Genomic DNA, 60,230 nt, shown 5'->3' with positions numbered 1-60,230 from the left:
CCCAGGGTTAGGAGAGCGAGGAATAAGGGAAGAGGTTCCCAACACTGACCAAAGTGCACAGTGGATCTTGATGGAGCAGAGACTCTCTCTGGTTTAAGAGCTTTATTATAGAAATGCAGAGAGAGAGAGAGAAAGAGAGATAGGGAGAGAGAGAGAGCAAGCAAGAGAGAGAGAGAGGAGAGAAAGAGGGAGAGAGAAGAGGAGAGAAGACAAAGAGAGGAGAGAGAGAGGGTGAGAATGAAGGGTAAGAAGTAAGAGCATAAGAGTAAGAGAGAGTGAGGTGTGGGCTGAACACCTCTTTTATGGTCTTTACTGTTGCTAGGTAACTGTGTAGGAGTTGAGCATGAAGGTCAGAAGCGTGGGCCATTGTCTATGTCACTACTGACCATGCTTCTCTTGTGGTGGCTGTGGTGGGCGGTAACTTAGGGAGGGGTCAGAGTTCCAGGACCATGAGGGAATGCCTAACATGTCATGAAGGTGAATTATGACCATCGGGGTTCAGACCTCAGCTCAACTGGATACTAGCCTGCAATTTCCCACAGTGACATCCTCATTGAGTCCTGTGAGTCTCTCCCATTTTTCTATCTACCTTTCATTCACTTGCTTTTTTTTCTTTTTTTATTTTTTTATTAGGTATTTTCCTCATTTACATTTCCAATGCTATCCCAAAAGTCCCCCATACCCTCTCTCGCACTCCCCTTACCATCCACTCCCACTTTTTGAACCTGGCGTTCCCCTGTAATGGGGCATATAAAGTTTGTCCAATGGGCCTCTCTTTCCAGTGATGGCCGACTAGACCATGTTTTGATACATACGCAGCTAGAGTCAAGAGTTCCAGGGTACTGGTTAGTTTATAATGTTGTTCCACCTATAGTGTTGCAAATCCCATTAGCTCCTTGGGTACTTTCTCTGGCTCCTCCATTGGGGGCCCTATAATCCATCCAATAGCTGACTGTGAGCATCCACTTATGTGTTTGCTAGGCCCGGCATAGTCTCACAAGAGACAGCTATATCAGGGTCATTTCCACAAAATCTTGCTAGTGTATACAATGGTGTCAGCCTTTGCAGGCTGATTATGGGATGGATCCCTGGATATGGCAGTCTCAAGATGGTCCATCCTTTTGTCTCAGCTCCAAACTTTGTCTCTGTAACTCCTTCCATGGGTGTTTTGTTCCCAATTCTAATAAGGGGCAAAGTGTCCACACTTTGGTCTTTCTTCTTCTTGAGTTTCATGTATTTTGCAAATTGTAACTTATATCTTGGGTATTCTAAGTTTCTGGGATAATATCCATGTATCAGTGAGTACATATCATGTGAGTTCTTTTGTGATTGGGTTACCTCACTCAGGATAATGCCATCCAGGTCCAACCATTTGCCTAGGAATTTCATAAATTCATTCTTTTTAATAGCTGAGTAGTAGTCCATTGTGTAAATGTACCACATTTTTTGTATCCATTCCTCTGTTGAGGGACATCTGGGTTATTTCCAGTTCGGGCTATTATAAATAGGTCTGCTATGAACATAGTGGAGCATGTGTCTTTCTTACTAGTTGGAATATCTTCTGCAGAGAGATTAATTCGTCAGATGAACACAGATTCGGACTCTTCTCTTAAGTATCATTCTGAAGACTAAAATTCCTCTTGTGCTTAAAATTCGGCTGGGAATGAAAGCTCCCAGAAAAGCTGTTTTCCTGCTACTCTCTGGGCCTGCTACCCAACAGGAGGCTAGAGATTAACCTCAGCTTTACTATTTACATTTAAATAAAGTACCTGAACTTTTCCAAAAGAATTTCTGCTTTCCTACTTTCTCACTGTAGAGATTTTGTTTTTCAAGCAGGTTAATCAACATTCTCCAGCCAGATCAACATATGTACATCCCTGCCCCCTAGAGCGCACAGGTGGCAGCTGTTATCTTCAGTCCCACAAAATTCCAGCACGTGGCTTTCAGTCTAAGTTAAAAATTAGGTTTACCAAGAGGGCTAGAAAAGTAGATATTTCTAATATTAATAGAGATTAGTTTTTATTTTGATAGATGGGTTTAGTCCCTTAGCTGACCCCTGGCTTTTCACCCTTGCTCTTACTGCAAGGTGTCCTTATTTCCTCAGGCTGTGGAAAATACAGGGATGAGGAGAAATGACTTCCAGCTCCTATTTTAGCCACAAATCGTGGGGTTACTAATAACATAATTCTTGCCTAGGCCTTGCTAAATCTGAGGTTGATAATTCTCCTTTAGGAGCTACACAGTACTCAGAACTGTGCATACTAGTTTGTAATCATACGAATATAGTATGGGTATCGCTTGGTGCAGAGAACTACTGCAGGGAAAAGTCCAGCTTGACCATTTCTGATTTTCCTGTGGGTTATACCCGGTTTAAAAAGGAGGTTGATATCTAATAAACCAAAAATATCTACGGCTCTGCCTCCCCTCCCCAAAAGATACCAAGAGCCACAGGTGTGGGTCGTGACAGCACCCACGGGAGGGATCGTGTCAATGTCCACCCAAGCCAAGGTTAAAAGCCCACTCATCTATGGATGAGAAAATCTTTTGATCACCTCAGTTAAGCGTTGCCTTATTTAACTTAATTAATAGGGGGGAGAGATGTTGGAGACTGTACTGTCTTCACTGCCTCCCACCCCAATATAAAAAGCCAATTGGCCTTGTACTATGGAGCCGGTCATACCCCTCCTCCCTGTTTCCCTCCTGTCATCCAAAAGTGCGGAGGAATATCAACTAACTGTTATTCTTAATAAAGTGTATTTCAAATTTGTTCAGCCAAACTTAGCCAGGGTTCCAACGCCCTACTTAAAATTCAACTAGGAAGTTACCTATTCAGTACTAATTAGCATTATAAAGTCAGAGCCTACAGCTCCAGGCTTTTCTGTTAGTTGTTTACTAGGATAGAAAGGACAGTCTTAGCCAGATACAGTTTACCATAAAAAAAGTTAGGGAATCCCACTGAGACAGGTTTTTTTTCTTTAGCCCTAAAATTCAGGCAAAACTATGGAGCATAAATAAATTTTTTGCCTTAGGCCAGCTTTTTCTTTTTTTTCTTTTTTTGTTAACAAAAGGGAGGAGATGTAGTCTCCCCTCCCCCAGCCTGAAACCTGTTTGCTCAGGGGTGGAGCTTCCCATTTAATTGTTCTGCCATGCCCACTGCTGGAAACTGCCTCTTTGCTGTTTGGAGCCCTGCACGTGGTCACCCTGCTATTGGACTCCAAGATTAATTGTCGGGGATCAGGCCCCCTTCCCCTGTATTATAATTGCATGTGGAACAGTAAAATTGAGCTTTGATCAGAATGCCTGTCTTAGCTGCATTTATTTATCTCGCCACCTAGCCCCTCTTCTCTTCCAGGTTTCCAAAATGCCTTTCCAGGCTAGAATCCATGTTGTGATCTACTGGCCGGACAGAACAGATATATACCCAAGAGAGGTATTGCGGGTTCCTCTGGCAGTACTATGTCCAATTTTCTGAGGAACCACCAGACTAACTTCCAGAGTGGTTATACAAGCTTGTAATCCCACCAACAGTGGGGGAGTGTTCCTCTTTCTCCACATTCTTGCCAACATCTGCTGTTACCTGAAATTTTTATGTTAGCCATTCTGACTGGTGTGAGATGGAATCTCAGGGTTGTTTTGACTTGCATTTCTCTAATGATTAAGGATACTGCTCATTTTTTCAGGTGTTTCTCAGCCATTCGGTATTCCACAGGTGAGAATTCTTTGTTTAGCTCTGTACCCCATTTTTAATGGGATTATTTGATTTTCTGGAGTCCACCCTCTTCAGTTCTTTATATATATTGGATATTAGCCCCCTATCTGATTTAGGATAGGTAAAGATCCTTTCCCAATCTGTTGGTGGCCTTTTTGTCTTATTGACAGTGTCTTTTGCCTTACAGAAGCTTTGCAGTTTCATGGCGTCCCATTTGTTGACTCTTGATCTTACAGCACAAGCCATTGCTCTTCTATTCAGGAATTTTTCCCCTGTGCCAATATCTTCGAGGCTTTTCCCCACTTTCTCCTCTATAAGTTTCAGCGTCTCTGGTTTTATGTGGAGCTCCTTGATCCACTTAGATTTGACCTTAGTACAAGGAGATAGGAATCATCAATTCACATTCCTCTAAATGATAACCACCAGTTGTGCCAGCACCATTTTTTGAAAATGCTGTCTGTTTTCCACTGGATGGTTTTAACTTTTTTGTCAAAGATCAAGTGACCATAGGTGTGTGGATTCATTTCTGGGTCTTCAATTCTATTCCATTGGTCTACCTGTCTGTCACTATACCAGTACCATGCAGTTTTTATCACAATTGCTCTGTAGTACAGCTTTAGGTCAGGCATGGTGATTCCACCAGAGGTTCTTTTATCCTTGAGAAGAGTTTTTCCTATCCTAGGTTTTTGTATTTCAGATGAATTTTCAGATTGCTTTTTTTAATTCATTGAAGAATTGAGTTGGAATTTTGATGGGAATTGCAATGAATCTGTAGATTGCTTTTGGCAAGATAGCCATTTTTACAATGTTGATCCTGCCAGTCCATGAGCATGGGAAATGTTTCCATCCTCTGAGATCTTCTTTAATTTCTTTCCTCAGAGACTTGAAGTTCTTATCATACAGACCTTTCACTTCCTTAGTTAGAGTCACACCAAGGTATTTTATATTATTTGTGACTATTGAGAAGGGTGTTGTTTCCCTAATTTCTTTCTCAGCCTGCTTATTCTTTGTGTTGAGAAAGGCCATTGACTTGTTTGAGTTAATTTTATATCCAGCTACTTCATTGAAGCTTTTTTATCAGTTTTAGGAGTTCTCTGGCAGAATTTTTAGGGTCACTTATATATACTATCATGTCATCTGCAAAAAGTGATATTTTGACTTCTTCTTTTCCAATTTGTATCCCGTTGATCTCCTTTTGTTGTTGAATTGCTTTGGCTAGGACTTCAAATACAATGTTGAATAGGTAGGGAGAAAGTGGGCAGACTTGTCTAATCCCTGATATTAGTGGGATTGCTTTCAGCTTCTCCCCATTTACTCTAATGTTGGCTATTGGTTTGCTGTAGATTGCTTTTGTCATGTTTAGGTATGGGCCTTGAATTCCTGATCTTTCCAAGAGTTTTATCATGAATGGGTGTTGGATTTTGTCAAATGCTTTCTCATCGTCTAAGGAGATGATTATGTGTTTATTGTCTTTGAGTTTGTTTATATAATGGATTAAGTTGATGGATTTCTGTATATTAAACCATCCCTGCATCCCTGGAATAAAATCTACTTGGTCAGGATGGATGATTGTTTTAAAGTGTTCTTGGATTCGGTTAGCTAGAATTTTATTGAGTATTTTTGCATCGATATTCATAACAGAAATTGGTCTGAAGTTCTCTATCTTTGTTGGATATTTCTGTAGTTTAGGTATCAGAGTAATTATGACTTCATAGAATGAGTTGGGTAGAGTACCTTCTACTTCTATTTTGTGGAATAGTTCGTGAAGAACTGGAATCAAATCTTCTTTGAAGGTCTGATAGAATTCTGCCCTAAACCCATCTGGTCTTGGGCTTTTTTTGTTTGGGAGACTATTAATGACTGCTGCTAAATTTTTAGGGAATATAGGACTGTTTAGATCATTAACTTGATCCTGGTTTAACTTTGGTACCTGGTATCTGTCTAAAATTTGTTCATTTCGTCCAGGTTTTCCTGTTTTGTTGAGTATAGCCTTTTATAGACGGATCTGATGTTTTTTTGGTTTTTTTCAGGATTTGTTGTTATGTCTCCCTTTTCATTTCTGATTATGTTAATTAGGATGCTGTCCCTGTGCCCTCTCATTAGTCTGGGTAAGGGTTTATCTATCTTGTTGATTTTCTCAAAGAACCAGCTCCTTGTTTGGTTGATTTTTTGAATAGTTCTTCTTGTTTCCACTTGGTTGATTTCGCCCCTGAATTTGATTATTTCCTGTCATCTACACCTTTTGGGTGAATTTCCTTCCTTTTTCTCTAGAGCTTTTAGGTGTGTTATCAAGCTGCCAGTGTTTGCTCTCTCTAGTTTCATTTCGGAGGCACTCAGAGCTATGAGTTTTCATCTCAGAAATGATTTTATTCTGTCCCATAATATGGGGTATGTAGTGGCTTCATTTTCATTAAACTCTAAAAATTCTTTAATTTCTTTCTTTATTCCTTCCTTGACAAATGTATCATTGAGAAGAGTGTTGTTCAGTTTCCAAGTGAATGTTGGCTTTCTATTAATTATGTTGTTATTGAAGATCAGCCTTAGTCCATGGTGATCTGACAGGATGCATGGGACAATTTCAATGATTTTGTATCTGTTGAGGCCTGTTTTGTGACCAATTATATGATCAATTTTGGAGAAGGTACCATGAGGTGCTGAGAAGAAAGTATATCCTTTTGTTTTAGGAAAAAAAAATGTGCTGTAGATATCTGTTAAATCTATTTGTTTCACCACTTCTGTTAGTTTCACTGTGTCCCTGTTTAGTTTCTGTTTCCACAATCTTTCCATTGATGAAAGTGGTGTGTTGAAGTCTCCCACTATTATTGATTGAGGTGCGATGTGTGCTTTGAGCTTTACTAAAGTGTGTTTAATGAATGTGGCTGCCCTTGCATTTGGAGCATAGATATTCAGAATTGAGAGTTCTCCTTGGAAGACTTTACATTTGATGAGTATGAAGTGTCCCTTCTTGTCTTTTTTGATAACTTTGGGTTGGAAATTGATTTTATTAAATATTAGAATGCCTATTCCAGATTGTTTCTTCAGACCATTTGCTTGGAAAATTGTTTTCTAGCCTTTTATTCTGAGGTAGTTTCTGTCTTTTTCCCTCAGATGGGTTTCCTGTAAGCAGCAAAATATTGGGTCCTTTTTGTGTAGCCAGTCTGTTAGTCTATGGTTTTTTTATTGGGAAATTGATTTCATTGATATTAAGATGTATTGAGGTAAAGTAATTGATGCTTCCTATTATTTTTGTTGTTAGAGTTGGAATTCTGTTCTTGTGTCTGTCTTTTTTAGGTTTGTTGAAGAATTACTTTCTTGCTTTATGTAGGGCGTGGTTTCTGTCCTTGTATTTTTTTTTTCTGTTATTATTTTTTGAAGGGCTGGATTCGTGGAGAGATAATGTATGAATTTGGTTTTTTTCCTGGAATACTTTGATTTCTCCATCTATGATAATTGAGTGTTTGGCTGGGTATAGTAGCCTGGGCTGGCATTTGTGTTCTCTTAGTGTCTGTATAACATCTGTCCAGCATCTTCTGGCTTTCATAGTCTCTGGTGAAAAGTCTGGTATAATTTTGTTAGGCCTGCCTTTATATGTTACTTGACCTTTTTCCCTTACTGCTTTTAATATTCTATGTTTATTTAGTGCATTTGTTGTTCTGATTATTATGTGTCGGGAGGAATTTCTTTTCTGGTCCAGTCTATTTGGAGGTCTGTAGACTTCTTTTATGTTCATGAGTGTGTCCTTTTTAGATTTGGGAAATTTTCTCCTATTATTTTCTTGAAGATATTTGCTGGCCCTTTAAGTTGAAAATCTTCATTCTCATCTACTCCTATTATCCGTAGGTTTGGTGTTCTCATTGTGTCCTGGATTTTCTGGATATTTCGATTTAGGATTCTTTTGCATTTTGCATTTTCTTTGGTTGTTGTGCCGATGTTCTCTATGGAATCTTCTGCACATAACATTCTCTCTTCCATCTCTTGTGTTCTGTTGCTGATGCTTGCATCCATCATTCCAGATTTCTTACATAGGGTTTCTATCTCCAGTGTTGCCTCATTTTGTGTTTTCTTTATTGTGTCTACTTCCCTTTTTAGGTCTAGTATGGTTTTGTTCATTTCCATCACCTGTTTGGATGTGTTTTCCTGCTTTTCTTCAAGGACTTCTACCAGTTTGGTTGTGTTTTCCTGTTTTTCTTTAAGGACTTGTAACTCTTTACCATATTCTCCTGTAGTACTTTAACTGAGCTATTAAAGTTCTTCTTGGTGTCCTCTACCATCATCATGAGATATGCTTTTAAATCCAGGTCTAGCTTTTCAGGTGTGTTGGGGTGCCCAGGGCTGGGCAAGTTGGGAGTGCTGCGTTCTGATGTTGGTGATTGGTCTTGGTTTCTGTTAGTAAGATTCTTAAGTTTGCCTTTGTCATCTGGTATTCTCTGGACTTATTTGTTATAGTTGTCTCTGGTTAGAGCTTGTTGATGTCGTGATTCTGTTAGCCCTCATCAGCAGACCTGGGAGACTAGCTCTCTCCTGAGTTTCAGTAGTCAGAGCACTCTCTGCAGGCAAGCTCTCCTTTTATAGGGAAGGTGCCCAGATATCTGGCGTTTGAACCTGCCTACTGGCAGAAGTTGTGTTCTACTCACCAGAGGTCCTAAGATCAAGTAGAGAGTCCTCTAGTGACCTTGGGGGTGTCCGCTGACTTCATGCCTAAGGTGACCAGGTCCTGGCGCCAAAAGGAAGGAACTTGTGACCCTGGTCAGGCTGCATTTTCTGTTTCCCTAATTAATGCTGTCTCAGGTCCAGCGTGATTAGATTGGAACAGAACTTGTGTTCCATTCACCAGGGGTCCTAAGATACTGTAGAGAGTCCTCTGGGGACCTTGGCGTTGTCTGCCAACTCTTCGCCCCCTTGAATATTTTTTATGCAGAGCACATCACTGAATTGGAGTTGAATTGGACCCTGTTAGAGTTGGCATATTTTGTTCACTACTTTGGGCAGCTGTGAAATCTTTGAAAAGTCTTCCTGGTATCCCTTCCTGGTATCACCTTTCCTATTTTCAATAGAACAAGAGTCAGAGAAGCCAAGTGTATCAACAAGTTTACTTCTCAGTTCTTCTCATTCAACTGTCTCCAGCAACTTTTCATGTTCTGCGTCCATTTTCTCATATCCCAGATGAATCAGGTCCTACGGTAGGCCATAATGGAGAGCTGGTTCAGCTATCAGAGCAAGTCTGTCTGTCTTATCATAAGGATTAGTGGTACATGATGCCAGCCAGCCACTAGGAACAAACATTTAGAGACCCATAAGAATCAGAAAGTTATGTCTTGTTTCTATGTACACTGAGATAAACAAGGGAAATTTTACAAGGTAAATCAGTGTCTCAGATGAGAACTCCTGATGGAGAGAAGCGATTGGGTGTAAATAGTAGGTTAAAGCTAGTAAAAATTAGTTGTAATTGAAATCATTCCCACAGAATCATATGGAAAGGGAAGAGAAAGGGGACACGGTAGTGAGTAGTAAGGGAACTCATTGGCACATTGTGAACATGGGTTTTATGATCTGAACTATGAGAGTAGCCTTCTATATTTACCCAGTTTCCATGAGTGAAATATTTTGAGCCCAAGTAGCACTGAATGCATGGGATAGGAGGTAGAGCTTGGGCTGTAAATGAGAGCAAGCACGACTGCAGTGGGAATGAAAGTATGCAGATTCAGTGAACACACAGCAAATATTGGGATCCTGTCAAAAATTTCATGGGATGGAAATTTCTTCTGAGTGCTTTCTGGGCTTAAGGAATGAATTGATTTTTAGCTTGAGAGTGAGGACAGGAGATGAATTGTGGGGTTGAATGGACTGAACAGGTTCCAATAGAAAGTATCATAAATGATGTCCTTAATCATTTAGTCAAACTGAACTTGGGGCACCTGGTTCTTTCTACCACTCAGTATATCCATGCCAAACCTCTACAAGACCATTTGACTGAACTAACTCTCTGTGTCCTTTAACCCTAGGTTCCTTGTGACACCCTTGAAGACCCTCTCCATTAGTTACTCCCTAATTTCACAGAGAGACCTGGATTCCTGCTCCTGCTGTCAGATCCTCTTTCAGCTAAAACATCTGGGATTGAGAGGTGTGGTTTTACTGGATTTTGATCTTATGGCTCTGAGATGTCTCCTCATGAAAGTGGTAAGCACTCTTGAGACTCTGGATTTGCAAGGATGTAGGGTGAATGACTCCCAGGTCAATGCCCTCCTACCTGGATTCAAACAATGCACTCAGATCTCCAATGTCAACTTCTACAACAGTGATTTCTCCATGCCCATCCTGAAGGACCTTTCGCATCAACAGCCAACTGGACCAAGATGAATGTGAAACAATACACTGCCCCTCTGGAGTGCTATGATCTATGATGGGCTCAGGAGCTCATAGATACACTCAGGGCAAAAAGGCAGCCCAAGAACACTTCATTTGTTACAGATATATGCCATACATGTGGTGAGTGCTGTGTCTAACACCAGGTGTCCAGACGTTGTTGTTGTTGTTGTTGGCAGCAAATTGGGAAATATGAGTTCTGGATTTGAATAAACAATAGGCTTGATATACATCTTTCATCTGGGGACCTAGGAGCCCATGGCTTCTGACACTGCTCAGATGGTTGGAAACATAAGGATGTACAGTGACTGGTGTCTTGGAGACTGAGCTTGACATGGAGGAACAGTTGGAAGGGTGGAGGGAACAGGGGCCAATTGGAGTCAGAAACACAGTTTGGCATTGATACCTGGCTTCTCCCCGGACAAACTAACTAGATGCTTAGTTCTATACTTATAAACCTGGATGTTCTCTCTGTGTGGTCTTTGACTGTTACCAACCTCACTATCTGGTTCAGGGTCAGAAAGGTTAGATGGGCCCAGGAATGGAAAACACTGGTATTTCATGGGAAGAAAAAGTCTGTTTGAAATTGGAAATGTAGTGACAGACAAGTAGACCAATGGAACAGAATTGAAGACCCAGAGATGAATCCACACACCTATGGTCACTTGATCTTTGTCAAGGGAGCTAAAACCATCCAGTGGAAAAAAGACAGCCTTTTCAACAAATGGTACGGGCACAACTGGCAGTTATCACGTAGAAGAATGCGAATTGATCCATTTCTATCTCCTTGTACTAACGTCAAATATAAGTGGATTAAGGAACTCCACATAAAACCAGACACACTGAAACTTATAGAGGAGAGAGTAGGGAAAAGCCTCGAAGATATGGGTACAGGGGAAAAATTCCTGAATAGAACAACAATGGCTTGTGCTGTAAGATCAAGAATCGATAAATGGGACCTCATAAAATTGCAAAGCTTCTGCAAAGCAAAAGACACCGTCAATAAGACAAAAAGGCCACCAACAGATTGGGAAAGGATCTTTACCTATCCCAAATCGGATAGGGGACTAATATCCAATATATATAAAGAACTCAAGAAGGTGGACTCCAGAAAGTCAAATAACCCCATTAAAAATGGGGCTCAGAGCTGAACAAAGAATTCTCACCTGAGGAATATCGAATGGCAGAGAAGCACCTGAAAAAATGTTCAACATCCTTAATCATCAGGGAAATGCAAATCAAAACAACACTGAGATTCCACTTCACTCCAGTCAGAATGGCTAAGATCAAAAACTCAGGTGACAGCAGATGCTGGCGAGGATGTGGAGAAAGGGGAACACTCCTCCATTGTTGGTGGGATTGCAAGCTTGTACAACCACTCTGGAAATCAGTCTGGCAGTTCCTCAGAAAATTGGACATAGTACTACAGGAGAATCACACAATAAGTCTCCTGGGCATATATCCAGAAAATGTCCCAACCGGTAAGAAGAACACATGCTCCACTATGTTCATAGCAGCCTTATTTATAATAGCCAGAAGCTGGAAAGAAACCAGATGTCCCTCAACAGAGGAATGGATACAGAAAATGTGGTATATTTACACAATGGAATACTACTCAGCTATTAAAAAGAATGAATTTATGAAATTCCTAGGCAAATGGCTGGACCTGGAGGGTATCATCCTGAGTGAAGTAACCCAATCACAAAGGAACTCGCACAATATGTACTCACTGATAAGTGGATATTAGCCCAGAAACTTAGGATACCCAAGATATAAGATACAACTTGGCAAACACATGAAATTCAAGAAGAACAAAGACCAAAGTGTGGACCCTTTACCCTTTCTTAGAAATGGGAACAAAACACCCATGGAAGGAGTTACAGAGACAAAATTTGGAGCTGTGAGGAAAGGATGGACCTTCTAGTGATTGCCATATGCAGGGATCCATCCCATAATCAGCTTCCAAATGCTGACACCATTGCATACACTATCAAGATTTTGCTAAAAGGACCCAGATATAGCTCTCTTGTGAGACTATGCCGGGGCCTAGCAAACACAGTAGTGGATGATCACAGTCAGCTATTGGATGGGTCACACGGCCTCCAATGGAGGAGCTAGAGAAATTACCCAAGGAGCTAAAGGGAACTGCAACCCTATAGTTGGAACAACAATATGAACTAACCAGTACCCGGGAGCTCTTGTCTTTAGCTGCATATGTATCAAAAGATGGCCTAGTCTGCAAAGAGAGGCCCATTGGACTTTCAAACTTTATATGCCCCAGTACAAGGGAACGCCAGGTCCAAAAAGGGGGAGTGGGTGGGTAGGGGATTGGGGATGTGGGTATGGGGGACCTTTGGGATAGCATTGAAAATGTAAACGAGGAAAATACCTAATTTAAAAAAAAAGAGTATTGGTGTGGAAAGAACACACACACACACACAAAAAAGAAATTGGAAATGTATAAAATGAAACTTTTCTTGACACTTATTTCCCTTGTACTTTGCCTGGGTTACGTGTACAACCCTCCTGGGTGGCTGATCAGTTATGTGCACAAAATATTTAAACAATTTGAGCAACATAGTCACACCTCCTACGAAGGAAGATTAAAAGGATCACAATTAATATCTAGTACATTCAGATTTCAAGGAACCTTGGACTCAACCGAGATGCCTAAAGGAAAGAAGACAACATAGGGCAAAGTAAACAGGATTTCCAGTCTGGCTTTGTAATCTTGATCTTTTTATCATGCTTTAATGAAGTGACTACTGGAACCTCTATATCCATCCATTATGCCACATGTCTCTAAAGCCTTATTCCAGTGGACTCCAAAACTCTATGACACACCCATATTTTATATAAAGGTATCCCATAATATGCAGGTCTCTCCACTACATAAAGCATGTACTTTACAAAACAAATGTACTTTAATTCTTCAGTTGTAATAAAAAAAAGAACAAAAGAAAAAAGACTCCCTCTGCCAAGTCATTATACCCATTTTCTGTATAGTAAACCCTCTGGAGTGAAGTTAAAATGTACACATTGATGCCAGGCCTTTCACAATCTTTGGAAGATGGATAAAGTTATCAGCTAAGGTGGGACCCATATGGACATTTAGGCTGGCCTAAGGTAAAGAGGAAGAAAAACCAAACAACAAATCTCTCTTACACTCCTTCTTTCTGTCTTCCCTTGCAACCTGTCTTCCTAGCTCAACAGTTCCCTGACCTTGTTCCTTAGGACTCACCTGAAATTTCCCCACAATTAACATGCATTTGTATTCTTAAAATAAACAATGCATAGATGGAGAGAGACTCTTCATAGGTGGAGAGCACAGGCTGCTTTTGCAGAGGAACAAAGTTCTGTTTCAGAGCTAATAATCAGGTGTCTGTCCAATGGAACTCAGGCTTCAGGTGATAGGACCCTCTTTTCTGGCCTCTGTGAATGCCCCTTTCACATACACAAACCCACATAATATACATGTAGCTATACACCTAGTCAAAGAATTTCTTAAATAAAAAAGGACTCAGTTTCACAAAGTAATAAAGAAAATGGCCCAATTAATTAAAACTTGGATGGTGATCATCAACAGTTGTGTGTCTCTGTGAAGAGAGCATGTGAACTTTCAGGTGTGTCCATTGAGCTCAGCTGGAGAGCAATAGGGTAGGGTGCTTTGGGCTCCAGAGTTTGAGCTCCTAAACTATGGATGAGTAGAGGAAATTAGGAATTTGTCAATGTACAACATTTATTTCTGTATGCATTTTATGTTTATTCCTGTTCTATTACTATGTAAGCTGGCATGACAGAAAAAGGCATCAGAACCCTGTATAGATGGTTATCAGCTACCAGGTAATTGTCTAGAATTGAACTCAGGTTGTCTGAAAGAGCAACCAAGACTCTTACTTACTGAGCCATCATCTCTCCAGGCCTATGTTTGACAAGGGAAAAAGCACTCACAGATACAGATTCACAAGGAAACAGGTATCTATGTTGCAGGAAAGCTTACCAGTTTGGCATTATATTTAATTAATTACATTTCAAATATTTGGTGACCTTGTGCGTGTTGATGGTGTGTTTGTTTGTTTGTTTGTTTTTAGATAATCACTGTGTAGATATATCAAAGTAATACCAATGTCCTAAGTCAATCCAAGAAATCTCTGGGTGTGTTTTACTTTGTAAAGTGTTTTTCTATCCATTCACTGGATCTGTGAACCCCATTAAACAGGATGTAATAATACATAAGAGTTATCTCCACACCCTGTAGGTTGAGACTGCAGAGGAGAAATTCTATGTCATTCTATCTACTTATCTAAATAACTAATATCAAAATCCACAAAACTTCCTCCTGACATGGAGCTAGAATCCCTTAGCACTTTCCTTCTGGTCTCTCTTGACTTCATCTTATCCCTGCTCAGGAATGGAATAAAAGCTGTGACAAATAAGTAAATAAAATTCAAAAGAATAAAAAACCTGAACAATTTTTATAGTATAAATTTTAAGCATATACTGATAAGAGAGGAGAAAGAAACAATGTGAAGAGGGGGGAGATAAGAAACTAAAATAAATATAACCCTACCTATTTGTATCTGTAGGATGATGTCTGACTGAACAACATTGTGTGTTTATAATTTACATATGCTAATTATCAGTTATAAGTACATACTAACTATAGCCACAAAGCTTCACAACAATCCTTACAACTTTATCTTATACCAAAATTTTTGCATATTTAATCACTATTTAGTTTAATTATAAGTAGACCATGAAAACATAGGTTGCTAACATATTTCAGGGAGAACACATTTCTATTCAGTTTGCAGCTGAAAAAGTTTAAATGTTAAACATGTCTAGCTCCCTATTTATCATTTCTGTTTATTTTCACTCATTCATTTATGCACTTTACCATTTGATCACATCCTGCCTTCCCTTTCCTCCCAGGCCTACCCTTCGACCCTTTCTCATCATTTCCTCCTCCCATTCTCCCAAGAGAAGGAAAGGTATTCACTATGCAACCCCATCAGCTACCACACCACCCTGGCAAACCAAGTTGCATCAGGAACAAATGCATCCTCTCCTACTGTGGCCAAATAAGATAGCCCCACTAGGTTCCCATAGATTCCATGGAAGGCAACAAAATTCAATAAGAGACAACCCCAGATCTAATTTTTAGGTGACACACATTAAGACCAAGCTTCACATCTGCTCCACATTTGTAGGGGCCCTAGGTCTGGACCATGCATGCTTTTTGGTTGGTGGCTCAATCTCTATGAATGCCCAATGGGTCCAGGTGACTTGGCTCTCTAGGTCTCCTTCTGGTATACTTGACCCATCTGGCTCCCTCAATCCTTCCTCTGACTATATCAAAAGATTCCCTGAATTCTGCCTAATATTTGGCTGTGCATGTCCATCTGTTGCCATCACTTGCTGTATGAATCCTCACATGATGTTTATGCTAGGCTTCTGTCCTGAAGTGCAACCAAGTATCATCAAGAGTGTCAGGGTTTGGCTCTCCTCTATGAGGTAGGTCTCAACTTTGTCCACTCATTGGTTGGTTATTCCTTCAATCTCAGCTCCATCTTTATCCCTGTTTATCTTGTAGGCAGGGACATTTTTGGATGGAAGGTTTTGTGGGTAGGTTGTTGTCCCCCTCCTTCCACTGGAAATCCTGCCTGGCTACAGGAAGTGGCCATTTCAGTCTCCTTATCCCTAGCTCCTGGGGTCTCACCCAGGGTCACTCCCATATCCTCCCAGGAGCCTGACCCACCCCAGGTCTCTGCCTTGTCCCTGATATTCCCCACATGGATTGCTTTTAGCTATCCTTAAAGGCTCTTTTTCACTTTCTCTTCTACTAGATTCAATGTGTCTTGATTTATGTTGAGATCCTTAATCCACTTGGACTTGAGCTTTGTACAAGGTGCAAATGCGGGACTATTTTCATTCTTCTACAAACAAACAGCCAGTTAGACCAGCATCATTTATTGAAGATGCTTTCTTTATTCCATTGTATATTTTTGGTGTTTTTGTCAAAGACCAAATGACCATAAGTGTGAGCTTTTATTTCTGGGTCTTCAATTCTATTCCATTGTTCAACATGTCTGTTTCTCTACCAATACTGTGCAGTTTTTATCACCATTGCTTTGTAGTAAAGCTTCATGTCAGGGATGGTGATTCCCCCAGCTGCTCTTCTATTGTTAAGAATTGTTTTCACTATTCTGGGATTTTTTTTCCTTTCCAGAAGAATTGGAGAATTGCTCTTTCTATGTCTTTGAAGAATTGTGTTGGGATTTTGATGGGGATTACATTGAATCTATAGATTGCCTTTGGCAGAATGGCCATTTTTACTATGTTAATTCTATCAATCCATGAGCATAGGAGCCATGAGTCCCATGATGTGTACTCTTTAGTTGGTGGTTTAGTTCCTGGGAACTCTGGGGATAATGGTTAGTTCATAATGTTGTTCCTCCTATGGTGCTGCAAAACCTGTCAGCTCCTTGGGTCCTTTCTGTAGGTCATTTATTGGGGATCCTGTGCTCAGCCAATGGTAGACTGTGAGTATCCACATCTGTATTTGTCAGACACTGGTAGAACAACTGCTCTGAGTGCAGCAGGTCCTCTAGGATAGATTGGGATATGGAGTTTTCACAGAGCAGACCAACTAGAAGTCTGCCACAGCAGCAAGGATCAGGTAGAAGGGGTGGAATGGATGGAAGAAAGGGGAGCGGTATTCGGGGGTGGGGGGTTGTTGATGGGTTCCAAGTCTACCAGGCTCCCAGCAGCAGCTCCAAGACTCTGAATGCAGTGGTTGCTCTAGGATGGACCAGGATATGGAGTCTACTCAGGAGCAGACCAACAAGAGTTTAACCCAGCAGCAAGTACCTTGCTAATTCTTTTTTTTAATTTTCTTTTTTTTTTTTAATATTTTTGTTACAAGTGTTACAAGAGAGAGCTATATCAGGGTCCTTGCAGCAAATGCTTGCTAGTGTATGCGATGGTGTCATCGTTTGGAGGCTAATTATGGGATGAATCCCTGGATATGGCAGTCTCTAGATGGTCTATCCTTTTGTCTCAGCTCCAAACTTTTTCTCTGTAACTCTTTCCTGGGTGATTGTTTCCATTTCTAAGAAGGGGCAAAGTGACCACATTTTGGTCTTCGTTCTTCTTCAGTTTCATGTGTTTTGCAAGTTGTATCTTATTTTTAAATTTGATATTTTCTTTATATACATTTCAAATGCTACCCCGAAAGTTCCCCCCACCCTGCTCCCCTACCCACCCACTCCTGCTTTTTGACCCTGGCGTTTCCCTGTACTGGGGCATATAAAGTTTGCAATACCAAGGGGCCTCTCTTCCCAGTGATGGCCAACTAGGCTATCTTCTGCTACATATGCAGCTAGAGGTATGGGCTCTGGGGGTACTGGTTAGTTCATATTGTTGTTCCCACCTATAGGGTTGCAGACCCCTTCAGCTCCTTGGGTGCTTTCTCTAGCTTCTCCATTGGTGACCCTGTGTTCGATATTATAGATGAATGTGAGCATCCACTTCTGTATTTGCCACGCACTCATATGAGACAGCTATAACAGGGTCCCTTCAGCAAAAACTTTCTGGCATATGCAGTAGTGTCTGGGCTTGGTGGCTGACTATGGGATGGATCCCCAGGTGGGGCAGTCTCTGGATAGTCCATCCTTTCATCTTAGCTCCAAACTTTGTCTCTATAACTCCTTTCATGGGTATTTTGTTCCCTATTCTAAGGAGGAATGAATTATCCACAAATTGGTCTTCACTCTTCTTGATTTTCTTGTGTTTTGCAAATTGAATCTTGGGTGTTCTATGTTTCTAATATCCATTTATAAGTGAGTGCATATCTAATGACTTCTTTTGTGATTGGGTTATCTCAGTAAGGATGATATCCTCCAGGTACATCCATTTGTTCAAGAATTTCATAACTCCATTTTGTTAATAGCTGAGTAGTACTCAATTGGAACTTAGTGCTATGAATTTGCCTCTTAACACTGCTTTCATTGTATCCTTTAGGTTTCAGTATGTTCTGCCTTCATCTTCATTGAATTTTACAATGTCTTTAATATATTTCTTCTCTGACCCATTGAGTAATCATTGAGTAGAGGGTTGTTAGTTTCCAGGAATTTGTTGGCTTTCTGTTGTTTATACTGCTGTTGAAATCCAGTTTGATCCATTGTGGTCTGTTAAGAGACAGGTAATTATTTCAGTTTTCATGTATCTCTTAAGGTTTGCTTTGTAAGCAACTACATGGCCACTTTTGGACAAGGTTCCATGGGGTGCTGAGAAGGTATATTCTTTCTTGTTTGGGTGAAATGTTCTAAAGGTATCTGTTAAGTCCCGTTGATTCATAACTTCTGCTTGTTTCATTATTTCTGATTTTTGCTTAGGTTCTGCCTCGATAATCTGTCTTTTGGTTAAAGCAAGGTGTTGAAGTCTCTCACTACCAATGTATGATATTGGAAGTGTGATTTAAGCATTAGTAATCTTTTACTAATATGTGTTCCCTGGCATTTGTGGAACTATTCATAATTGAGACATCCTTATAGTGGATTTTTATATTTTTTGAATATGAAGTGTCCTTCCATAATGTACATTGAAAGTCAAAATATATTAGAATAGCTACACTGACTTGCTTCTTGGTCTTTTCGCTTAGAAAATCTTTTTCCTACCCTTTACTTTAAGGTAATGTCTATCTTTGTTGTTGAATTCTGTTTCTTTTATGAAGCAAATTCAGGGTCTTGTTTTCACATCCATTCTGGTAGTCTGTGTCTTTGGACTGGAAAATTGAGCCCATTGATGTTGAGAGATATTGATGAGCAATAAGTGATGATTCCTGTTTTGATGTTGGTTATGAGTGTGTGTGCGTGCGTGCGTGCGTGTGTGTGTGTGTGTGTGTGTGTGTGTGTGTGTGTGTGTGTTTCCAGTTTGGGTTTGCTACTATGGGATTATTTCATTTGTTGTGTGGAGTTAACTTACTTGAGTGGAGTTTTCCTTCTAGTATCTCCTATGGGGCTGTATTTGGTGATGGACATGGTTTAAATTTGTTTTGTCATGGACAATCTTGTTTTCTCCATATATAGTGATGTAAAGTTTTACCTGGGTATAGTAGTCTGGGCCATCCACCTGTGGTCCCTTAGAGTCTGCACCAGGACCTTCTGGATTTTAAACTCTCTTTTGAGAAGTTGGGTGTAATTCTAATAAGTATCCCTTTATATATTACTTGGCCTTTTCCCCTTGCAGCTTTTGATATAATTTCTGTTTGTTACATTTAGTGTCTTAATTATTATGTGGCAGGAGGATTTTTTTGGTCCAATCTATTTGGTGTTGTTTAAGCTTTTTGTATGTTTATAAGCAACTCTAACTTTAGGTTAGTAAATTTTTCTTTTATTATTTTGTTGAAAATATTTTCTGTGTCTTTGGAGCTAAGAATCTTCTTCTTCTATTTCTATTGTTCTTAGGTTTGGTCTTTTTATAGTGTTCCAAATTTCCTGGATGTTGTAAGTCAGAACCTCCTTCGATTTAACATTTTATTTGACTGATGTATCAAATACTTCTACTCTATCTTTGACACATGAAATTTTCTTTTCTATGTCTTGTATTATGTTAAAGATGCTTGTGTCTGTGGTGTTTCTTCTCCTATCTAGGTTTGCCATCCCTAAGATTGCCTCTGTTTGTATTTTCTTCAGTGGTTTCTCTTCTATTTTCAAGTCTTGAACAGTTTTATGTGTTTCCTTCACCTGTTTGATTATATTTCTTGTGTTTCATTAAGGGATTTATTCATTTTTTTTTCTTTAAAGGTGTCTATCGTCTTCATAAAATTGAATTTAAGATCATTTTGTTCTGCTTCAGCTACATTAGGATATCTGGGATTTGGAGTTGCCATATTGCCTTGGCTGTTGTTGATTGTGTTCTTATGCTGACCTTTAGCTCTAGGGTTGTCTCTGGTGCCAGCAAGCCTCCTGAAAAGCAGGGCAGATTTGTGAGCAAGCAGGTGGAGTGCAGGGTACAAGGTGAAATTTGCTCTGCTGTGTGTGGCCTAAGGAAACCTGGCAGGCAAGAGACCTTGGGCAGAGACTGACTAGAACATTCTAGATGCTGAGAGACCTGCAGAAATGCAGGCAGAGCCATGGACTGGAAAATGGAGCTCAGTGGACAGGGTACATCTAGGTGCCACAGTTGGATCTGACAGGCAGATGACTTGGAGGAGACTGGATTCTTTTTTCAGAGACTGTACTTTCGATGTGATCGAATTTGTAAAGGTTGTGAAGGTTTACTTATTCATGTTTTATATTTGTGATATTTATTAACCCGAGATCTTGGTGATCAACACCCGCCACCCAAAAGGGAAGGGTTATGTCTCACAAAGTGTTTTTGTGTCAAGCTTACCAGGGAAAGATGTGCTGGATAGTTTTATGTCAACTGACACATGTTAGAGTAATCTGAGAGGAAGGAACAACTGTTCGGAAAATGGCTTCATATGTATGGGCTGTGAGCAGGTCAATGGAGAATTTTCTTAGTGCTTGATGGGGATGTCCAGCTGACTTATGGTGGTGCTATTCCTGGTCTGGTGGTCCTAAAAGAAAGCAAACTACCAAGAACAAGGCAAGAAGTTGCCATGTCCTCTGCCTCAGCTCTTGCTTCTAGGTTCCTGTCATGTTTTTCTATCCTTGCTTGCTTTGATGATGGACTACAGTGTAGAAGGGTGAGCCAAATAAACCTTTTTACCCTCAGCTTGCCTTTGGCTTGACTTTTCACCACAGCAATAGAATCCCAAAAAAATGTGTGCTGTATGTGTATGGGTGTGTGGTTGTGTGTGAGTGTGCATGTGTGTTTTAAATACTCTTACCACATGGTTCTAAGTAGCCTGGAACTTATTGTGTGGAACAGGCTAGAAAGAAAAATCTCCACATCTTTGCATCCTGAGTGCTGGGATGAAAGGCATATACTGCAATGTGTGGAGTACTCTTTGTTTGTTTGGTTTTGTTTTTAAATGTTTGGGTTTATTTAGGTGTTCTCCATATGCATGGCTGATCTGGAACTACTTACCTTCTGGCACTTCAGCCATCCAACTACCCTAGTCTGAGATTAGAGGCCAGAGACAGGAAGACTGAAAGAATATGTTTAGTAACTTTATCAGATTGTAAGCCTTTAGTGATACTTGTTGGACACTGATTTGTGTTTGTGTGAGTTAAAGTTTACTTGTTTGTTCTATCTTGGAATTTTTCCCAGAACCAATCAGGATGGCAGTTCATGGTCCACCCCAATTCCTGGAGCTGATAAGGAAGAAGGCACTGAAGTATGAGACCTTGGTTGTCTCTGGAGAAATTGCTCATTGATCTTCTCCCAGCACTGTTCAAGGAGGCTTTCACTGATAGATTCACTAAGGTTGTGAAGGCTATGGTGTCAGCATGGCCTTCCATCTTCTTTCCTGTGGTGCCTTGATATACAGGCTCGAGAAGGCAATATTTCAGGTATGCTGGGTGGATTATATGTCCTATTTACACATGAATTTCAACTCAGGTAAGCATGGCCCATGTAACATCAAGTGGGGGACACTGGGGTTTGGGGAAGTAATCGACTGGATCTTGCAGGATGGGAACAGAGGTAGATCAGAAGTTTCACTAGCAAGATTGCAGATGCCTTGACTGATGTTGTTCTCTGATGAGAAAATACTGTTCAGTGTACAGTGGACTAATAGTAAAGATGTAGGTACAGGGAAAGAGCCTTCCCTTGACTCTCCCACAGGTAGTAGTAGTACCAGTTAAAGAGTAACAGAATGGAGTAAACTCACAGGGCTATGGAGGCAGCTCAGAAAAAGTCATTAACAACATTAGGTTGTTAGTGGACATTCAGCACTAGGAGAAAAACCAAACACTGCCTAGACCAGATAGGAGAAAGGAGGAGCTGACTCCATGGAAAGTCGTCTCTTTTCCACTGACACTTCACCTGTTACCCATAGGAGGTGGAAACTTTGAGTACCCCATATGCAGAATGAGCATCATGATGTTTGGGATACATGGACTGGAATTGCTGGTGCTAGCTGCTCAGGAGAGACCAAGATCCAGAAGTAGGTAGAAGAGCCTGAGCAGGAAGCTGTACCAAATCCTACTGTGAAGGTGATAACTGCTGACTTCTGTTTTGGAAAACTTACAAATGAATGATGCACATACTTCTTGGATTGAGCCTAGGAAAGAAAAGTTTGCTTGCAATCCTGAAGTAAAATGTTGACATCTTCATTTTTCAAAGGCCAGCTTTGACATCCAGGGCAAACTGAGGCTGTGCATAGAGTTGGTAGCTGATCACCCAGCTGACTTTTCTCTGAAGGAGCAAAGGTTGATTCTATGGGGTTGGCAAGAAGCAATCTGTTGCCAGCAAAATACTCAGTGGGACTGGCAAGAAGTGTTGATGGATCATACATAATTTCTCTCTCTCTCTCTCTCTCTCTCTCACACACACACACACACACACACACATAATTTACATACATATTTTCTCTCTCTCTCTCTTTCTCTCACACACACACACACACACACACACGGTGGATGAAGTAAGCTTCACAACCTTCAACTTTGTACATATACATACATACACATTTGATGGGTGGAGCAAAGCTCCAACACTCTTTTTCTTCCACAGCCTATATATCCCAGCTATATCTTCCAAACATTACAAAAATAACAGTGTACTTATAGTCTATGGTTTAAATGAAAGTTTACAATGAGTATACTAAGAGAAAATATGTTTCCCAACACCTTCACATGAGCCAATATTTTAAGTATTATTAATAAAATTATTATTCCCAAGAACCTAATTACATTTGTAACTAAGCAGCTTGAAATAGATCAGCAATGTGTAAGCAAACAAGGTAGTTTTTCTTTTTTTCTTTTTTCTTTTTTTTGTTTGTTAAATGTCAATAATAAAATAAAAAATATTTACTTATATTTTTTCTTCCAAACAACTATTTTCACTTTAATTATAAATAACTGTGGAAGCATTTGTAGCTGATAGGAAAACTGTCCACAGCATTTCCGATAATGCCATTCCTAACTTATGGGAAACAGTCTCTTGTTCTTCAGTTCAATTTACTTTGGTTCTTTAAGGGAGTAGCTTATATAAACATTGTATTAGTGTAAGATTGAAGCTTTTCTGATGGGACTGAGACAAAGGTCTCTAGTGTTCTCTCTTCACAGAGATATCATAAAAGCAATTTCATCCTCGATCTTGTCAATGTTTCTCTACTTTAAGAGTACAATTCTTTTGTACTAAGATATGATGATGATTTTTGGATGTCCTCAGTTTCTGTAGCTAAGTCTCCCTTTCCATTTCTTATTTTGTTCATTTGGATTCTTTCTCTATGGCCTTTAGTTAGTTTGGCTAAGGGTTTATCCACTTTATTGATTTTTCTCAGTCAGCTCTTGGTTTTGTTGATTCTTCATATCATGCATTTTGTTTCTTTTTTTGTTCTTGGATATTTTATTTGTTTACATTTCAAAAGTTTTTTTCCTTTCCAGGTCTCCCTTTTGGAACCCTCCTTTCCCATTCCCCCTGCCCCTGCCTCTATAAGGGTGCTTCTCCACCCACACAGAGCATGGGTGCTCTGGGTCAATATCTTAGAAATGATATGCCCTAATCCACTTTCCATACATATTTCTTTATTTTTGAGTCAGTCTGACATAGACTAACCTAGCCTGCAGCCAATTATGAAGCTAAGGCTAGCTTGAATATTTACCCTGATGCTACCACCCCTGAATCCTGAGACAGGAACTGTGGACCACCAAACCAGCAGTGAGATCAGTTTCTGTGGAACTGCATTCTTTTTGTTTGTTTGTTTTTGTTTTGTTTTTCGAGACAGGGTTTCTCTGTATAGCCCTAGCTGTACTGGAACTTACTTTGTAGACCAGGCTGGCCTCAAACTCAGAAATCTGCCTGCCTCTGCCTCCCGAGTGCTGGGATTAAAGGCATGTGCCACCACGCCTGACATGGAACTGGATTCTTTTAAGGAGAAATTGGAGAGTAAAACGCACCTTTAATACTGCAAGTTACTGATTGAAATGAGAGGTCCAAATTCAAAGGCCATTGAAAACCTTGCTGGAGACTGGGCTTGATATATTGCCCTCTTGCCTTCACATGGAAAGAAGAGGGAGGAGTATCAGGAGTACACAGCTGTCTTACTGCAGAGGCAGCTCATACATGACAGCCTGTGTCAACAGCAACAAAGAGCCCAAAGAAGCTAGTAAAGAGACTGATTCCCTGGATGAAGTCACTGTCTGGTCTCTCAGACACTGAGTGCTCTACTAACCTGGTTCCATGTGTCCACACCTTGACCAAATGGGCAAGCACCCATCTCATGTCTACAGGCTGTCTCTAAGATAGGCATGTGGCCCAAGATGACACCAAATATTTTTCTTTCCTCATATAAAGACATTTCAGGCATTGGTTTTAAATGATGTTTACTGGTATGAGAAGATGAGGCAGGAGATTTGTAAATTTAACCCAACATGATCTGAAGAATCAATGGCCCCAGAAAAATATTTCTGAGGGATTGCAAACCCTCTTAGGTAGACAAAATTATCAGCCAGGATAGGCTACAAAGTAAAACCCTCTGGAAGTAAAGCATCTTACAGAAATGAACAACTGGATGAGTTGATCAAAATCAACCTGAGATGTACCTCAGTGGTTCTATGCTTGCTTGGCATAGATGATGTCTTGGGGCTCCATCTCACATATTGTGAAAATAATTTGAAATTTTCAAACTTGATGGTTCAGCTCAGTGACTAATTACCACCATAGCTCAAGTCTAGTTACTGGTCTTTCTCTTTCCACCATGGGTAAACTAAGGATATCACGAATTGCTATAGGTAAAGTACTTGGAGGTATAGAATAGCAATGAATCAAAAGTTTATTTCACATACTGAAAATATTTGGAATTACCTTGAAATTTTCATTCTCAATTTTTTTATTCATTTGTTTGGTGTGTGTATGTGCATGTTAATGTATTTGTGTATTGTAGATTCTTTAGAGAGAAACTCATCATATAGGACTGTTGAGCAATAATAAGGGTCCCAAACACTGTCTTAAAAAGGACTGACAGTCAAATAGACAGATATTGTTCTAGGACAAACTACTAGTATTCTTTCACACTTCTAAGGTGCAGGCTTCAAACTAGAGAACAGAACAAACTGGGCTACTGGTCCCCAATTAAGCTCAATGAAAACACCTGAAACTTCACACATTCTCTTCACACTATGGTAGAGGGGAATACCATTGGAGGCACACAAAACTCTGGGAACTGCTACTGACCAATATCATTTTAATCAATTACTTCATTTTTCTGAAACCTGTGTGAAATGGTGTGACTTTCTCTAAGATGTTCTCAATTTTGTGTATATGCAGATTTATTGTACATATGGTGCTTGTAAATGCTAGGATCCACAGATTTCTGAAGAAATGGGATTAACACCTGAAGCCTGAGTTCCAGCTGGAGGCATCTGATGATAGTTCTGAAATCAAATTCTTCCCTCTTCTAAAGCAACATGTACTATTAAAACATGGCTCATTGCCTTTTTGGGCTCATGAACTTTTGTTTGTTGATTTGTTTGTTTTTCTGAAGAGCATGAAAGGAATTTTCTGTGAGCAAACTTCCAGCAGGTTCACAGGTTCCAAGCAACAAGGCCTGTGAAGTTGACAGGCAGACAGGGACACAGGGTGAGAGGAAGGAAGGAAAAAGGAGTGTGAGAGACACAGAGATTGGGTTTATAAATTTTTTTACCACCGGCCAACCTAGATATCCATATGTGAACCACCATAGCTGATAACTTTATCCACCTACCCCAGATATTGAATCATGACATGCTAGCATCCATGTGTTCATTTTGACTCTCTCCAGAGGATATTTGCTCAAAATGCTTAAAGTTAGATATATTATTCTACTCAGACGTTCAGGAATAACATCTAAAAAAGCACCCATGTTCTATTTATTCAATTATATATTACAGTGAAGAACAAAAAGTTTACAAGTCCATGACAAAGGATCTAGTTAATCTGTCCCAGCAGAGTCCACTCAAAACATCCAAGTTGCCTTTGCCAGTCCACAAGTCTGCTCCCCATGTCAAGCTTAGCCTCCAAAATCCCAATTATTGTACATCCTTTCCTTTCCAAGTATCTGTACATTGCCTGAAGTCAGTCTCTGAGCACCCCAGATGAGAGATGTGTCTCAAGACTGTCATTTATTCACATGCAGAAGTTCTGAATCCATGTTCACCGCCAGCAAAAACAAAGTCTACCCCCCTGACCATAGACACAGGGCTCGCCACATTTGTGGCATATACGTGTAGCAAAAGAGAGGCTCTTGGGCTGCCTTATTGCCCTTAGTGTATCCATGAGTTCCTGACAAAGTTGGGCAAATCTTTCTACAGAGACATGTCCCAACTCATTATAACACTCCAGAGGGGCAGGGTACTGTTCCACATTCATCTTGTTCCAGTTGGCTGTTTGCTGTAAAAGGTCCTTCAGGATGGGCATGGAGAAGTCATTGTTGTACAAGTTGATCTTGGTGAGCTGAGAGCATCGTATGAAGGAAGGTAGGAGTGCATTGAGCTGAGAGTCCTTCAGCTTACATCCCTGCAAATTCAGAGTCTCAAGAGTTTTTGCCACTTTCTCTAAGAGACCTCTCAGAGGCATCACATCCAAAATCTGTAAGACCATGCCTTTCATCTCCAGATGTTTTAGCTGAAAGAGACTCTGACAGCAAGAGAAGGAATCCAAGTCTGACTGTGAAATTTGGTAGTGAGTGATGGAGAGGGACTCCAAGGGTGTCATCAAGCACCTAGGAATAAGTGAGACCAGATGGTTAATTCTGGCAAGTGGTGATGGAGAGCGTGGAATGCAGTTTACACAGTTGTAGAAGGGACCAGGTGACCCAAGGTCACCCACACTTAATCTGCTCGCTTCAGTCCCACACAGAAAACCAGTTTTGCCCATAAGACACGTAGAGGAAGTTCTGTGACAAAAGAGTCCTGACAGGATCTAGGGACATTACATGTGGGCTCATTTAAAGCTGCATTTCATCCAAGTTTCTGAACAGTCACTCTTGCTATCCCTTACAGTTCCACACAATCCCTCATATCCCTTGTACTCCACAGTACTGGGGCTCAAAACCATGGGAAAGTAGGGGAAGATATTAGGCTGTTCCCACAGATCTTAGCACAGAGCTAACCTCCTCACTTTGATGGTCTCCCCCAGCTCCTAACTACAACCTTAACTCTCTGTTCCCTTCTGATCATTTTGTTTGTTTGTTTGTTTGATTATTTTGTTCCTTTTCTCTAGATAGGATTTCTCTGTATAGCCGGGCTGTCCTGGAACTCACTCTGTAGACCATGCTGGCCTCGAACTCAGAAATCCACCTGCCTCTGCCTCCCAAGTCCTAAGATTAAAGGCATGTGCCACAACTGGCCAGCACTTCTGATCATTTTGTTGGCTGTGATTCCAAGAAGAATTACAGTCTCTTCTGATCAGATCTGTGCTACTCCTTACCTCCCTTCAGTCTTTTGCTTCAGGAGTAATTATTTGAGACTTTGAATCAATACACATAACGGCCATATTCTAAAAGGTCACTAAAAATTTTTCCAGGTGGCTGACTGTCAGGCATTGTACATGAATAATCCTTAAAACGGACAAAAAAAATTCTCTGCTAGGTAACCCAGATCTCCATCCTTGCTTACCTGAAGACCTGACTCATGTGGTCTGTGAGAAAGTGGACACCTTGCATGGAGAGATGCTGGAGACAATTGAATTTGGAGAAGATAGAAACGAAATCCTTGACACACTTATCTTCTCTGTCTCCTGTCCTATTGGCAATCTTGAAGACATTCTTATAGAGGGGTGCCAGGAGAAGTTTGCGAAGATTTCTCATCTGCCCTAAGCAGGGAGCAAAACGGGCCAGATTAAACACATTCCACTCAGTGTTCAGTTCGAATTCCTCGATGTGCTCTGGATGAAAGACATTCAAAATCTCTAAGACAAAGTCCACGGGCATAGCCCAGATCTTCATGTTTATACAGCACAAATGTAGGGAGTCCTTTCTCTGCTGGGCCCACTTCAAGAAGTATGCTTGTGTTTCATCACGGCGGGGCCTGAGGCACAGGTCTGCTACCACTTTCAGCTGCTTCCTCCGTGCATATCTGCGAAGGACCTTCACTACTGTAGGCTTCTCATTCAAGGACTCTGAAGAACAGCTACCATCCTCTGCACCAGCCCATATGTCCCAGAAGGCATGGTGCACATTCCTCAGGTCCAGAACCTGAAGTTTTCCCCTGTCGGGAGTGAAACATGTCAAATGTCAGCAGACGTGACTACCCACAGTCAGCTTTGACTACCTGACTCTAAACTCAAGTCTCCCCCACTTTGGTAAGGTATAATTTCTTTAAAGAGAGTGCAATGTGCACACAAGCATGCTACAGAATCTTTCCCTGAGCTGCATGTGTAGACCTGACCACTTTCCTTCCACTAAGGTACTCTTTATTTCTCCTTAGTCCCATTAATAGTGGTTGTGGGAAAACCAGGAATAAGCTCATTCTAGAGGCTACTTAGAGTAAGCTGTAATCCACTGACAACTGTCAGTTACAACTGTCCTTAGTCCAAGAAGACAATAGCTTCAAGGTTCCTGCACCACTGTCTGATGATCCCATCGGAAGCCATTCTCCCTGAACCCACAATCTCTGTGTACCCAAATGATCCCTGAAAGACAACTTGATTATTACGCACCTGGGGTGAGATTCTCTTGTCAGTTGCATGTCTATTCCATCTAGCACAGCCTGCAAGGTCTCCAAGTTAGGTGACTTCATCAAAGCCCCCACAGGGAGACAGGGAAAAGTCCAGGCTGCCACGATTGCCTTCATGAGCTTCTTAAGTCTGCCAGCAAAGGCCTCCTTGAACAGAGCTGGGAAGAGCAGAAAAGGCACCTCCTCCAGACAGAACAAGGCCAAAGCCTCATCTCTCAGCAGAGCCTGCAATGCCAGATTCTGGAGAGTGGACGGAGTCTGAACAGTCATCCTCTTCGGTCTCCAGTCAGAAGGCTCCTTGGGAAGGATTCAGAAAAAAATATACTTTCAAGACAAAGTTTGTAAAACTTCTTCACCATTACATCAACCACTAATCTTCAGAGTTACTACTCTGACAGTGACAGAGAAATCAATTTACCTCTTCAACCTAAACTGGTGGTGGAAAGACAGACTCCCACAACCGGGGTCTTTCTAAAAACCAAATGAGCACATAATTTTCAAATCAAAATACTTTTTGTGTTACCCTATCTCAAAAACATTCTTAAAAAAATATTCCAGGGGCTGGTGAGATGGCTCAGTGGGTAAGAGCACCCGACTGCTATTCCGAAGGTCCAGAGTTCAAATCCCAGCAACCACATGGTAGCTCACAACTGTCCGTAACAAGATCTGACTCCCTATTCTGGTGTGTCTGAAGACAGCTACAGTGTACTTACATAAAATAATAAAAAAAAAATTCGAAAATCAAACAAAACCAACCGACTGACCAACCAACCAAACAAACAAACATAAATCCTTGTGATGCAGATCAATATTAATTCCCAGTAAGCAGAATGACTTCAGTACATTTCTACAATTTTTAGGGTTTCCTGGGTCTGGTAAGCAGATCATGTACACAGAAGAAAGCTATGTGGAAAAGATGAAACGCAAAGCCTAAGACAATACATATGCATAACTCAAAAGTTTCACTCGAGCAATTGGGCATTGAAGAAAATCAAAGATACATGGTGTACAGGTCTACAGTGTGAGCCAGAGCCTGTCTCTCACTCTCACACACATACACACACACAAATTCAGTGAAGAAGAAACCTGAAGGAACAGTTTAGTCAGAATGAACTGCTTTCCAGCTTCCCAGGAGCCACATGGCCAGTTCTAAGAGAGTTTGAACAAGATACAGAATACTTGTCTCAAAAAATTATATGAAACACACTAATGAACTATGCAAGCTATAGAAATATATCAGTGATGCTACAGAAGTATGTCGGTGATGAGTCTAAAAATTCAATTGGAATGAAACCCAAGGTCTTTAACCTGTTCCTCTAAAGAACTCTAAACTTCTCTACATCAAACTGCATTACCCAAGGAAAAACCAGTACATACCAGTTGAGCACTGCAGATAGGTCTCCAAGTCCCAGCTGCACCAGGCAGTTATCAGGCTGCAGGTCTCTGAGTGTGTTCTCTGGATCAACTGGAGCCTTTATATACCTCTGTGCTAACCCCTCCCTATTTTAGCCACACCCTCCAACCAAAACTGGAATTGGATTTCCTGGTTTAATCTCCACCCTTCAAATTCCAGATCAAAGATCTAATCATTTCATCGGTTAAATCAGAAGGAATTGTATTCACATACTCTCCACTCTTCCTCATCCCCCCCCAAAGTTTCATGGATAAATATGAACATTCCACTTGTTAATTAACCATATAACATCAAGTTTTTTGATTTGTTCTTTCATTTACTTAAGGTTTACTTAGTTTTCAATTTGTTCCAGGGATCTTGTCATGCTCAGAAGCCAAGGGTGTTTTAGAAGTCTAATTCTAGAAATTCTTCTGCCTCAGAATCCTTCTTATTGCTAGGATTACTGTTATGAATAAACACATCTGGTTGGATTTCATTCATGGGACCAGAGTCATTTTTAGTTTTCATCAGCTAAGGGTTTAATCTGTTATTGATCAGAGACATACCATAATTCAAAGGTATTCTTTTTAGCTGGATTTGGGACAGAATACAGAGTCAGAGTTAGGAATAGGTACTGGAGCTGAAGGGCAGGAGTGGATGCTCTGTCAGTAAACTGCAGCAGCAGCCACGCAAAAGGTAGGGTAGGAGCAAGGCTTGATTCCATTACTATAGTGGCCAGGGTGTTGTGTGTGTACTCGGTAGGGAGCTACCCAGCATTCAAGGATTCCTCTCTAAAACTCTCTGTGCAACAGACAAGATGGGGCATGCTGGTAAGCTCAAAATTGGAAGTGGGAGGTAGGAGGCTCATTTGAATGTCATCTTCAGCCAAACTGTAAGCTGAAGTATAGTCTGATCCCTAAAAGACCTGCTTTCTAAATGGACAAAGGCAAACATGAACAAGAAGGTGTGAGGGAGATGGTGCCCTTGGCTGCTCAGGCAACTTAGATTATGACAAGTTGGATCAGCCCAACAACATTCCTCAGGGATGTGGGTCTTGGGTTGGAGACTTGGCTTAGAAAGAAGGAACACCTGTCAACCTTCTATTCCTATCATCTACATGGTGGCTTGAAATGATCTGTGACTCCAGTTCCAGCAGTTGTGAAACTGCGTTCTGACCTTCTAGGGGAGCAGCCATGAGAGGGCTGCCCATTCATAGTTGTAGGCAAAGCACCCCTACACATAGAACAAATCTTACTAAAACAATATATTTATACTGAGAATGGCAGCATACACATTGATTCCCTCCCCTCAGGAGTCAAAGTTTGACTGATTCAGGGAGTTCAGAGCTACCCTTATCTTAATAACTAAACCCCAACCAGTGAAATCTATGGAGTGAGGATCTTTCACAAAATTAAACCAGAGCTGGGCAGGGTGGCACAGGGCATAAATCCCAGCACTACAGTAAGAGGCAGGAGCATCTTTGATTTCGAGGCCAGACTGCTCCTCAGAGTGGCTTATGGGACATTTAGGGCTCTTAAACAAAGAGACCCTGTCTAAAAACAACAAAACAAACACACAAACAAGATGAAATTTCCCAGATGGTGCAGGTACAGACTTAAAACCCAGGATTAGGTAGGTAGATGCAGGAGAAGTTCTGAGGTCAAGGTTACTCTAGTATACAACTTGAGTTCAGAAAGAACCAGAGAAGGGTAAACTGACCAACCCTGTCAAAAATCAATCAAACAAACAAACAGACAGAGAGACAAAAACCAAACAAAAAAGTACCCAAAACACAAAATAAAATTCTTAAATTAACCTCAAGGGAGCTTAAGAGCCAGTGAGATGGCTCAGAGGGGAACGGCACTTGCTGTCAAGCCTGAGTTCAGTAGTGGTACCCACAGCTGTACTGACAGAGACCACTTCAGTTTACAGTCCACCCACTCTACATGCACACTCCCTAGCTGATCCACCAATTCACAAATGAACTAAGACAGTCAGCATGTACAGAAGAGCAGGAGAGCTATCAAGGGTGGTGGTGCAAGTTTCAGTGAACTGATGAAGGATGACCCCCAAACTACATAATGTAATTCTGTGTCTCCCATTCAAATACCAACAATGGGAGCTGGGTGTTTGATTGGCAGCTCAGCCTCTTGTTCTGGCTTCATGAATTAAAATATCTGCAGTAAAACTCCTTGGGTCAAGAAAAAAAGGCTTTCTCCAAAATGCTAATGAGATCTCCTTGGAAAAGAAAGAAGAAATCCAAAGTAGAAAGAAAGATTTTCAGAGTAAAATGGGACCAAGAGAAAAGAGACTTTGAGCTGGATGGGGCTCATGACCAGGGAATTCCGGAGCCTAGGGGCATTGACCTTGCTGAGTTAATAGGCACTACAGTTTTTAATGAAAGAGCCACAGGTACCACTGTCTAGAGATAAAGACAATGACCCGCCTTTTCATTGGATATTTTCTTTATTTACATTTTCAAATATTAGCCCCTTTCCTGGTTTCCCCTGTGAAAAACATCCTTCCCCTATGCCCTCCCCCTCCCCCTGCTTACCAATCCACCCACTCCTGCTTCCTGGCCCTGCCATTTCCCCACACTGGGGCGTATATACAGATAAGTGGATATTAGTCCAGAAGACTAGAAGCTCAGAATAGCCAAGATAAAATTAACAAACCACATGGAACTCAAGAAGAAGGAAGACCAAAGTGTGGATCTTTTATCTATCTTAAAGGGGGTGGACAAAAGGGGGGAACATGGAAGGAGATACATACTCAAAGTGTGGAGTAGAGACTGAATAAACGACCATCTAGAGACTGGCTCACCTGGTGATCCATCCCATTTACAGTCACCAAACTCAGACACTGATGTGTACACACTTTTTCAGCATGTATAAACAATGTCACACATCAGAGTTGGAATGGAGGCTTTGTATACATACCCAATGGTGGGCAAAAGCTTTCTTCAGGTCCAGGCTTTGTGCTCAATGGGAGACAATAGATCCCTGATCATATTATATTGCAATAAGTTTTTTTCTAGAGATTTTCTGAAATTGACCTGTGTTCCTCTGAGCAGCTTGTCCAGGCTGTCCTTGGGGAATTTCATGCACAGTAGAATCTGTTGTTTGGGTAGTATTGTTGCACCAAGGTTCAAGGAGCCCTGTCCTGGTGAGGTTGACCTTCTGTTCCATGCTCATCAGAGTAGAAGAATGGAAAGTCTCAAAGTTTTTCTTGATCTGGTGTGTTTCTTGTTTGTTTGTGGGGGTTTTGGGGGGTATTTTTTACATCTGTCTTTGTTTGAGGGTTTCCTCTGGACCTGACTGTGGCTGAGATCCTGTTACTAAGCACTATTCTCTGTTTGGCCATGAAACTTCTAACCCCCTTGCTATTCAGGTGCCCAGAGCTTTTATTCTGGTAGCTTGGTGCTCTCTATCACCTATGCAGATATAGCAGATGCTTCAACAACCGTGCCTATAGTATTTAGCCATTCACATCTTCCTAGCACACACAATTCCTTTCTTTTTCACCTCTGAGCCACACCAGTAGGACCTGGGAAGGAACATTGTGAGGGTCACACCAACACCTGTTTGTTGCCCAAAGCTATGAGCAACCATTTTCTTCCTTGACTGACAGTTGAATTTAACAGGCAAAATCCAGAGACTACAGACTCAAAATCCAAAGGAACTGATGATCTTGGCCTCTCCCATTGATTTTCCCCAGAAATGTGGCTGTCACAGGACAATGGTCACATCTAGCCTTGATCCTCAACCTTTGCATATCTTGAAAATCTCTACCAGATGTGCCTACAGAGTAACCTCAGGGGTCATTCCAGAATCACTTCTTCCAGGGGGAGAGCATCAATGACACTGGTTCCTATGAAAGTACAGAATATAGATCAGTTTCCTTCCAGTCCAGTGTACACAACGAAAAGGCTTGCTAGCTACAAGTCTTGGAACAACTTCTCTTGAGGCACTTTCCTCAAGATTGGGTCTCATTCAAGGAGCCACTGGCCTTCTCCATGTTGTGGGTTCTCTCATGATCAAGAGTTCTATAGCTCCCAATTTTCAAGCTTCCAAAACTGTACTACCTCACTTATCAAGTCTGGATACTGAGATCCTTTCCTGTAATGAACCCCCATGCTATTCGTTATGGCTGCCTAGGTGAAATAGTCCTCATTTATAACCCTGTCTACACGCAAATTAAAGAAGATACTATCTCTGCCTCTTTGTGTAGTATGAGCCTTCAACCTGTCTAGTTCCTATCTCAGTGGCATTATCTGTAGACAATGTGCTAAGCTGGCACTCCTTCATGTTAATCAGATATGGGATAAAGAGATGGTTCAGGAGTTAGGAGCATGGGGGACAAAAACACAGGAGCTGACACACAAAAGCTAGGATATGTACCTGAGGTATCTGTTAGAGAAGCCAGTGCTCTAACTACTCAGTCATATCTCCCTCCCCTTTTCTTTGCGTCTCCCTTACTGAAATATTTTTTTTTCATACATCGTGTTATGATTATGGTTTCAACTCCCCCAACTCCTCTGAGGTCATTCCCACATTATTTTCCATCTCAATCCACACCCTTTGTATCTCTCCTGAGAAAAGAAACAGGCACTTAAAGAATCCAGAAACATGTGTGGCAGAACACAAGTGTACTGCCAGGACAGGGGAGGAAGAGGCAGGACCACCTCCAGCCTGGCCTAGCAAGTGAGTTACAGAACAGTTTAACATACAATGAGACCCTGCTTGAAAAACAAACAGAGAAATGAACAAATAAACCAAAAGAGCAACAGAAAATCAAAAGAAAAGAAAAACACACAACTTGGAACAGGACAATATAAATAAGCCAACAGAAAAAGAGAGCCAACCCATCAAAAATATAAAGTAGAATCATCAACAACAACAGCAAAAAAAATCCCAAAGAAATACAGAATACATTCAAAAACACAGAAATCCCAGAAAAACAGAAAGAATTTATAATCTAAAAGCAGAACAATATAAATAAACAAAAGTGTATAACACAACTTTCTAACACTCAGATCTGCTAAATTGTCTTTGAGTTTGTTTTGTTTCCCTCCTACAACTGGTTAATTAGTCTTCTTTTAAGAGTAGGATTTGCATTCAACAGAAAATTTCCATTTAACTCCAGGCAGTGGTGGTGCACATCTTTAATACCAGCATTTGGGAGGCAGAGGCAGGCAGATTTCTGAGTTCAAGGCCAGCCTGGTCTACAAAGTGAATTCCAGGACAGCCTGGCCTACACAGAAAAACCCTGACTCAAAAAACCAAAAAAAAAAAAAAAATTCCATTTAACAAGTTTAGTGTTTCATTTGGAAGACTTTACTTTATAGATTGGAGACAGCTTCTGGGTTCGGAATGGGAGCTTCTCTCAATACTGTCATGAGGTAGAATCTGTGCATGCCCTGTGCCCGCTGCTTCAAGCTCTCTAAATTCATATGTGCATCAGTTCTGCTGTGTTTTAGAAGGCCTTAAGGTATCTTCAGTAGAACGATGGCTACTATGAACATAGTCAAGCAAGTATCTTTGTGGCATTGTGGGTCCTCTTTGGCTTTCTGTCTGTGAGTGGTAAAGCTGGGTCTACAAGGTAGATTGAATCTCAGTTATTTGAGAAACTGCCAGATTGATCTTACAAGTGGTTGTGCAAGTTTGGACTCTCTTCAACAATAGAGATGTGTTCCTCTTGTTCCATAACCTCCCCACATGAGCTGTGAAATGAGGTTGAGAGCTCCGATTCAATCACTGAAAAGGTTGCATGTTACAAATACGATTAAAAGGGTGGAGTTTAATCATTTACTCCAATTCCAGTTTGGGATTGGTGGGTGTGGCTACAAAAGGGAGTGGTGAGCAGAGAGGTATATAAAGGCTTCACTGGAGCCAGAGAACACATTCAGAGAACTGCAGCCTGAATAACTGTCTTGTTTGACCAGCACTCAGAGACCTGTCTACAGTGTTCAGAACTAGTAGGTAATGATATTCCCCTGGGTCATGCGGTTTGATGTAGAGACATTTAGACTCCAAGTTAGGACAAAACATGTTAATTTTTTCTTCTTAGAGGAATACATTGAACACCTGGGATTTAATTTCAAATGAAGTTTTAGCTTCATCACAAACGTATATGTTAACCAGGTGATTTCATTATTATGGTTGATTTTCTATTTTGTTTAAGTTGTCCTACAAATGGCCATGTGGCATTGGGTAGGGTGAAAAGCAATAACCTTTTGACTCATAAGACTCCTCAGTATTAACATTACTAGTGTGTTCCCTCACATTTCCATTCACTCAAATGTTTGTGCTTGTTTTTGTGAGTCACTGGCTCACCTGGAGACCAGGGGACCATGTGTCTTTGAACACCTTTAACTCACAATAGCTGGAGTTACACTTGGAGTGTCTTAATGTCTCACTCAATGTCTTACATTAGGCTTTGCTTTATATCGCTTTCACACAGCTTTGATTTTTTTGATATGGTCTGTATTTGGGACCTAGAAAACCCTGAAAATTATAGGAACCCATTGTCATCATCATGCTTAGTGGATCAATATTGATCCAAGACACAGGGTGTTGTGTGTGTGTGTGTGTGTGTGTGTGTGTGTGTGTGTTTACTGCTTCCATGATTGTTGTGTGTTGCATTTTTGTTTTGGGATTTTTTTTTCTTTTTTCTTTTTCCTTTTTTTTTGTTGATTTTTTAATTACATTTGAATTGTTGTTCTTTTTCCCAGTCTTTTCTTTGGCAGCCCCTGACCATCATCTATCCACTTTGACTCTAAGACAATACTCCCTTACACACACACCCAGTCCCCAACAAGCCTCCACAGGACCAAGCATCTCCCTTCCCATGGATATCAGATAATTCAATCATCAGCTACATATTTATCCAGAGCCGTGGATGCACCCGTGTACAAACTTTGGGTGATGGTTTCATCCGTCAGAGCTCTGAGGGGTCAAGTTAGTGGATATTGATGTTATTCCTATGGGGTTTTAATCTCTTTCACCTCTTCTGTTCTTCCCTAAGCCTTCCATTGTGTTCCCCTGGCTCAGTCCAATGGTTGCCTATAAGTGTCTGCAATTGTCTTACATGCTGGCACAGCCTCTCAGAGAACAGCTATACCAGGCTCTTATCTGTAAGCACATCTTGGCACCAACTATAGTGTCGGGGATTAGTGTCTGCTGATGGGATGGATCCCAGGGTAGGCAGTCTCTGGATGGTCTTTCCTTCAATCTCTGATTCATTTTTTGTCCAAGTTTTTCTTTAGATGGGAACAATTCTAAGTTAAAAATTTTGAGATGGGTGACTGGGCCCTTCCCTCACGTGGGGAACATGCCTATCCACTGAGGCTGGTCTCTTAAGGTTCTATCTCGCTTGTGCTGCACATGTTGTCTTGAGCCATCCACATTAAGTCCTGTGAGTCTTGCCAATTCAATATTACTTTCATTCTTTCTTTTTTTAAAGAGTGTGTCACATACAAAATTTTTGATCCAAAAATTATATACCCATTTGGGTGATAGAGAGGCTGCCATGATGACAGTGTGGGCGACTGTCTTTCTATGATGTCTTAGGATGAAGAGGTAAATTGATGTCTCTACCATTGCATGAGCAGTAACTCAGAAGCTTAGTGGTTGATGTGATGGTGAGGAAGTTTTATAAATATTCTCTTAAACGTATATGCATTTCTGACTCCTTCCCCAGGATCCTTCTGATTGGAGACCTTAAGAAGATGAATGTTCATACCCCACCCACACTCCAGAAGCTGGCAATTCAGACTCTGGTGAGAGAGCAGGCTCTAGGCATGTCTGATCTGGAGGAGATGGCCCATGGACTCTTCCCAGCACTTTTCAAGGAGGCCATTGATGGCAGATATATCAAGCTCATAAAGGCATTGGTTATAGCCTGGCCTTTCCACTGTCTCCCTGTGGGGGCATTGATGAGGACTACTGACCTGGAAACATTGCAGGCTGTGCTAGATGGAGTAGACATTCGTCGAACCATAGGGTTTCACCCCAGGTAAGCAATTTCCAAGTCCTGTAGAAGGGAGCAGAAGGAGTACACATTAGACATTGTCAGGGAGATTAGATCTGTCATAAATGGATCAGATGCTTCTGATGGCATCATCAGGCAGGGATACAGGGTTCTTGACAGCTACTGTTTACTTGTACTGAGCACAGTTCGATATGGATTAGCCTTGAATATGGACTAGAGTAAATGTGGCCTCACAGTGGAATGAGCCTATCCCTGACATTCCCACAAGAACTAATAATGTAAGTAAGGAGAAGTAAAGTGTACCTTATTGAAAGAAAAGTATTCATGTGTACAGAAGCACAGGAAAGCTTCAGTAGCAAGCCTAAGTCCAACTTGGATATCAGGTCCTGAAAAAAAATGTACACTTTAGCACGGAAGATAGACGAGTTTAGATATATGTAGTAAAAGCTAATTCAGGGTCTGCCATCATACTTATGTTTCACCTGCAGGAGGAAAAAACTACAGTTTCTCGACCTGAGGAATGTGCACCATAGCTTCTGGAACATATGGACTGATTCAGAAGACAGTGACTATTCAGCAGAGATCTTGGATGAAAAGAAAGCCCTGCAGGTCCGTCCCAGATATGCACTGAGGCAGCGTCTGAAGGTCACAGTTGACCTGTGCATCAGGTCCTGCCTTGATGAAGCACAAACATGGTTCTTGAAGTGGGCCCAGGAGAGAAAGGGCTCCCTATATTTCTGCTGTACAAAGATGAAAATCTGGACTCTGCCAGTAAAAGCTCTCAGACATATCTTCCACGTTTTTGATCCAGAGCACATCATGGAGTTAGAACTAAATACTGAATGGACTCTGTTAGAGTTGACACGTTTTGCCCCCTATTTTGGGCAGATGAGAAATCTTCACAAAGTCTTCCTGGCACCCCTCCACAAAATCGACTTCCATTTACCCAATAGAACAAGAGTCACCGAAGTCAAGTGTATCAACAAGTTTGCTTCTCAGTTCTCCAAATTCAACTGTCTGCAGCATCTTTTCATGTTCTGTGTCCATTTTCTCAGATCCCAGATGAATCAGGTCCTAGGGTAAGCCATGATGGAGAGCTGGTTCAGCTATCAGAGCAAATCTGTCTCTCTTTTCTTAAGGGTTATGGGGACATGATGCCAACCAGTCACTAGGAACAAATATTTAGAGACTCCAAAGACTGGAAGTTATGTCTTGTTTCCATGAATACTCAGTTATACAAGGGAATTTTTACAAGGTAAATCAGTGTCTCAAATGAGCACTCATGAAGTAGGAAAGTGATTTGAGGTAAAGAGTAGGTCAGATCTAGAAAGGATCAGTTGTATTTCTTCCTAGAATCATGGCCGCCCAATCAAATGGAAACTGAAGAGGAATGGAAGTGTGTAGTGAGAAGTCAGGGGACTCACAAGTACAGGGTAAACAGGAGCTATATGCTCAGATCTGTTAGAATAGCCTTCTATCATCACCCAGTTCCCATGGGTTAAATATTTTGAACACAGTAGTGCTGAATACATGGGACAGGATGTAGAGCTTGGGCTGTAAATGAGAGCAAGCATGACTGCAGAGGGAATGATAGAATGCAGATTCAGTGAACACACAGCAAATATTGAGATCCTGTCAGAATTCTATTGGGATGGAATTTCTTCTGTGTGCTATCTGGGATTAGGGGATGAACTGGTTCTCAGGTTTAGAGTGAGGCCAGGAGATAAATTATGAGGTTGACATGACTGAGCATTTTCCAACAGGAAGCATCATAGATGATATCCTTAATGACTTAGTAAAACTAATCTTGGGGCACCTGAGTCCTTCTACCACTCTGAATATCCCTGCCAAACCTCTCCAATGCCATTTGCCAGAATTAACCATCTGTCTCCTTTACCTCTAGGTGCTTGATGACACCCTTGAAGACCCTCTCCATTACTTACTCCCTGGTTTCACAGAGAGATTTGGATTCCTTTGCCTGCTGTCAGAGCCTCTTTCAGCTAAAACATCTGGAATTGAGAGGTGTGGTCTTACTGGATTTGGATCTTATGCCTCTGAGGGGTCTCCTCATGAAAGTGGCAGGCATTCTTGAGACTCTGGATTTGCAGGGGTGTAGAATGAAGGACTCCCAGCTCAGTGTCCTCCTACCTGCATTCAAACAATGCTCTCAGATCTCCAATATCAACTTCTACAACAATGAATTCTCCATGCCCTTCCCGAAGGACCTTTTGCAGCACACAGCCAACTGGAGCAAGATGAATGTGGAACAATACCCTGCCCCTCTGGAGTGCTATGATGAATTTGCTCAAGTCTCTGTAGAAAGATTTGCCCAAGTTTGTCAGGATCTCATGGATACACTGAGAGCAATAAGGCAGCCCAAGAACAGCTCCTTTGCTACAGATATCTGCCACACATGTGGGGAGCGCTGGGTCTTTGACCAGGTGGCCAACCTTTGTCATTGCTGGCAGTAAAATGGGAACATTCTGGATTGGAATAAAAATAAGGTTTGGGACACATGTCTTACCAAAAAAAATTGTATTTTCCATCTTCATTTGTAATAAAAAGAACAGAGAAAAAAATCTCACTCAGCCTAGTCATTATACCCCTTTTCTGTAAACTATCAATAAAATAATTTGTTACTCTGTATTTATTGAAATCTTAGAACATGATTTCTTTGTTTAAACATCATTGTTATTGTCTGAATTGAATAAAGCATCTAAATTAAAAGACTACAAAAATCACCCTCTGGAAAGAAGTAAAAAAGTACACATTGAGGCCAGGCATGTCAAAATTCACAATCTTGGGAAAGTGGATAAAGTTATCAGCTATGGTGGGAAATATATGAACTTCTAGGCTGGCCTAAAGTACAGAGGAAGAAAAAAAATAAAGAACATAACTCTCTCAGACTCGTTCTTTCTGTCTTCCCTCACACCCTTTCTCCCTGTCTGAATGTCCAATTCCCTGACCTTGTTCCTTAAGACCAGTGAACTCACCTGATATTTTCCCACAATTAACATGCTTTCATATTCTTAAAACAAACAACATGTAGATTGAGAGAGACTCTTCACTGGTGAAGAGCACATGCTGCTTTTGCAGATAACGAAAGTTCTGTTTCAGAGCTAATAACCAGGTGGCTGTCAAATGGAACTCAAGCTTCAGGTGCTAGGACCCTCCTTTCTGTCCTCTGTGGATCCCACCTTTCACATGCACAAATCCACATAATACACATGTAGCTATTCCACCAGCTGAAGAAGTCTTTAAATAAAAAAAGGACTCAATTTCACAAGGGAATAAAAAATGGCCCAATTAATTAAAATGGTGATGTTGTTCATTAGCACTTGTGTCTCTGTGAAGAGAGCATGTGGAGTTTTAGGCATATCCTTTGAGCTCCATTGGTGAGCAATATTGTAAGATGCTCTGAGCTCCAGAGTTTGAACTCTTTCACCATGGGTGAGTGAGAAGAAATTAGTAGTTTGTCACTCTGCAATATTTATTTCTGTATGGATTTAATGTATATTCCTCTTTTATTTGCATGTATCCTTGTATGATAGAAAAAGGCATCAGAACGTTGTATAGATGGTTGTCAGCTACCAGGTGCTTGTCTAGAGCTGAACTCCAGTTGTCTGAAAGACCAACCAGGACTCGTAGTTTTTGATCCTTACAGGCCCATGTTTGAGAATGGTAAGCACACTCATTGATAGAGAATCAAAAGGAATCAGGAATTTATTTTGCACAAAAGCTTACGACTTTGGCATTATCTTTAATTCATTACAATTCAAACATTTTGTGTACATGTGTGTGTTGCTGGTTTGCTTGATTGTTTCCTTTTTTTAGATAGTCACTATATAGATCAGCCAATGATAAAGCAATATACTGAGTCATTCTAAGAATGGTCAGGGGGCTGGTGAGATGGCTCAGTGGGTAAGAGCACCCGACTGTTCTTCCGAAGGTCCGGAGTTCAAATCCCAGCAACCACATGGTGGCTCACAACCATCTGTAACGAGATCTGACTCCCTCTTCTGGAGTGTCTGAAGACAGCTACAGTGTACTTACATATAATAAATAAATCTTTAAAAAAAAAAAAAAGAATGGTCAGGATGAGCTTCATTTCATAGAATGTTTACCTAGCCATTCACAGGATCTGTGAACCAAATTAAAAGGGTATGATAATATGTAACAATTATCTCAGCACCCTCTAGGTTGAGAATTCAGAGCAGGAATTCAGTAGCATTCTATCTACTTATCTAATACCTAATATAAAAAATCAAAAACTTCCTCTTGATAGGGAGCTAGAGTCCCTGAGCACTTTCCTTTTGATGTCTCTTGACCTCATCTTATCCCTGATCAGGAAAGGAACAAAACCGTTCAAAATAATTAAATAAAAATCAAAATAATAAAAAAAACCTGAACAATTTCTATAGTATAGTCTTTACGCATATCTTGATCAGAGAAGAGAAAGAAACAATGTACAGAGGGAGAGAAATAAGAACTAAATATAACCTTACCTATTTATGTCTTAGGGAAATGTCTGACTGAAACAGCATTCTTTGTGTAATTGACATATACTAATTATCAGTTATAAGTACATACTAACTAAAGGCACCAAGCTTCAATCCAATGTTCAGAACTTTGTCTTATATCAAAATAATTGCATATTTCATGACTATTTAGTGTAATTATAAGTGGTTCATGAGAATATATGTTGCTAACATGTTTCAGGAAAAACTTGTTTCTGTTCAGTTTGTGGTGTGCAAAGTTTAAATGCTAACATGTCTAGCTCCATGTTTCTCATTTCTTTTTGTTTTCATTAATTCATTTATGTATTCACTTTATCACCTGATCACTTCCTGCCTGTCTTTTCCTCCCAGTTCTACCCTCTGACCTTTTCATCTCATTTCTTTCTGCCATTGTCCTCAGCAAAGGAGAGGCACACACTCCCCACCCCTACCAGGTTCCACACCACTTTGACACACCACGTTGCATCAGGACTAAATGCATCCTCACCCACTGAAGCCAGACAAGTCAGCCCATCAAGGGGAAAAGGTTCCAAAAGCAGAGAACAAAGTTCAAAAGGAGAAAACACCCAGTCTGATTTTTAGGAGACCCACATTTAAGACCAAGCTTCACATCTGTTCCATATGAGTAGGAGGCCTAGGTCCAGACCATGCATGCTCTTTGATCGGTAGTTCAGTCTGTGTGAACTCCCAATGGGTCCACATGACTTAGTTATGTAGGTCTCCTTCTGGAATGCTTGACTCTGTTGTAAAGCTCTGATGACCCTTAGCTAATGGGGACCCTCGAGTGAAGAACTCGTAAAAGGTGATGATTTCAAAGTCAAGAGAAATTTATTGTTCCAGTATGCTAGGATCGTCATGCACCTCAAGAAGAGGCCCCAAACCCACACGGCCCATTTGGCCAGTTTTTATACAGCAACTAGGCACAGTATGAATTTTAAACTGATTGGTCTTTAGGAAATGAGGTGGCAAGGACTTCTCTTGTCCATAGGTGACAATGGACGCTGTGCCCATGGGGAATCCTGAGAAATGTAATCCAGGAAGGGAGGGTGCTTACATGCTTCATGACCTCATCTGTCTTCCAGGAATGACTGGGTCCTTAAGCTCTGCTGTTTGGTCAAATTTGGTAAAAGCCCTGGGCTGATCTCTTCACCATCTGGCTCCCTCTATCCTTCCTCTGACTTTTCCACAAGACTCTGAGAATTCTGCCTAATTTTTGGCTGTGGGTATCCATCTGTTGCCATCAGGTGCTGGATGAAGCCACTCACAAGACAGTTATGCAAGGCTTCTGTCCTTAAGTATAACCAAGTATCATTAAGACTGTCAGAGTTTGGCTCTCTTCCATGGGGTAGATCTCAAGTTTGGTTAATCATTGGTTCTTTATTCCTTCAATCTCTGCTCTATCTTTATACCTGCATATCTTGTAGGCAGGGAAATTTTTGGATAGGAATTGGTGCATTGCTGTCCCCCTCCCTCCATTGGAAATCCTGCCTAGCTAGAGGTGGTAGTTACTTCATCTCTTTATACCCATCTGCTGGGCTCTCAGCCAAGGTCCCTCCCATATACTCCCAGCAGCCTGCTCCATCCCAGGTCTCTTGCTTTTCCCTGAAATGCCCCCACATGGATTGCTTTTCTATCTCCCAAATCTCTAAATCCCTTGGCCCTTCCCACCATACCTGATACCCCAAAATGTTTCTGTCCCTGTACCCTCACCTATACAGATCTCCCTAAGAAATCACCACTGATACCGATTTTATTTCCTCTTCCGAGTGAGATTCAATCACCTTACCTTTTGTCCTATTGTTACTTAGTTTGTTCGAGAATTTGGATTGTAGCATGGTCATCTTATACTCTATAAGTAATAATGCATTAACAGTGACTACATAACATGCAATTCCTTCTGGGTCTGAGTTACCTCACTCAGAATGATCTTTTCCAGTTTCATCCATCTGCCTGAAAATCATATAATATTCCATATTTTTAATAGATGACCAGTATTCCATGGCATAAATGTACAAAATATTCCTTATCCATTCTATGGTAGAGGGACAGGTGGGTTGTTTCAACTTTCTGTCTATTATGAATAGAGGTGCTATGTAGTTGAGCAAGTATCCTTGTATTATGGGGAAACATGTTGTGAGTATTTACCCAGGAGTGATATAACTGGGTTTTGAGGTAGAACTATTTGTGAGAAATACCAAGATTGATTTACAAATGTAGTATAAAAGCTGACACACTCACCAGAATTTGAAGACTGTCTCCCTTACTCCACATTCTCACCAGCATGTACTGCTTCTTGAGTTTTTAGTCTTAACCATGCTGATGTTTATAGGATGGACTCTCAAAGTACTTTCAATCTGCATTTGACTAGGAAAGTAGAATATGTTGTGAATTGCTTCTTGACCATTAGAGATTCCTCTGTTGAAAATTCTCTGTTGACCTCTGTACCCTATTTTTTTTTTTATTTATTTTTTTTTCCATTTTTTATTAGGTATTTAGCTCATTTACATTTCCAATGCTATACCAAAAGTCCCCCTTACCCACCCACCCCAAATCCCCTACCCACCCACTCCCCCCCTTTGGCCCTGGCGTCCCCCTGTACCGGGGCACACAAAGTCTGCGTGTCCAATGGGCCTCTCTTTCCAGTGATGGCCGACTAGGCCATCTTTTGATACATATGCAGCTAGAGTCAAGAGCTCAGGGGTACTGGTTAGTTCATAATGTTGTTCCACCTATAGGGTTGAAGATCCCTTTAGCTCCTTGGGTACTTTCTCTAGCTCCTCCATTGGGAGCCCTGTGATCCATCCATTAGCTGACTGTGAGCATCCACTTCTGTGTTTGCTAGGCCCCGGCATAGTCTCACAAGAGACAGCTACATCTGGGTCCTTTCAGTAAAATCTTGCTAGTGTATGCAATGGTGTCAGCATTTGGAAGCTGATTATGGGGTGGATCCCTGGATATGGCAGTCTCTACATGGTCCATCCTTTCATCTCAGCTCCATACTTTGTTTCTGTAACTCCTTCCATGGGTGTTTTGTTCCCACTTCTAAGGAGGGGCATAGTGTCCACACTTCAGTCTTCATTTTTCTTGAGTTTCATGTGTTTAGGAAATTGTATCTTATATCGTGGGTATCCTAGGTTTTGGGCTAGTATCCACTTATCAGTGAGTACATATTGTGTGAGTTCCTTTGTGATTGGGTTGCCTCACTCAAGATGATGCCCTCCAGGTCCATCCATTTGCCTAGGAATTTCATAAATTCATTCTTTTTAATAGCTGAGTAGTACTCCATTGTGTAAACGTACCACATTTTCTGTATCCATTCCTCTGTTGAGGGACATCTGGGTTCTTTCCAGCTTCTGGCTATTATAAACAAGGCTGCTATGAACATAGTGAAGCATGTGTTCTTCTTACCGGTTGGGACATCTTCTGGATATATGCCCAGGAGAGGTATTGCAGGATCCTCTGGTAGTACTATATCCAGTTTTCTGAGGAACTGCCAGACTGATTTCCAGAGTGGTTTTACAAGCTTGAAAACACAACAACAATGGAGGAGTGTTCCTCTTTCTCCATATTCTTGCCAGCATCTGCTGTCACCTGATCCCACACACCTATGGTCACTTGACCTTTGACAAGGGAGCTAAAAGCATCCAGTGGAAAAAAAGACAGCATTTTCAACAAATGGTGCTGGCACAACTGGCGGTTATCATGGAGAAGAATGTGAATTGATCCATTCCTATCTCCTGTACTAAGGTCAAATCTAAGTGGATTAAGGAACTCCACATAAAACCAGAGACACTGAAACTTATAGAGTAGAAAGTAGGAAAAAGCCTCAAAGATATGGGCACAGGGGAAATGTTCCGGAAAAAACAGCAACGGCTTGTGCCATAAGATCGAGAATCAATAAACGGGAACACATAAAGTTGCAAAGCTTCTGCAAGGCAAAAGACACCATCAACAAGACAAAAAGACCATCAACAGATTGGCAAAGGATCTTTACCTATCCTAAATCAGATAGGGGACTAATATCCAATATATATATATAAAGAGTTCAAGAAGGTGGGCTCCAGAAAATCAAATAACCCCATTAAAAAAATGGGGCTCAGAGCTGAACAAAGAATTCTCACCTGAGAAATAGCGAATGGCAGAGAAGCACCTTAAAAAAATGTTCAACATCCTTAATCATCAGGGAAATGCAAATCAAAACAACTCTGAGATTCCACCTCAAACCAGTCAGGATGGCTGAGATCAAAAATTCATTTTCCATTCTTTACGCTGCCATTTTTTCCTATTGATGCTGTCTTTTGCCTTACAGAGGATATTCAGTTTCATGAAGCCCATTTATTGTTGATCTTAATGCATAAGCTATGGTTGTTCTGTGCAGTAATTAGTCAACTTTTACAATAACTTTGAGAGCCCTGACACCATTAATGATATTCTTCAACCAGTAGCATTTAGGAGTGGAGGATATCAAACTATTTACAGTACTAGTGTTTTGTTTTCCTCTAATCTAATTGTGACTGTGCCCCTTTTCTTTTCTCTTGAAGTAAAAAGTATTTCATATGCAAGAGCCACCATGAGCTATAGCCTAAAAAGGAAGCTCCTGTTACTCGAAACTAGGGATCACTGAGCAAGAGTGAGGGAGAGTGACTGGCATTTCTTTCTTTTCCTTTCTTTCCTTTTCTTTTTTTGATATTATATTTATTAGATATTTTTTATTTACATTTCAAATGTTACCCCCTTTCCTAGTTTCTCCTCCAAAAATCCCCTATCTCCTACCCCTCCCCATGGTCAAGAGCCCACCCACTCCCATTGCTTGTCCTGGCAATCCCCTATATTGAGGCAGAGAGTCTTCCCAGGACCAAGGGTCTCTCCTCCCATTGATGACTGACTAGGCAATCCTCTGCTACAAATATAGCTAGAGCCTCAAGTTCCACCATGTGTTTTCTTTGGTTGGTGGTATAGCTCCAAGTAGCTCTAAGTGTACTGGTTAGTTCATATTGATGTTCCTTCTATGAGGCTTCAGTCCCCTTCAGCTCCCTGGCTGTTTTCTCTGGCTCATCCAGTGGCGACCTTGTGCTCCGTCCAATAGAAAACTATGAGCATTCACTTCTGTATTTGCCAGGCACTGGCAGAGCCTCGCAGGAGACAGCTATATCAGATTCCTTTCAGCAGACTCTTGTTGGCATCTGCCTAGTGTCTGGGTTTGGTGGTTGTTTATGGGGTAGATCCCCAAGTGGGACAGTCTCTGGTTGGTCATTCATTCAGACTCTGCTCTGAACTTTGTCTCTGTAACTTCCTCCATGAGTATTTTGTTCCCCATTCTAAGAAGGAATGAAGTATCCACATTTTGGTCTTCCTTCTTCTTGAGTTTCATGTGTTTTGCAAATTGTATTTTGGGTATTCTAAGGGACTGGCATTTTTTATGAATAATTTTCCTGAAGGACAAAACTTTGCTACCAGGAAAGGCAGAAGAACCAAAAGAAGAAAAAAAAATAGAATAAAATCATCCTGAGGCCCATTTAGTTATATTTCCATATCTCTATCTCTATCTCTATATCTCCATACATCATATATTTCCATATATTTTCCATATATATTCCATATAATTTATATATAGTTATATTTTCAAGTACAAATTAATCATGGTTGCAAGAGCTTGGGAGAGGGTGGTGGTGTATGGAAACTTCTCAGCCTAGCCCTTGGTGAGAACACACAACTACCCGAGGCACCATTTATACTCTGTGTCAGTGCTGCCCCCTACTGGAAACCAGGTTGATCTTGGCCACAGGATTGCTTCAGACATTCAAGGATCCTACTACCTGGACTCCCAGCCCATAAGGCTCATTCTTCAAAATCACATGTATTTTTTGAGAGAGAAAAATCACAATCCATTAATAACTGCATTCTATGGAATTGAGCAGAGCTTACAGACCAAAATCATTATCTTACTTAAGGTTTCTATTGCTGTGATAAAATCATGACCAAAACAAATTGAGGAGGTTTATTTGGCTTCCCCTCAGAGAAGAGGAGTCCTCACACAAATGCACATTAGCTTACCAAGGTGCATCTTTTTTATTGAGGCTAAACAAGGTATTCCAGTTAGAGAAAAGGAACCAAAGGCAGGCAATAGTCAGAGGAGTCACTAGAGTATAACATCCCCCCATCCCCCCCAACCTGAAGTTCACTGAATCAGACCTCCTCAACTTTGTTGTCACTAAAGAGATTATCTAGGGTGGATCCTGCCTCCATAGATCACTCTATTGTTCAGCCGCTGTCTGCTGCTACCTGCTGGGAGTTGGCCTAGATATTCAGGAGTCTACATCTGATCCTACAGGTGGACACCTGCAGCTGGACTCCAAGGATGATTTGGTGGGAATGGGCTTCCCCTCTCCTTTATACAGCATGTCCGCCATTAAAAATTTGAACCTTGATCAGAACACTGCCTTGGTTTCATCTCTCTCTCATCACCTAGTTTCCCTCTCTTTCAGTGCCTGCCTGTCATTCAGGTGTACCTGTCCTTGTGAGCTGCTGGAAGGCTCGCAACACTAGAGGGCTTCAGATCTGGAACTAAAATAGGGCAGAAATCTGGAGGCAGAAGCTGATGCAGAGGCCTTGAAAGGTGCTGCTTACTGGCTTGCTACACTCAATGTTGCTGTTGTTCTTGGGGTCATCACATGATACTGGCAGCTCCAACACACTGGAGTCTTCTGCTGTGACATGATTGCACTTTTAGCAATAGGATCTCATAGGTTCTCTCATGGTCCAAACTTCATCTTCTCTCCATCACCCCTATATACATGTGCCTTCAACTGTCACTGAGGCTTTACCTTCACCAATGTCCTCTCCTGGCTTCTCACAGGGCCAAACTTTAGATGCTCTCCTTTACCCTTCATGACTTCTAAACCAGTATAGCCTTGATGACTCTTAAACAACAAAGACTGGCTGCCAGTGCAGGAGGTTTAGGATTTTATACCATGTCTGTGACCTACTACATGGTGATTCTAAGATTACCTAAGGTTTGAAATTTATGCCATGTACATGTTGCCCCTTAGTGTGTTCATGAAGACTTCAGAAAAGAGGAGTGGTGACACTGGAAACATGCTGAATGCTAACACTTCCCTGGCAGAGTTTCATTTACTTGACACAGATGTGGCTAGTGTTATCTGGGAAGCAGTCTCTATTGAGAAAACGTCTTCCTCAGATTACATGTAGGCAATGGGTCTATGGGGGGGGGGCATTTTCTTGATTAATGACTGCTGGGGGTGGACCTAACTCCCTGTGGGTAGGGCCAACTGTATGCAAGTGACCTTGAGTTGTATAAGAACTTAGACAAAGAAAGACCCGTGGAACAAGTCCTCTCTAGAACTTTCTCCAGTATACCCCTCCAGGTTCCTGCTTGACTTCCTCCGCTGATGCCCCTCAGTTAAGGACTGGGACCTGAAGGCTGTAAGAGGAAAGAAATCCTGACTCCTCAAGTTGCTTTTGGTCAGAATGTTTTGTCACACAGCAGAAAACTGGTTAAGAGAGCATGTCCCAAAGTTTTCATGTGGGTGATGGGAAATGATCCCAGTAGTCTGAAAGAGCAGCCTCTTAACCATTGTGTGGTCTCTCCAAAACACCCCCATTTTTTTAATTCAAACCCATCCCTAGTGGCAAATATTCCCCAGCAAGATCATAGCTACTGAGACTTCCCAAACAATGCCACCAACTTGAGAGCAGGTATTCAGATACCCCCATGACTAGAAACAGCATCATATACAAACCACCAGAGATTGTTCATTCACAAAACTCAGCATCAGCTTATAATTCATTTTCTTGGATGTAAATTATTACAAAAAGAAGGAGGGAATAAGGCACTCATTTGTTGAGTATAGTCTATAATAAAATGTAGACTTTCCTAAGGTAACATTGTTTTTTCTAGTGACTTGTCTCCCTTTATCTTCAAGATTGTAAACAATACGAGGACCAGTAACTTCCTGTATGAGGGGACATCATTAGACCTGACAAATGTGAAGCAGATGAACAGGCTGAAGTCATCAATTCCTCATGTTCCTTTCTGAATCTGTCCCTCTGGTGTTCTCATTAGGCAATTACAAGTCATGTGACTCAGCACAGAATTATTCTCTTAGAGAATGATGACTGTGGTGATGAGACTCCTTGGACACTCTGAAAAGGCTTCAAGGGGTCTTAGGAGTCAGCATGCAGGCGTGCCAGCTGGGATGAGGAGCTGGTCCTTGGAAGAAGGGCTGGAAGAACTCAGTATGTTTCCCACCAGCTTAGCTGATAAGCACAGCTCACTTGTGTTGAATCTGAAATTGAGAACCACCTAACTTTCTGATTACAAATGTATCCCCTCCACACACATAAGAACCACCTGCACATGCCACTGTGAGACCATTAACTCCTGTAACACTGTTGTCAGACTGGCTTGTGAAAGTAAAGCTGGTTTCACAATTTAGTCAAGTTTTCCCTTTTTTGTGGTGTCCTGGTACTTCCTATAGGTTGATTTGTTTTGTGCCCAGTCACTGATGAAAGAAACATAAGTCCCCTTTTGTAGCCCTTGCCAGGTGGATTTCTGAGTTCGAGGCCAGCCTGGTCTACAAAGTGAGTTCCAGGACAGCCAGGGCTATACAGAGAAACCCTGACTTGGAAAACCAAAAAAAAAAAAAAAAAAAAAAAAAAAAGACCTCTGACAGGACGTGTTGGTAAGTATGTAGATAGAATGGAGCACTAGTCACGGTTGCCTGTACTGCAAATTATACAAGAATTGTAAGAAAGTGTCTGGAGATGTCTCAGAATGAACTAAAACTAACAATAGTATCTGACCTTGCTTTTATATACCCTACTACAGAGGTACTTCACACCCCAATGTTTGCTGCTGCTCTGTTCACTAGAGCCCTGAATTACATTACAACTAGTAGTTCATCAACAGACAGAATAAAAATGAAAGGCTGATATATATGTAACGTGGATTACTCTTCAGATCTAAAGAAGAACAAAGTTATAAAATATGCATAAAAGGTATAGACATAAAATGATTAACAACAAGTGAGGTCACCCAATATCAGAAAGAAAATTGCATGTTCTCTCTCCTATGCAGTATCTTTCCATATATGTACATGAGTAGTCATTTGGTTACAGTAGAAACAGTCAGAAAGAGGACAAAAGGACTAAATACTAGAGGATCAGGGAGGACAGAAGTGCTGACTGACATGAGTTGTACATTGTAAAGAGCATATATATCACATGGTTTTCTCATTCAAATGTCATGGGATTTTCAGGCTTTGTGGTAGATAGGTGCACTAGAATATATTCCTTATTGAAATTATAGAATCAATTGTGAAGTTCCACAGATCAGAATACTGTTTTTAATGTGTAGAAGTTTATAAAAATATACAGACTTTGAGTCTGGTTGACTTTGATGTGAGATTTTATTGGCAAAGTTCTTATAATAAACACTATAAAATTTTATTTTTGAGATTATGATTACAACATCTCTCTCTTCCTTTTCCTCCTTTCGAACTCTCCAATATAACCCTCCCAACCAACACACACACACACACACACACACACACACACACACACACACAGACACACACACAAACACACACAGAAAGTTCCACCAGTTCATATTAAAAACAGTAACTTAAGAATAAGCCTCAATGATCCTCATTCTGGTTGGGGCCACCCCTGCCATTTTCCTTCTGAGCCCTGTGGAGTCCGCTAAGGGATCCAGAGTGCTCTCCATGATGCAGGACCTTGGGATCACCTTGGGATCATGGGTGAGTAGAATGCAACATCAGCTCCAGAGAATCACGGAGGGTCTTGTGCCAGTAGGAACAGGGACTGAGGAACCCCACCCGACCAGAGGCTGGGACCCATTCAGGTCAGGGGCAGCCCGGCCATCTTCTGCATAAACCGGGCCGAGGGCATATTGGGCAATGGAGGATGCTCCACACAGCAGGACCTCTAGCATACCCAGGACCTTATGATCACCTGAGAGCATGTGGGCAATAGAAGCAACAGAGCATCTTGGTCAGGGTCCCATTGGGCCTTGATCCTCAGCCAGGAGGCTGAGCTGAGACCCAGATCCCTGGGCATATTCCTTGCCAGAGGAGAGTTGGCCTACATGGATGACTCTGACCCCAGATGTCAGGATGTGGATCAGAGCCCCACACTTCTGGACACCTGCCCTGCAAGAGGAGAGCTTGCCTGCAGAGAGTAGTCTGAGGACTGGAACTCAGGTGAGAGTTGGAGAGTGCTGACAGAGACTAACAGAATAGCAGGAGGATCAAGCTCCAGCCAGAGACAGCTTGAACATTAACACCAGAAAATTCCATATGGTGAAAGGCAAACGTAAGAATCTTACTAACAGAAACCAAGAACAATGGGCATCATCAAAACCCAGTACACCAACCACAGCAAGTCCTGGATGCCCCAACACATCTGAAAAGCAAGATGCAGATTTAAACTCATATCTCATGATAGTGGTAGAAAATTTAAAAAGGGCTTTAATAACTCACTTAAAAAATACAGGAGAACATTGCTAAAGAGGTAGAAACCCTTAAACAGGAAACACAAAAATCCCTCAAGGAATTACAGGAGAACACTGCTAAACAGGTAGAAGTCCTAAAAGAACTACAGGCAAACACTGCTAAACAGGTAGAAGATTCACAAAAATCCCTTAAAGAAAAACAGGAAAACACAACCAAACACGGGATGGAATTGAACAAAACCACCCAAGATCTAAAAATGAAAGTAGAAACAATGAAGAAAAGCCAAAGGAAAACAACTCTGGAAATAGAAACCCTAGGAAAGAAATTAGGAACCATAGATGTGAGCATCAGCAACATAATACAAGAGATGGAAGAGAGAATCTCAGGTGGAGAAGATCCCATAGGGAACATGGATATAACAATCAAAGAAAATGCATAATGGAAACAGATCCTAACCCAAAACATTCAGGAAATCCAGGATACCATGAGAAGACCAAACTTGCTGATAATAGGAGTAGATGAGAAAGAAGATTTTCAACTTAAAGGGCCAGCAAATATCTTCAACAAAATTATGGAAGAAAACTCCCCATACCTAAAGAAAGAGATGCCCATGAACATACAAGAAGCCTACAGAACTCCAAATAGACTGGAGCAGAAAAGAAATTCCACCCAACACATAATAATCAGAACAACAAATGAACTAAATAAAGACAGAACTTTAAAATCAGTAACGGAAAAAAGGTTAAATAACATATAAAGGCAGGCCTATTAGAATTACTCCAGACTTCTCACCAGAGACTATAAAAGCCTGGACAGATGTTATACAGATCCTAAGAGAACAGAAATGCCAGCCCAGGCTACTACACCCAGCAAAATTCTCAATTACCATAGATGGAGAAACCAAAGTATTCCATGACAAAACCAGATTCCCACAGTACATTTAGATAAATCCAGCCCTTCAGAGGATAATAATGGGAAAACACCAACACAAGGATGGAAACTACAACCTAGAAAAAGCAAGAAAATAATCCTTCTACTAACCTAAAAGAAGACAGCAGCAAGAACAGAATCCCAACTCTACCAACAAAAATAACTGGAAGCAAAAATTTCTTTTCCTTAATATCTTTTAATATCAATGGACTCAATTCCCCAACAAAAAGACATAGAGTAACAGACTGGCTGCACAAATAGGACCCAATTTTTGCTGCTTAGAGGAAACCTACCTCAGGGACAAAGACAGACACTACCTCAGACTAAAAGGCTGCAAAACAATTTTCCAAGCAAATGGTCTGATGAAACAAGCTGGAGTAGCCATTCTAATAAAGAATAAAATTGACTTCCAACCCAAAGATATCAAAAAAGACAAGGAGGAGCACTTCATACACATCAAAGGTAAACTCTACCAAGATAAACTCTAAATTCTAAATATCAATGCTCCAACTGCACGGGCAGCCATTCATTAAAGAAACTTTAGTAAAGCTCAAAGCACACATTGCACCTCACATAATAATAGTGGGAAACTTCAAAAACCCATCCCACCCACGGACAGATCCTGGAAATAGATACTAAACAGAGACACATGGACATTAACAGAAGTTACGAAACAAATGGATTTAACAGACATTTACAGAACATTTTATCCTAAAACAAAAGGATATACCTTCTTCTCAGCACCTTATGGTACCTCCTCCAAAACTGACCATATAATCAGTCACAAAACAGGCCTTAACATATACAAGCATATTAAAATTATCCCATGCATCCTATCAGATCACCATGGACTAAGGATGATCTTCAGTAACAGCATAAATAATAGAAAGCCAACATTCACATGGAAACTGAGCAAAACTCTACTCAATGATACCTTGGTCAAGGAAGGAATAAAGAAATAAATTAAAGACTTTTTAGACTTTAATGAAAATGAAGCCACAACATACCCAAACGTATGGGACACAATGAAAGGATTCCTAAGAGGAAAACTCATAGCCCTGAATGCCTCCAAAAAGGAACTAGAGAGACCATACTCTAGCAGTCTGACAGCACACCTAGAAACTCTAGAATGAAAGGAAGCAAATTCGCCCAAGAGGAGTAGACGGCAGGAAATAATCAAATTTAGGGCTCAAATCAACCAAGTGGAAACAAAAAGAACTATTCAAAGAATCGACCAAACCAGGACCTGGTTCTTTGAGAAAATCAACAAGATAGATAAACCCTTAGCCAGATTAACTAGAGGGTACAGGGATAGTATCCTACTTAACAAGATCAAAAATGAAGAGGAGACTTAAAAATAGATCCTGAGGAAATCCCAAAAATCATCAGATCCTACTACAAAAGGCTATACTCAACAAAACTGGAAAACCTGGATGAAATGGACTCCTTCCTAGACAGATATCAGGTACCAAAGTTAAATCAGGATCAGATTCACAATCTTAACAGTCCCATTTTTTTTCCTAAGGAAATAGAAGCAGTCATTAATAGTCTCCCAACCAAAAACAGCCCAGGACCAGATGGGTTTAGTGCAGAGTTCTATCAGACATTCAAAGAAGACCTAATTCCAACTCTCCGCAAACTATTCCACAAAATAGAAACAGAATATTCTCTACCCAATTCATTCTATGAAGCCACAATAACTCTGATACCTAAACCACACAAAGATCCAACAAAGAAAGAGAACTTCAGACCAATTTCCCTTAGGAATATCGATTCAAAAATATTAAAATCCTCGCAAATGGAATCCCAGAACACATTAAAACAATCATCCATCCTGAACAGGTAGGTTTCATCCCAGGGATGCAGGGATGGTTTAATATATGGAAATCCATCAACATAATCCACTATATAAACAAACTCAAAGATAAAAACCTCATAAGCATCTTGTTAGATGTTGAGAAAGCATTTGACAAAATAAACACCCCTTCATGATAAAAGTTATGGAAAGATCAGGAATTCAAGTCCCATACCTAAACATAATAAAAGCAATCTACAGGAAAACAGTAGCCAACATCAAAGTAAATGGTGAGAAGCTAGAATTAATTCCACTAAAATCAGGGACTAGACAAGGCTGCCCACTTTCTCCCTACCTATTCAACATTGTACTTGAAATCCTAGCCAGAGCAATTCGACAACAAAAGGAGATCAAGGGGATACAAAATGGAAAGGAAGAAGTCAAAATATCACTATTTGCAGATGATATGATAGTATATATAAGTGACCATAAAGTGATTCCACCAGAGAACTCCTAATCCTGATAAACAGCTTCAGTGCAGTAGATGGATATAAAATTAAATCAGTGGCCTTTCTCTACACAAAGGATAAACAGGATGAGAAAGAAATTAGGGAAACAACACCCTTCTCAATAGTCACAAGTAATATAAAATACTTTGCTCTGACTCTAATTAAGGAAGTGAAATATCTGTATGACAAGAACTTCAAGTCTCTGAAGAAAGAAATTGAAGAAAGTCTCAGAAGATGGAAAGATTTCTCATGCTCATGGATTGGCAGGATTAATATAGTAAAAATGGGCTATCCTGCCGAAAGCAATCTACAGATTTAATGCAATACTCATCAAAATTCCAAGTCAATACTTCAGGGAGTTAGAAAGGGAAATTTGCAAATTCAAATGGAATAACAAAAACCCTCGAAGAGCAAAAACTATTCTCAACAATAAAAAAACCTCTGGGGGAATCACCATGCCTGACCTCAAGCTGTACTACAGAGCAATTGTGATACAGCAACAGACAGGTAGATCAAAGGAATAGAATGGAAGGCCCAGAAATGAACCCACACACCTATGGTTACTTGATCTTTGACAAGGGAGCTGAAACCATTTAGTGGGTAAAAGACAGCATTTTCAACAAATGGTGCTGTTACAACTGGTGTTTATCATGTAAAAGAATGCAAATTGATCTTTCTTATCTCCTTGTACAAAGCTCAAGTCTAAGTGGATCAAAGAACTCCACATAAAACCAGACACACTAAAATTTATAGAGGAGAAATTGGAGAAAAGCCAAGAAGATATGGGCACAGGGGAAAAAATTCTAAACAGAACAGAAATGGCCTGTGATATAAGATCAAGAATTGAAAAATGGGACCTCATGAAATTGCAAAGCTTCTGTAAGGTAAAAGACACTGTCAATAAGACAAAAAGGCCACCAACAGATTGGGAAAGGATTTTTACCAATCCTAAATCTGATAGGGGAGTAATATCCAATATATACAAAGAGGTCAAGAAGCTGTACTCCAGAAATTTAAATAAACCCATTAAAAATGGGGTACAGATATAAACAAAAAATTCTAAGCTAAGAAGTACCAAAGGGCTGAGAAGCACTTGAAAAAATGTTCAACATCCTTAATCATCAGGAAAATGCAAATCAAAATAAACCTGAGATTCCACCTCACACCATTCAGAATGGCTAAGATCAAAAATTCAGGTGACAGCTGATGCTGGTGAGGATGCAGAGAAAGAGGAACACTCTTCCATTATTGGTGGGATTGCAAACTTGTACAACCATACTGGAAATCAGTCTGGTGGCTCCTCAGAAAACTGAACAAAGTACTACCAGTAGATCCATGAATATCTCTCCTGGGCATATACCCAGAAGATGTTCCAACTGGTAATAAGGACACATACTCCACTATGTTCATATCAGCCTTATTTATAATAGCCAAAAGCTGGAAACAACCCAGATGTCCCTCAACAGAAGAATGGATACAGAAACTGTGGTACATTTACACAATGGAGTACTACTCAGCTATTAACAATGAATTTATGAAACTCTTGGCCAAATGGATGTATCTGGAGGATATCATCTTGAGTGATGTAACCCAATCACAAAAGAAGTCACTTGATATGCACTAACTGATAAGTGGATTTTAGCTCAGAAACCCTAGGATACCCCAGATACATTCCCCAAAACACAAGAAAATCAAGAAGGAAGACCAACGCATGAATACTTCATTTCTCCCTAGAATAGGGAATAAAATACCCACGGAAGGAGTTGTAGAGACAAAGTTTGGAGCTAATACAAAGGATGGACCATCCAGAGACTGCCCCACCCAGGAGTCCATCCCATAATCAGCCACCAAACACAGACACTATTGCATATGCCAGCAAGTTTTTGCTGAACGGTTCCTGATATAGATGTCTCTTGTGAGGCTACGCCATTACTTGGCAAATACAGGAGTGGATGCTCACAGTCATCTATAGGATGGAACACAGGGTCCTAGATGGAGGATCTAGAGAAAGTACTCAAGGAGCTAAAGGGAACTGCAACCCTATAGGTGGAACAACAATATGAACAAACCAGTACCCCTGAGCTCTTGTCTCTAGCTGCATATGTATCAAAAATGGCCTAGTCAGCCATCACTGGAAAGAGAGGCCCATTGGACTTGCAAACTTTATATGCCCCAGTTCAGGGGAATGTCAGGGCCAAAAGGGGGAGTGGGTGGGTCAGTGAGTGAGTGTGTGGTATGGGGGAATTTTGGGATAGCATTGGAAATGTAAATGAGGAAAATACCTAATAAAAAATTTAAAAAAAAAGAATAAGCCTCAGTTTATCCATGCTTCAGCCTTCAGGACTGAACTAGACAGAAGGTTACAATTCAATAGCATCAACTTGTTGGCTCAAATCAATGACTGTCTGTGACCACAAGACCTCCCATGTAAAGTGTTTCAATTGTGAATAAACCAGCTAACATTCTCTTCCCATCTTAAGTCTACAAGGCCAGGAGTTAACAACCTCCTTCCTTCTACAATCCCCAAATGAAGTGTGTTCTACATGCTGACACCCCCAGTAAGAATTAAGTTGTGGTTAGGAAAAGTCACTTTCCTTCCCTACGACTTCAATGTCTGTGGCTTTTTTAAAAATCATATATCCTGGTGTTTCTCCTGCACTTCATGCTTCCCAGAGCTGTTATGCGATCCACAGGACAGACTCTCTTCTCACCTGCCGGCCTAGCCTAGAAGCTTCTTCCCTGTAACTATCCTGGCAGGGATGAAAGGGGAAGACAGTCTAGACCAGTGGGTCTCAACCTTAGTGCTGAGACCCTTCTTCAGTGCACTTCCCATTTTTGTGGGGACCCCAACCAAAAAGTTATTTCATGGTTAGATTTTTACTGTATTTTGCCAAGGTTATGAATTATAGGATAAATATCTGATATGCAAGATATATAATATGGTACATCAAAGGAGTCCTGTCATACAGGTTAAGAACCACTGATTTAGTAGATGCACTGAAGAAAATGGGGAAATTGATATAACTCATTTTAAATTCATTAAAATTTCACTATCTGGGTCTGGAGAGATGGCTCAGCAGTTAAGAGCACCAACTGTTCTTCCGAAGGTCATGAGTTCAAATCCCAGCAACCACATGATGATTCACAACCATCCCTAATTAGATTTGACCTCTTCTTCTAGGGTGTCTGAAGACAGCCACAGTGTACTTACATATAATAAATAAATAAATAAATAAATATTTTTTAAAAAATAAAAATAACTCAAACACATCAATGGCCTTTTTCTACACAAAGAATAAACGGGCTGAGAAAGAAATTTGGGAAACAATACCCTTCATAATAGTCACAAATAATAATACCTTGGTGTGACTCTAACTAACAAAGTGAAAGATCTGTATGATAAGAACTTCAAGTCTCTGAAGAAAGAAATCAAAGATCTCAGAAGATGAAGAGACCTCCCATGCTCATGCATTGTCAGGATTAATATAGTAAAAATGGCTATCCTGGTGAAAGCAATCTACAGATTCATTGCAATCCCCCCATCAAATTCCCAACTCACTTCTTCACTGAGATAGAAAGGGCAATTTGCACATTCACCTGGGATAATAAAAAACCTAGGATAGCAAAAACTATTCTCAATAATAAAAGAACCTCTGGTGGAATCACCATGCCTGACCTCAATCTGTACTACAGAGCAATTGTGATACAGCAAGAGACAGGTAGATCAATGCAGTAGAATTC

At 40.8% G+C, this 60,230-nt stretch overlaps 2 protein-coding genes and 1 long non-coding RNA gene across 3 annotated transcripts; 2 read left to right on the top strand and 1 right to left on the bottom strand.

Annotated features, from left to right (window-relative positions):
• The first annotated feature begins 383 nt into the window (after positions 1 to 383).
• LOC105247292 lies at positions 384 to 21,349 on the top strand. The gene is made up of 3 exons (XR_882353.1): positions 384 to 562; positions 9,712 to 9,886; positions 21,311 to 21,349. It is a non-coding gene; the product is annotated as an uncharacterized LOC105247292 (long non-coding RNA).
• Positions 21,350 to 21,565: 216 nt separating this feature from the next.
• Positions 21,566 to 40,716, top strand: LOC108168681 (PRAME family member 8-like). The gene is made up of 4 exons (XM_017318912.1): positions 21,566 to 21,601; positions 37,955 to 38,269; positions 38,734 to 39,324; positions 40,149 to 40,716. Exons 2-4 carry the CDS (start codon positions 37,983 to 37,985, stop codon positions 40,714 to 40,716), a joined length of 1,446 nt encoding a protein of 481 aa, XP_017174401.1. The 5' UTR covers positions 21,566 to 21,601; positions 37,955 to 37,982.
• On the bottom strand, positions 26,274 to 30,309 carry LOC100862192 (PRAME family member 8-like). The gene is made up of 4 exons (XM_003689145.4): positions 30,238 to 30,309; positions 28,844 to 29,157; positions 27,802 to 28,392; positions 26,274 to 26,906 (listed from the first exon to the last, which is right to left on the bottom strand). Exons 2-4 carry the CDS (start codon positions 29,128 to 29,130, stop codon positions 26,339 to 26,341), a joined length of 1,446 nt encoding a protein of 481 aa, XP_003689193.1. The 5' UTR covers positions 29,131 to 29,157; positions 30,238 to 30,309; the 3' UTR covers positions 26,274 to 26,338.
• Positions 40,717 to 60,230: the final 19,514 nt, after the last annotated feature.

The sequence above is a fragment of the Mus musculus genome, assembly GCF_000001635.26.
Source record: "Mus musculus strain C57BL/6J chromosome 5 unlocalized genomic contig, GRCm38.p6 C57BL/6J MMCHR5_RANDOM_CTG2".
NCBI classification, from domain to species: domain Eukaryota; kingdom Metazoa; phylum Chordata; class Mammalia; order Rodentia; family Muridae; genus Mus; species Mus musculus.
This window is presented reverse-complemented; position numbering and strand designations above follow the sequence as displayed.

Bases quoted from the DNA above. Each gene is read 5' to 3' on its own strand.
- LOC100862192 (XM_003689145.4), bottom strand. From the start codon at position 29,130: ATGACTGTTCAGACTCCGTCCACTCTCCAGAATCTGGCATTGCAGGCT. The intron at 28,393-28,843 runs GTGCGTAATAAT...CACTCCCGACAG, and splicing joins ACAAGAGAATCTCACCCCAG to GGGAAAACTTCAGGTTCTGG. The intron at 26,907-27,801 runs GTAAGCAAGGAT...ACTTATTCCTAG, and splicing joins CACATGAGTCAGGTCTTCAG to GTGCTTGATGACACCCTTGG.
- LOC108168681 (XM_017318912.1), top strand. From the start codon at position 37,983: ATGAATGTTCATACCCCACCCACACTCCAGAAGCTGGCAATTCAGACT. The intron at 38,270-38,733 runs GTAAGCAATTTC...TTTCACCTGCAG, and splicing joins ACCATAGGGTTTCACCCCAG to GAGGAAAAAACTACAGTTTC. The intron at 39,325-40,148 runs GTAAGCCATGAT...CTTTACCTCTAG, and splicing joins CAGATGAATCAGGTCCTAGG to GTGCTTGATGACACCCTTGA.